Raw genomic sequence first — 72,089 nt, 5'->3', positions numbered from 1 at the left:
TCATATTTTTACAATTATTTGGTTTTAATAACTTGTTTATCTCTGGATAAACTATTGATCAGAGTTCTTAAATGCTATATAGTTGTATCATTTTGTTTCTTGATAGTATATTAATTAAGAAATATTCATATAAAAACATTCAGTTAGAGAAAAGAACATTTCAGGAATTTTATAATTTCATTTGTTTCATGACAGTATATTAATTCAGAAATGTTCGCATGAAAACATTCAGAGAAAATAATGTTTCAAGAAGATTTTTTATGTTTTTAAAGGCTTAATTCTGTAATGGCATGCTATTTGAATTTCCTGGGGTTTTTTACTGTTATATACTAATACATCATATCCTGCATATGTTTTTTGATAAGAACAATATTGTGATGGCAATGAAAACCAATGTTAGTTAACATTTTCAAAGAAAGGAGAAAAATAAAAAGCATAAAATATGTCTTGTGGGGGGCAATTTTTCATAGGAACAGACTATATTTCTGCTGTGAATTTCAGAGTTACACAGTGGAAAAAGATTAAAGCAAATTGTTTGTTAATAAATGGATATTGTTAGATCACCTTAAATGTGAGGGTAGCTGAAAAATTCTTAAAATGTGTTACTGAGGATCAATTTTTCTTTTTCAGGTGCTTGCATAGTGTTGCAGGAGAAAACCAGATAAAAATGAAAAAGATAACATCTGCAAATTCAGGTATTACTTTAAATCCGCAATTTACCTGTATAATAGCTTCTGCTTCATTTCTTTTTCCAAAAATGAAAATTCTGAATTTCATATTTTTGTTAAGCCTGTGTACCTGCTGAAGTATCTCCAGAGGTGAAAGTTGTTAACTTTTCAAAACATGGAATGTACCTTTTTTCTTGTTAAGGATGCAGCGGCATGCGCCAGGGCAGAAACCACTCCATGCACCAGCACAGGCTGGGGCTGACCTGCTGCAGAGCTGCTCTGTGGAAAGGGACCTGGGGATCCCAGCGGACAAGTTGTCCATGAGCCAGCAGTGTGCCTGTGTGGCCAGGAAGGCCAATGGTGTCCTGGGGTGCTTCAGGAAGAGCACTGCCAGCAGCTCGAGGGAGGTGATCCTGCCCCTCTGCTCAGCCCTGCTGAGGCTCCTCTGGAGTGCTGTGTCCAGTTCTGGCCTCCTCAGCACAACAGGGACATGGAGCTCCGGGAATGGGCCCAGGGGAGGGGTACAAAGATGGTTAAGGGACCAAAGCATCACTCGTATGAGGAAAGGCTGAGGGAGCTGGGCCTGTTCAGCCTCAAGAAGAGAGAACTGAGAGGGGTCCTCATCAGGGTGAGTATCTGCAGAGAGAATGCCAAGGGGCTGGAGCCAGGCTCTTCTTGGTGGAGCTCAGCAGTAGGACAAGGGGCAAGGGGTAGAAACTGATGCGCAGGAAATTCCACCTGAACATAAAGGAATAACCTGTGTAGGAGATCATGCACTGGAACAGATTGCCCAGGGAGGCTATGGAGTCTTCCTCAGTGGAGATATTTAGAAACCATCTGGACACAATCCTGTGCCATGTGCTCTGGGATGACCCAGCTTGAGCTGGAAGGTTGGATCAGATGGACCCACAGTGGTCCCTTCCAGCCTTACCCATTCTGTGAATCTGGGATTTAACCCTGAATTATTCTGAATATGACTTTAACCTACCCCATTTAAAAGAAAAATATCTTCAATGGAAGTTGTGGATTTGCAGGTTTATTTTATTGTGTGCTTCAGCTTTTGAAAGATATCATAAAGAAGGAGGCAATAAAGGAATGCTAACCCACAGAAACTGCCTGGCAGAATTTTCCATTAAAAGAGGAAGCTGCTACTGTTGGCAACTTCTCTTTGAAAGATTATGTGCAGATTCAATCTTTAGTAAGTTATGATTTTTTTTTGTGTGTGTGATTTAGGATGTAAAGAAATGATGAAATAAAAAGAACAAGACCATTTTAGCACTAATTGGTGGGAAGTGCAAAAGTCTTTTGTCATGGAAGTAAAATTAACATGTGAACATCTGGTATGAGCTTTATTTTAATATTTTCAGTATATTCCTTATTACTAGTTCATGCAAATACAATTACACAATGTCAAGGAGGCACTACAGTCACTTTTAATTTTACACAAAGAGAAAAATTTAATAAATTTAGCCATTATAATGGAATCATATATTTATAATTATTAGCTGCCAGTTTTTAATATAATATCAATGTCTATTTTAAAAAAAAGAACTCGTGTCTCTATGATCAAGTATGATTTCACATCAGAAAACCTATTAAAAATAACTTCTTAAGTAATTCATACTGTAGAAAATCAAACATAATTACATTCAGTTGGCATCTTTGTACCATAAAATACATTTAAAAATAAACTTGGGTGTTAAAATATATCCTATTGCAGTCTCTGTGTATTCTAGTACATTTCTTATTAAGGCCATTAAAACGACACTTGAAAGCAAAAAAACCTCATTAAAACTATTTTTAACAACTAATTCCATAACTTACTTCAACCATGATAATTTTTTGTCTTTAACTGATAGATGATGTTTAATGTCTTTAATTAATCATCAGATTTGTAAATATGATTATAGCTGGTGAGACATATAAAGTGCTTACATAGGAGTTCTTCTTTTATTCTGCATCATGATGAATTTAGCCATATTATTTTCATGCAAAACAAACAAGATTTGCATACCAGTAATTTTTAAATTTTATTGTTATTTCAACTTTTTTGAAACACCTACTGAACAGCTTCTAATTGTCAAGATGAATTGGTACAGAGCATGATATTTATTGAAAATTCTCATCAGGCTGAAAAACGACTGATATTGGGTAATTCTTGTGCTTTTATTATACACTATATTTTAATATATTTAAATCTGGCAACTAGCCCATAGTTCACACTCGAAAGCTGTTGTCTAAGTCCTTAAATCTTACAATACTTTTCCTCAAAAGTGGTGTCTAACAAATCCTTATTTTTTTATAGTACATTACTTTAAATAAGATTTCAACTCCACCAAACTGCTCAACTTTGCTGGTTAACCAGCTAAAACACAAAACCACTAACTCTCTACTCCCACAACAAGGTTCAGTACAGAGTATGGGGTAGAATACAACAACCATGCTTAGGGGAGATGGAATTAAAGGCAAAAGAGAGAGAGAGAGAGAGGTAAGCTCACAAGTGCTTAGATCCCATATTAGTCCTGCTGTAAGATGGTCCTGGGCTGAGGTAGTGAGGAAGAAAGCAAAAGAGGAATAGAGGAAAAAGAAAGGGGGCCTGATCTGCTTCCTTTACAGTTAACCTCCTGCAGCCTGCGATGTAAACTGTTCTTGTTCTGCCATTTCATCCTCAGAAACACAGCCAGCCTCATGAACACTCTTCCAGGGAGTGAGTCAGGAATCACAACGATCCTGATGACAAGGATGACAACAGAGCACAGGTCTCCAGGTGGAAAAGGAAGTTGGTTCAGCACAGCACTGCCCCACGTCCAAGACACGGTTTGGGACGTTCTCTTCCAAACACAGCTTTCGTGTAGCAACAGTCGAAATGTTTGAGAAAAAACATGCCTATGCCTGGTCCTCCACACTGATCATTGACATTGTAAGTGTAATTTTAATTAAAGGTGCAATATAGGATTCTATATCCAAGTCTGACTTTGGGAGATACTTTTCAGATATGTAGAAAACTCTATTCCATACCAAAACCATGCTTTCCATATAAAAAACTACCTACAGGTTAAATATCAAAGTTCAATATGTTAGGCATATCCATAAATGCAAATTTGGATAGCAAAGGTACAATGTAAAGTCACTAAAAAGGACAAATTTCTTCTCTTTCTTTTCCACTTCCACCGTATTTGCATTGCACAGGTAATATAATGTCTATGAAATTTGAATTATTTTTTCCTGTATATGTGTTGGGTTTTGTTTACATGCATGAAACTGATTTCTGTATTGCTAGCCAAATAAAATTTTTTTAACAAAATAACTGTACCAATATATCTAATGTAAAATATAATGCTTAATTTTATAGGTTTGGATTCTACTACAGCTAGATGTATTCTGGTGCTTAATTAATTTTTTTTTCAAACTCAGAGGACTCAAACGCAGGAAACTTGTAAATGGTCTGAAAACTTTTCTCTATAAAAATATTTCAGACATAGATGAGGTATGATCTCTTTAATTTGGGAACTTCACTTAGATCTATAATTTAAATATGCAGTAAATTCCTTCTGAAGCATGCCCCTCATTTCTCTTATTTCTCAGTGGAGAAAAGTTAACAATTTTAAAGGACTCCAGAGCCAGAACTCCAGACAGAAGACTCTAACACATTCTTTTTGAAACTTGTCTGTGACCTGTCCATGGCCTTTTGTAGAATAGCATTGTGTGAGCAGAAGAAAAATGGGGAATGAAATGCATATCCTGCATGTGATGCTGTGGTTGTGGTCAAATGGTAACAATACATAGTAAGTGGTATACATAATAATGTATTTTTATACTAGAGTATAAGTACCAAAGAATACAGGGGGAAAAAAAAAGAGAGATTCATTTGGTGAAGCTATGTATCTGGAAGAGGCAATCAAAGATACCTAAAAGGATTGGCGCTAAAAGTCAGCAAAAAATGCAGTTGTCACAGCAAAAGACCTATAATTTAGAACAGACACATGCCATCTCTGGGGGCACTCAAGAAAGCAGTTCCACCAAGAATCCTCTGAATGCTCTGTGGGGGATTTGCTGGACTTGCAGAGTGTACTACTAAGGTCCTCACACGTCAATAGGATGGGGTGGGTTTAACTGCCAAGTGCCTCTAGACAATTTCAAATCAGTTTAAGTTTTGTCTGTTTCAATGAATTAAAAATTACTCATACTGCCAAAGCTGCACGTATGTCCTTAGCAGAAGGGATGGTGAAATGCAGAAACAGGAAAATAAAATGCCCAGTGAAAATGAAATAGAGACAACAGTAGGAACTTGGAAAATAAGGAGAAGGCAAATAGCTCAGACGCTGAAATAATGAGATCAAGACAAAGGAGGTAATAGCAACAGAGGTTTCCAATGCACTCATATTGCATTCATTGCACAAGTGAGGGCTGGGAGGATTAACCTCTGGTATTGACCTTGAACATGCCAAAAAAATTACCACAAGCAGAAGCACAGAGTCTTTTCAGTAAGCAGTAGCCTCAGCTGTATTAAACCACAGAGAAGGCTCAGGCTGCCCTGCCAGCTAGGTGCTCAGGGAACGAGAGAATGCTCCAGTCTGAGCCCACGGCCACACTGCCTCACTCTGCCACCAGCAGTGAGGGAGCTGGCACAGGCAAGCCTGAATTTGGCCCAAATGTGGTAGGGATGCAACTGGCTGCTCTGTTTGTTGAGGTCAGCCCGACACTGGAAACACTGCAGGTACAGCCAGAGCTGGCATCATCAGGACTCATGAGCAAAAAGTGAGGCAAAAACTGCCACTCGCTTCAGGATTATATTTGTAATAAAGAAAATATTATGCTTGCAGCCTTTGGACAGGCTAATCTGCCTGATAATAATTTTCAATTATGCACCCGTGTCCACAGCTGTCATTTTGAGAGTAGATAAATAATAGTGCATGTATAAGGCACTATATGACACTGCTGATGTAGCCTGTAAAAAATCCTCATAACTATTACTTGAATTTGCTGGGATACAATAGATCCAACTGTGCTGAATGAAATCAGGAGGCTAGGCTTTCTCATTTATTAGCAATCTGGGGTTTCAATATTTATTTCATATCATAACCGAGTAATAATTTAATATTTGTTTTTCCCTAAAAAAGTATATGCTAATTTATCTAATTTATTCCGCTTAGAGCATCCCACATGAAGCAGAGGTCCTGGAAACACCTGGGAAAACACCTGAACACAGCCAAGACCAGTGCACTTGCAAGAATTTCCTTAACAGGAATGTCCAGAGTACTTGCAGCCTCAAGTCCCATATACCTCAGATTGAAATGAAGCCTACTAGTTATAATGCTTAGGATGTCATGAGAAAGATTTTTGGATGAAAATGTATCCCTTTTAAAATTTTTTTCAAAACAATTTCAGTGACATTTCTAATTTTCTAAATATTGGCAATATAAAACCCACAATTAAAACGAAAATTCCAGGTTTATCAAATAGTAATAGAAAGACATTTTTTGAGCTGTTAGGCATTACTAAAGTAATTCTAAGTTTTAAATTGGTGTTCATGAGAATGTCCTTATTTTAGAATAGGGAGTTTTAGCCTGCATTTTACTGAAATTTTTGTGGGTATTTTTGTGTGTGCTTTTGTATGTTTGGTTGGTTGATTTTGTTTTTTGTTTTTTGTTTTTGTGCTGGTTTGGTTTTGTTTATTTTTGGGATTTTTTTTTTTTTTTCCTGTTTATATAAAGAATCATTACAGCACATTCAAATAAAATTTCAATAATAAGTTCATGTGATTATTTTTTACTTAAGAAAATGTCATTATTTTATGGACAAGATAAAAAAATTCCATTTGATTTTTTTTTTGCAAGACAAAAGAATAGATGTGCTAATTAGAGCTATACAGAAGTTTTCTTGACGAGTACTTGACTTTTACAGCTAAGATTCTTCCCTGATGAGGGAAAATAATGTTTAAATTAAGTTTCTGAAAGTGATTTTTCTAAATATTTTTTTGTTGTACTCTTCTGCAATTTAATTAAATTACTTTTTAAGCTTTTGTTTGTTTGTTTCCATACACCAGAGGAATAGTGAAGTAAAATTATCAGGGAGAGTGCCAAGTGCTTTGCATAAATCCAGGTAGATGGTGTCAGTTGCCCTGCCCCTATCCAGTACTCTGTCCCCATCACAGAAGATCCCTAAATTTGTCAGTCATGATTTCCCCTTTGTAAAGCCATCTTGGCTGATATCAAGCACCTCTTCATTGTCTGTGTGCCTTAGCACAGCTCCCAGGAGAATCTGCTCCATGATCTTGCCTGGCACTAAGGTGGGACTGACCAGCCAGTGGTTCCATGGGTTTTCTGCTTTCCCCCTTTTATAAATGGGGGCTGTATTTTGCTTTTTCCAGTTACTGAGGACTTCACCTGCCTCTCACAATTTTTCAAAATTGATGGAAAATGACTTAGCAACTATGACAGTTCCCTTGGGACGCTTGGATGAATCCCATTAAATCCTCCCATGAAGTTGTACATATTCAGGTTCCTTAGGTGGTCTCAAACATGATCCCTTCCCATAGTGGTCTTGGGGCCATCATTGTCCCAGTTCCTGATTTTGAGTTTGTTCTCAACTCTAGCAGTGTGGCTGGAGCACTTCCTGCTGCAGACTGAGATAGAGCACTCGTTGGGAACCTGGCCCTTTTCCTTGTTCAGGGCAGTCAGGTCTCCTGTTTCCTTCTGCAGAGGGCCTGCGTTATCTCTAGACTTCCTTTTGTTTGCAACACACCTATAGAAGCCCTCTCTTTTACCCTCAGCATCCTTGGGGTTCTATTCTAACTGGGCCTTAGCTTCCTTAACCTTATCCCTAGCTTCTTTTGCAATTCCCCTGTATTCCTCCCAGGTCATTTGTCCTTCTTTCTACTTCCTGAAAGCCTCTTTTTTGCTCTGAATTTCCTCACCAACTCCTTTGCCTTCCATGAGGCTTCCTGTCATTTTTGCCCAATTTCCTCCGTGTTGGGGTCCATTGCTTCTGGACTATGATTCTAAAACAAAATGACACTGTTTTCTTATTTTTATCACTTACTCTTTATTGATTAAACTAATTATATCTGAAGTATGTAATGACTGGTATATAAAATTATATTTTTGGGATAATTTTAAATACAATCTAGTTCCCAGCCTTAATGTTGACATTATAAGTAAGTAAAGGCCAATAGCCTATAAGAGAAATCATTCCTTTTCTCTTTGTCACATAATTAAAACAGATATAAAAGCCAACAGCTTGCACTTGACACTATGAAATTGCTTCAGAAAACTTGCATAGACATGAGATTAGGTGAGGGAAGGAGCTGAATTATTAGCTTTGGAGTCAGGCATTCAGAAAGGTTAAGAAAGAATAATAATTGTGTCAAAATTTCTTCATAGCTTAAATATTTTCACATGAGGACTCTAAATAGCTAACAAAGCTAAACAATAAAGTTAATAAAAAAATTTAAAAATTTTTTTGAATATTTTATTTTACACTTCTATACATAAATGTTCAATTAATTTGCATTATACAGTTCGATAGCTGAACCACACCTCAAAAATCTCCTTTCACTTAAAACAGTGTCCTGGCTTACTACATGACTTCCATTCTTCAAAGCTGATTTAAAACTGCCCTTAACTGTCTCATTACCAAAAAACCAAAATTCTAACAACCATAAAAGTCAAACAGCGTCTATGTGTATATCCTGCATATAGATTGTATATAGCTTTTATAAGTATTTTGATTTTATCTCTGTCTCTGTGGTGGACTGGAACAGACTCAGTCCTGTCTAAACCTTGGGCCAATCAGTGTTGATGCATCTTGGAGTGGCATGTTCAAGCAAAGCACTCAAGATCACCCTCCCTCTCCACTCTAGCTGTTTTTCTCTACAGCATCTTCACCATAATACATCTTCATTCCAGTGACATCTAAGTCCTTGTTTCTTTTCTCTTGCATTCCCATCAGATAGTCTCACAGTGCACTCTAAGATTCAAATGCAAAATGCCCTGAGAACAGTAATGGCACTCAGAAACAAACATCGTGTTCCCAGTACTACAGTTCCCAGAAGGACAGTTCCCACAAGGACAGTGACAAGTACACCTCAATTTGTTTGCACAAAAGCACTGTCATAGGGATGTTTCATCCATACAGAGTGTTCTTTCTGGATAGGTAATTCAAACCTAGAAGATGCACCTTATGAACTGACAGGCAGTAAAAAAAATCAACAAACCCTTGTGGATGTTACTATTTGAATTATAGATCAGTGCTTGAATACAACATTTTTTCAACTTATGATATGGTACATGATGCAGCTAAGTAGTTCAAATAAACCACTCAGCTCCAGGTACACATGCTTAACAGACAACAATATAATCTCAACCCAACTCTAAAAGCACATATTTGGGATTTAAATTTCCATGTGCATTTACTTCCAGGAATTTAGCATTATCATCTTCAACAATTGCTTGTTAGAGACAATTTGTTGTCTTCCACAACCACCATCATCTTCACATTCATTTGCCCCTTATTAACATGACATTTTAGAAGTTTATATTTTCAAAGTTTTCTTCCTATCTATGACTTTTTAAATCTAATCTTTTATTTAAGCAAGCAAATAAACAAAATAAAATTAAACAAAAAAATGAGAAAGTGTGAACAGTTGGAACACATACCATGATATAAAAGGCAGCCCTTTAAAACAATGGCTAAATAATTTGAAGTAGGACAGAGCAAAGTTAATTTTGGAGGTTTGTGCTTCACAGGTACCCTTTGGGGCACCTCTCTTCATTATTGCTTGTGGGGGCATGTTAAATGCCCTACTTTAGACAGCAAAAACTTATATAGCCCATCCACTTGCAACAGAACTGTACCTGTTTGACTCAAATAATCTGTTGCTTAGTCACAGACTTTCAGGTCATTGCTATGCTGGTTTTTTTGTTAATTTCCTTTAGAAGATTTCTTGAAAATGTTTGTTAAAAAGCATAAAATTTTTAAAACTTAAATGCCTGCACAAGTTTTCTGATTTTTAGTGAACCACATGTATTGAATGCTTCCAATTTTTTGGAAGCATTCAAAAAATACTGCAGAAAGTGCTTTTGTGTGTCAAGCTTTCTCTCCAGTGCTTCTCTCTAAAACAGCGAGCTTGTTTCAGTGTTGGTATCTTCAGTGGTTCTTCATTACCTGGTAAACCTACAAACTCAAAACAAAACCAAGCATATAAATGCAACAGACAGCAAAATTAAAAATGAGTAAAAAATATAATTTACAATTTTTATTCTATATTTACCAATTAAGAACTTCTCTACATGAACTTGACATGACGGATGTTGTCTTAGTGTCTATGTAGTGTACGCAATTATTTAATGTAATTTTGAACCTATTCACTTTGGGATTCAACAACTGAAATATCGTAAATGCATTAGTGCACTCTGGCTTTTGATGCATTTTAACATATATATATTTGGGTCAATTTCAGCAGAGAATCACAGAATGAGCCAGATTGGAAGGGACCACAATGGGTCATCTGGTCTAGCCACCCTGCTCAAGCAGAGTTACCACACAGCACATGGCACAGGATTGTGTCCAGACGGTTCCTGAATATCTCCACTGAGGAAGACTCCACATCCTCTCTGGACGAAATCTTCCAGTCACCCGCACAGTAAAGAATTCATGTTCAGGTGGAACTTCCTGTGCATCAGTTTCTGTCCCTTGCCCTTTGTCCTACTGCTGAGCTCCACCAAGAAGAGCCTGGCTCCATCCCCTCGGCATCCTCTCTGCAGATACTCACACTGATGAGGACCCCTCTCAGTTCTCTCTTCTTGAGGCTGAGCAGGCCCAGCTCCCTCAGCCTTTCCTCATACGAGGAAATTGTAATAGATATCAAGGGCCTCTGAGATGAACAGACTTGTGCACAAACAACACAATAGATATACAGGTGCAAAATACAATATGGGAATCCTTTCTTACACAGAACACTGTAACCCTGTAATTCACTGGTTAGCAAAACTATGTCATTCTTGGATGCAAATGTGCTTAGACATCATGGAAAAAGAGCAAATCTCAAATCCCTTAAGAATAGCTAGGAAAATGATCACATTATTAATAACTTATTTAAAACCATGTGGAGGGATACATTGTAAGGTATTACCTTGATTTCCATTTTAAACTTCAGCATGAGTTTCTCGGAATGGTGACTCTATCTCCTCAGAGCATATTGCAGGGTCTTCTGGAGAGTTCCCATAATTATATAATTACACAGGATCAATACATAACCCAGTAAATCTTCTAAATTAGAAATAATATTTTTTTTCAAATACAAGAACACATCTGCCTTCCTTTCCCTAAGTCACTAGATCAGACTTTGTGTTGCAGAATCATAGAAAAAGCAAATCAAATATTTGAAAAAGATTTTCTGCTAGTCCCACTGGGACAGCACAGTGTGTTAAATGCATGCAACGGGTATTTTTAAGTTTTCGTGAAAGGGGGTTACTGCCTTGTGAATTCCACATTTTTTATGTCATTCAGCGCATGTTTGCCAAATCTGGGCAGATTCTGTGTGCATCTACCTAGAGCATGCACTGAGATATTTAGACACAATATAAAAAGACATCTAGTATCAAAATGATAAAGATACCAAAGAAAAGATGCATGGTGGAGTATAAATTCAGAAGCCCTGTGTTTACAAGCCATTACCCATTATTACAATTCATACAGTAGCTCACTAAAACACACAAAATGGAAGATGTGGCATAGAAACCCTTAAGGCATGGCAACAACATGCTTTTTACTGCTGCACTGTTGTTTTATGTATTCAAAAATTAGTTGGGTGAGGGTAGTTAAGCTTCTGTGATTTGACAAGAGGATTTCTCACCTGACCAGGCTACATAAAGACAATCACTCATAATCCAGTTGGGGATTTCTCCTGTCCGGATACAGTCAAACACAATTTTTTCTGTTTCAACATATTCTAAATCAGACTTTGCTCTCCCAATGTTTCTGAAAAGCTTTGTTGGGAGGTGTGTCCTATCATTAAAAAGAAAAAAGAACAAAAAAAGAACAAAAGAAAAAAAAAAGAAAAATAGTAATTAAAAAAAACCCTTAGAAGTTATCTGTAAGGAAGTTAATTTGTAAAAAGGCTAATTTTAAAGGAACTTTCTGTAGAAAAAGTAGGGAGAAAAGATGATGATGTTGTAGCACAGGGCTGTCAAATAAGCTTATTCCAGTATATTTTATAATACAATGGAAAAAACTTGCACAAGCCAGTTAAGTTGAGATGTTTTTCTGCTTTTTATACAAGGCATTTCTAAGTTATTTATTTCTTTCAAAATATAGATGTAGACCCTACTTCAATACTTTCCCCCTATAAATAGACATAAAAAACTGTAACAGCAGTCTTAAAAATATATTTTTCTCTCTGTGAAAATAGCTCATTACTTTTCTATGTTATTTCTACCTTTGTTTTATTAACTATTCAATATACCTTGTGTCATCCATATGTTCATTTCCACAAAATATTTCATAGGACAGAATGTCAGCCTGAGCATTATTAAAAACTTCTTCCAGATCAGGTCTTTCATCCTCATTCTTCCTGATAAGCTGATGGATGCATTGCTGTGCCCCAGGAACATCACAATATATGGTGTGAACCTAACATGGATAAAAAGTTGTAGTTCATGTAGTTCACATAATTGAAAGGCTAGGAAAACACGGTTTTTTCCATTATAGCATTCTCATGCTTCATTTACTTTAAAATTTTTCTTTAAATAATTTAATTTATAAAGACAAACCAAATTTATCTTTAAAAAAAAGCCAACTAAGGAGTATTCAAGTTGGTCTTTAATTATGTGAAATAATCTGAAAATCTTACCAGTAAATTAACGTATACAAAATAGCATTTTGCCATTTTTAAGACTATGACATTGCTAGACTAAACTGCATTCTTTTTCTTTAATGAAGTTTTTAGAAAGCCCATTAAATAAATAAAATTTTATCTTTGCCGAAACCATATTCCTACCATCTTAATAAGAGATTTCAAGAGTATTAGCGCAGTCACTTGAGGTTTCATTGCCTTGTTAAATCTCCTTTCACTTTGTAAGAGCTCAGTGACTTCCCTCTCTCGTTTCTGTAAAGATTCTTGTATCTCTTGCAGGATGGTGTGTGCTTGCCAAAGATATTGCTTTTCCACTGACCAGTCAGTCTTCCTTTCTTCATCAGCTGCCTGCAGGCACAAAAGATAACTCTTATACACTAAACCAAGACCTAAACTTCGATTGCTTTCATACAAAACTACTGAGAATTTAATGAGTAAGGTGGAGCAGAAATGAAGAAAAGCAAATGAAATACTGAAAAAGATTATTTCTTTGGTTCCAATGTTTAGAATATAGTCGTTTTACATCAAAGAGGTGGATACTTAAAAGTATTTTGTAAGTGTCTACTATCAAATATATAATGACAACCATAGCACACTATTGGTGATTCCAGATCCAATGAGTTTGCTTCATTATTGTGATGTTTTAATCATTCATCATAAATGTATAATTCTCAAGCCATGTATACATTTGCACACCTTAATTACTTTCAGTTAGACCCATGGTTGATTTCAGTTTTTGAAAAAATCAGCCTGATTGACTTTGAAATACCTGCTATAATCCCATAAACCGCCAGTTAAAATTACATTTTTGTGCTCACTTGGTCTGTTTTTAATACTGAAACCTCTGATATATCTGAATTTTCTCCTCCTGCCTTTTCAGACTTTTGCTGAAGATTTTTTATCTGGAAATTCATGAGGTCTTGCAATCTTTCCACGTGTAAATTGATGTTGTGTAGTTCCTGTAAAGCTGAATTGAAAACAATAGAAAACCAGGTAAGAATAACTTCAGCATTTCTAATCTGCAGTTACAACAATACTGTCTCTGTAAAATTATCTCTCTTTAGAAATCAAGAATTTGTCACAAGCCAATATTTTTTAATAATTAATATTTCATTTTCATCAATAACTCATTTTTATTTATTTAAACTCAAAGAATTTTTAAGCACTCATGCTTTGTTTTGCTTTACATTTCAAAAGAAAGGCTATAAGTGTTGAAATAAACCTACTGAGAAATTATGCTGACTGTGAAAAGCAAGGTGTGCTAAGCAGTTTGGAGTCACTACAGGCAGTATTTGTAGTTTCAGCATTCTTTTATTATTCCACCTGTACACACAGTATTGAAAAGGAAATACTTATATTGACTTCAGCAGGTATGCAGCTTAGTTAGTGCAAACAAAAGAGCAAACAGGGAAGAAACAGAAACAGATCAAGAAACTCTGCATCTGAAACACTTACTCAGTCTGTGCTGTGTATAAAGGTAATCTAGCTCTTTACACAAATTTTCTATAATCCAGACCTGCAAGACAAGAAAAGGAGAATAGCAGGAAATAACACTCTACCAATTTTCATTATATTTCCTTGGGGAGCATAATCAATGATAAGGAAATAATGTTGTTTCTGCTTATGTGTAGAACCAACAAAAATGGGCTACTGAGCAGTAAAATTGGATGTCGCTGGACAAGAAAATACGGAAATAAACCAGAGACAGCTCAGGCACCAGAGTTTTCACATGAGCCTCAGTCAAGGGGTCCTCTGCTTATACTTTCTTAGGCCTTTGTCCACACTACTTAAATGACAAGAGTGACAAAATGATTGATTCTCCTGAAACAGTTGAATCACAAAAGCTTTGGAAGGATTCCTACGACAACCCTGCAGAAAAGGTTGTGCGGGCTGACACAAAACATTCCTTCTTCCCACAAGCCTTAGTACATGGTATCCTCATCACTTTTAACGCTTCATTATAATACTTTTGCTACATTTCCTCGACACATAATAATTAGGTCAAAAGATCTGTAAGCCCCACAGGTTTTATGCAGTTTCTCCATAAGGCAACAGGACATTACAGCCGTGGGCACGGCTCAATGTGTTTGAAAAGTGAAAACCCTCACTATAAATACTGGTGCCATGCAGAATTTAAACGGAAGGTGGTGCTAGGACACTTGAGAAGAGAAACTAAAAATCTCGCCCGAGATCTTCGCTCAGAAATCACACAGAGCTCCGCATTCAGTTTCACAAATTAAAGAAGAATCTACCTGACAGACCGGGCCCCCAGAACCCTCCCAAGCCCAAGGCTGGGTAAGATCTTCCTGAATTCGTGTCTTGGAGAACTGCAACAAAAGCTGTCTGTAACAGGGCAGCGCTGCAAAACTAAAGGGAGAGTTGCACATATTGAACAGAGCAGAACCCTGGGCAAAATAACAAATATCAGGCCATGCTCACCAACGCTATCTACGACAAACCAAACAAATTTATTTTTGTTTTTTACACCTAGGCGATTAATGAATTGGAGTGCCATTACTACAGATAAATTTCGAAAGCTTCAGGAACTTTAAGGAGTTTTTAACAAGAAACACCAAATAAGGTAGTTTTGCTGCTATCAGCCAGCTGAAATGCAATATTGCAGTAATGTAGACAATGACATGCTTTTGTTGTTTTTAAATTTTAATTGCTAAACAAGGAAGAAGCAACGTGCTGTATTGTAATTTTAAAATTCTTCAAAAAAAGACATAGAATATGGAAAGCAGGAGAAATTACCATCTAATAATTTTAAGTGGAAAGAAAAATATAGTAAGACAAAACAACATATGCCATCTTTTTTGCTGTTTAGGACAAAAACATACAGTTTTATCCAAAAAGAAGAAAGCACGTGCATAGTAGTTTAATCTTCACCAGTTTAGATGTACATATCTAAAAGTACATAAGCAGGTAAACCGCACACCCTGGAAACAATAGCAAGAACACCATCTGACTCCAAAAAGAAAAAGAGAACACAAACCCTGTTTCTTTACCTTTTCTTTTCTCCAGTTCTCTGTTCTTTGTTTCATTTGGTAAAGAATATCTTCATTCTCTTGGATCAGTTGTCTGTTTTTTTCTCTTAGGTTCTGAAGGCAGTAAAAGAGGGCAAAAGGGATGAGAATTGCAACACTATTTTTCACAAAGGCATCCAGTTTCAGTTTTTTTGTTCTACGCCTTGAAAAGTCATAATATTTGGACCAGGCTGCTAAGGCCTGTGGATTTAAAAAATTAAAATTCCTCATTTAGCAATGACCATCTATGGCCAGAGGTAGTGTGTTTCTAAAGACTCTTTCTAAATGCTTGAGGACTCTGAACCTTTTCCTTAGTAGCAAAACAGAAATGAGGAATAGGATAAACCTTAATATCTATTCATCATCAAATAAGCAGCACACATCCTAAATTTTCTAGGAATATCCTTCAAACATTATTTACATGACAGCAAAGCTACTTCCAAGTGCATAGCACAGCTAGGCCAAGCTATGAAAACTGATTTGAAAGTATACTGTGCAAAGCTGTATTCATCTCCAGAATGAGAAAACCATAGCTTATTTTAAAATAAAATTTTACAATTTTACAAACTGCATGTCTTCATTTAACTGTCTGTCCATAACAGAGCATTAATTATAAGGCCTGTTCCTGCAACCTCTGTAAATACCTGCTGTGCTTATCCCCATGTGAAACAGAAATACTTGTTTACCTTAACTGTATTTTGCCAGTGTATGTTGGTCTCGTTCATCAGCTCTTGGTAAGCTTCTAAGTGGGATTTCAGACACCTCATTTTCTCACTGTAATGTTTCTTTATAGTAGTTATAGTCTCCTCCTTTATAACAAAATATTATTGAGAAAATTAGTAGTGAATGAGAACAGGAAGTCAGGCACAATAAAGGAAACAGTTTCCATTTTGGGTTCTCTTTTTTTCTTCATTCAATGTTTTTTATTGTCTGCAAACATTTACCAGTGATCACAGGAGGTTTGTACTGTCATTCATTGCAGACTTCAAGCAAACCTTACTGCTAAAATAACATATATTCTATGTATTTTTCTGCAGAAATAAAAAAAACAAAGCCTTTCTCAGAGCAGATCAGAATGAATTTGCCTAAGCAAAGTTAAGCAATTTTAAAGAAATTAAACTTAGCTCAGACAGGGAAATTGTTGAAGTAGCATTAAAAAAAATCCACACAGCAACCAAAATGACAGCAGTTCTGTGAAGTAAGATCATTGCATAGTGTTGCATCACTGCGTCTGTGTTCTTCCCTGTTCCCTTTCTCTTCCCTTAGTGATCTGTGGTCAGTTGAGAGTGGAAGATGTGACTGTGTGAGGGTTGCATCCCTGTCAAAGTTCAGAAATGGATTTACACTGGTATACAATGCTTGTACAGATGTGACAACCTGAGAACAATATGAAGGGTATACAGCCTTTGTACATGACAGACAAGAAATTCTCTAGATTTCACTTGACAGTCAGAAGAATTTGCTCACTCCCCCTTGGTGGCTTTAGAGGAATTTCTGAATCTCCTCTTTCTGAGTGCCCACAGTAAACTTTAATTGTGTGGAAAGCATTGTTCTCCATAGGAGCAGAATTCCTGTCTTACTGTGGATCAGAAAAGGAGAATATGTGACAAATAAACAGAATTGTGAAGCTGTAACTGTGAGAAAATATTCCGGGACAGAGTAGCGAAAGATGATGTAGGTAATTCCATCTTTTTGGGAGAATTATTGACTGATAGAAATAATTCCAGAAATTATTCCACTATATAAATAGAAAAAAAAAATCCTATTTTTAGAACATTTTTCTAAAATATTCTAAAAATATTTTAGAAATATTTTTAGAGAAATAAATACTTCCAGCAAGGACAGATAGGTATTGTGGAATTTAGGTCACAGGAATGGCACCTCTGGATCTTCATTGTCACCTTGAAGGAGTTTACAGGGGAAGAGATTCTGTTATGCTATAAACGACATTAAAAAAATATTGCTAGGCTAAAACCAAGCTAAGTAAAAAGGTGACAAAAAATACACACAGAAAAATAAAAAGCCATAAAGGCAATACAGCCTGGCACAGGCCTTAACAATGCAGTCATTCTTGAGAGGCACAGCCTACAGAAATGCAAACGTTGAAACCATGGTGCCAGTCATGACATGAAGGTGTTATTAAGAGAAAATTTTAGTAACAGATAAATTTTACAAAAATGTCTGCTATTGTGCCAAATAAAAAGTAAAACCAGACTTCACAAAGTTGTAAGATAAAATACACTTCAAGATACACTGGTATTATTTACAGACGTGAAGAATGGTACAGGAATGGATATTTAATTGTGAATGAAGGAGATTTTATCTCTCTGTATCACTGGTTAATGTTCAAGAGTTCTAATGCTCCAGTATAATTACCTGCTTTTCTTTCCTCATATCATCTAGTTTTCTGATTATCTTCATGTGTCTGTCCTTCATTTGCTGCATGTCTTTTACAATCTGTAGAGGAAGAAGGAAATTGTAAACTCAGAGCACTACCAACTCCAGCTGCAATGAACCAGAGATAAGTGCCCAGTGGAAGTACAGGCCAAAACTTTCAGCCTTCAATAATAGAAAATATGTTATGCTATTGAATGAAAGTCTGGGAATAACTTGAAATAGAATTTCTCTTTTGGTCCCAACATTGTACCTTCACTTCTTCCTTTTTAATGTTGTGATCTAAATAGAAAATGGAAGACATAGTCATTATAACAATTCTTACGTTTTTGAAAAAGAAGAATAGCGTTATGAGGCCTATAACGGGAAAAAAGGCAATCAGTGGGGAAGATTGCATTTTCTCATTTAAGAGATGGAAAAGCAAAGTGGTTAAAGAATACACTCTATGTTGTATTTCATTAAAATAATTTGAAATCCTACAAAATTGATATAACTTTAAGTACACTGGCAGTTTTAATGACTAATAAATACAGATGTGTACATCAAGGATGGACAAATTGAGCATTTTCATGTTTGAAAGGGAATAATTTAAGCTTTAAATTGCATCAGGTTCCTCTTTAATGAATTTTGGTTTTAAATCAATTCATAATAGTCACTAAAGGAAAATTCCACCAGCTCCTGTCCTAGCTTCTGCTGTCTACCTTTATTTGATATAGCTATCTGGTAGGTACAATGTCAAATTGCACTGACACATGAATGAGATTAACAGATACTGCTCAGTCAATTACAGCAGTAATGAACGTGACCATATGTAAATTATAAAAATCTAGAACTTTTCTAGAGATTTCCCTGGTTTCAGTTCTTCACTTAAGCTTCACATGATGCAGATTCTGCTGACAGTGAGTAGCTCAGCCCAATCAAAACAAAAATAATAAAATCTCAGATTATTTATTGCGGCCGATGCATTATTTGAAAATAGTTATGGTTGTTGGCATGGATCTAGGCTGACTGATTAAATATTTATTAATATTTACAAGCAGTTGGCTTGGGGGTGAGGAATCTCTACCACCTGACACTGTCACAATTCAAATGGCATAAAAGTAATCAAGCAGCGATGCAGTCTTGAAATATACTCCCCTATTTACACCTCATCCACAAAAACTACAGTGGAAGTAGAGAAATTTTAAAGAGACACAATCAAAGAAAAGCCTCTTTGAGAGGACTGAAAAGCTCCAGATGGGCTCCAGATCTCATCACCCACAGAGGTCTGAGTCATTTTAGTAATTTCCTTCAAGTATTTAACTTGTGTCTTACAGCTTGCTCAGCAGTCTTTATTGTAGTCTGTACAAAAGAAATCCCCACTGAACATTTTTGATTCATACTAAAAGACCAAGAATACAAGACCATATCTAGTGGAAAAAAACAAAGCAAGGAAACCATTAAACCAGGATATATGTACATTTGTTTTTATTTTATATACAGACGAATGCACACACATGATGTTCCATAAATTAAATAAATCTAAATACAAAATCAGAAGTTATTGCAGTTTCTGGCACCAAAAATATTATAATAGGAAAAGAACCCTCACACTTCCAGTCACATACCACTTCCAGCAATGAAGAAAAATGCTGAAAAATGTATATAAGAAGGCAAGGATTTCCTCCAAACACAGGTACAAGGGAATTTTCATCTTTAGACACCAACCTGGGAAAGGCATTTAAGCAATTTACAATCTGATCTAAGTTAAGATGGCACTTTGATATTAGTGTTTGCATTTTTATACCAATATTCAAAATTTAACTGCAGGCTTCCAAATGCAAATCAAAAAGCCATCCTGCGGAGCAAAAGGTGTGAAATGTGTGAATTGAGTTTATTCCATGACAGTGATTATGACAATTCATCCAGTTTATCCTAAGGAAAGAGATTCTTGCTTATGCTGTCAATTTTTAAAATATTGTAAACTATCCAATCACTGGGGACTTTCTTTGAGGGAAGGGGATGCTTGTTTTAATTTTTTCTTACCTTGATGATATGCAGTGTAGCTAAGCTGTATGGAATGTATGGCACTTTTTTGGTTGTACATTCCTCCAGCTTAGTTGCTTTGTTATCAGCAGCAGAAGAAACTCCAAATGTGGTAAATTGATCTGGTGTAAAACAAAATTTACCTTATCAACTAAAATGCACTGCAACTTCACATATGCATATTAAATTTAAAATTTTTTATTGAAGGCATTGACTACCTTTTTTTTTTTTTTCTAATAACAAAGTAGGCCCCTGGGAGGAGAAATACAGCAACTCAGACTTGTCAGCTTTTGTCTTGGGACACCATACAAACTTATGTTTCACAATTACTTGTTCCTGAATACACTGATATTCATTACTTACATATATGTATGTCATTAAAACTAAAAATTAAAAATCAGGTTTAAAAACCCATGCAGAAACATGTTGCCTCTTAAGAAAATTATCTTTTGCCACAACTAAGACGACACTTTATATCCCGAGAAACTACCTTTTACAAGTTATTTGATGGACAAATTTTTTTATCAGAGTATGATACAAATTTTGTTTTTCTAATCTTTCTTTTTGGTAAATGAGAACATAAAATTACTTTTTTTATTTTCCCCAATCAGATTTCTCTGGCTTAATACAGAGCTGACTTTCTATTGGAATATTAATTTAAGTATCACAACCCAGTATCATTATTAACTAACAGGAGTATAAGTTAAAAATTATTGATGTAATTACCTGGAATAGTAACTTGTGTATATCTAAGCTAAAGAACTTTATTTGAAAATCCAAATAACACAGGTAAATTCAATCAGAGCTCACATACAAGGGAAAAAATGAATAAAACTCTATTTTTTCTTTAAGTATTATCTGTTCCAGAAAGCAAGAATAATACTTGTTTTGTAAATATACCTTTGTCTTGAGTTCTGTCTTCACTCCATCCAATCAGGGAATTCAGAAATGACCACTTGTTTATATTAATTCCAAGCTTGTGCAACCATGAGTTTCCCTCTCCATCTGTTAACAAAATTCAAGTGCTAAAATATTGGGAAAATCATTGACATTCTTGCTTTGATTGTCTTTGTCTAAGAAGTGTTTTAAGTAATTAAAAGGGTTACACAGATGTCAGAGACTGGGAAGTAATTGAGAAAACCAGAAGCATAAGAAGGCTGTGTGAGGACTTGTGTGAGACTTGAATGGTTCCACGTGATCCTGAAAATAGAGATTTTGAATGCAAAGCCTATATTCTGGACTTCTTTCTCATCTTCTGTAGAAATGTTTTCAAAATGTTGTTTTGAAAAATTACAAAATAAACTGGATTTTGCCAATATCTTGGAAAATGTGATTGTATGTGTGTGTGTGTTAAGAGGTGGGGCGGTGTCGCATTGTTACATGAGGTGCGTCTGACAGGTATGAGAGCTCTGGATGCACTCAACACTCCTGCTGAGACAAAACCAAGCCACAACACCTTCAAGTGCTCTGATGTGAAAGAAAACAGTGTCTGAAAGAAGTTGTCTGACTCTGAATTGGTCAAAGAAATTATCAGAATTTGAGAAATTTTTTGCACTGGGGAAATATAAATATATACATTTCCTGAGTTCCTAACACAATTCTAGTTACATACTGCAATGATTTTATACTAACAAACACATGTCTCAGCATGTTTTTTTTTTTGACTAGCTGAACTGTAAGTGGATGCACCATTCTAAAATGCAGTCTGTCCAGCTACTAGGTGTATCATCAGTCTTGTTCAGGTACAGCCATAAAAGTCTTGTTTTTCAAGATCCAGTTTTGGTGATTTATGAAATGCATAAAATACATGTTGAAAAGAGCACCCTAGGCTTAAGCTATTATTTTTTCTGAATTCAGTCTTTTCATTGCTATAGATTACAGATAAAAAAATGTCAACTTTTGTTCTGAGAGTAATGTCTTTGAGGGACGCAATATCTGTATAGAACGGCTACTTTCAAACAGACTTGATGTCTTGCATCTACATCCTTTTGGTGCACATTTTGGTTTTTTTCTGCCATCTTGGAGACTCTTAGCAGCCCTTCACATAATCCTACTTTGGGCAAAATTAGCTACTTATGCATCAATGCTTTCAGACTAAGAGCATAGGGTCTATATTTTCCTTAGTATGAAGATTGATCAGACATCCTGATTTCATTTCTAAGTTAAAAAATACAGTACTATATCATGTACTGCTGCAACTGCAAAGTTTGTCTTCAATTTAGACAGACCATTGGGAAGAAAAATATTGGAAACTCCAACTGGTTAATTAATGAATGCTAAAATCAGTCTGTATGTCTTCTGTTTAACTTAGCATTTCACAGAGCATGTGACTCTCAAAGCTACTGACCATCCCTTTTCACACCACTTGTGTGTTAACTCACACAGAACTCTGTGGAGTGGCAGGGATGAGACTTCTGTAGCAGTTCCTTGCACTTCTTTCCATTGCCTGCAGTCAGACTGCTCCCAAAGGGCACTCTGGCTACGACAGCTCCTTGCAGTTTAGTTCCCTTGGAGTGTAAGGCTCCTCAAAACAGAGGCCTCTACTTTCTCACATTACAGCTACAATGAAAGCATCCAGCAGAGTCTAGGCAGACACATTACTATTTCTGAATAACTACACTGTAGTTTTTGACAGTTTTCAGAGAGATTGCACACTTTGTTTTAGAAGTTACAGGTGTAGACCATATAAAAAAATCTAGTCCTGTTCTGATGGCTTTCATTTTAACAGGCACAAAGCCCCTATGCATCTGTTGTACACGAGGAGCTTGAATATCATGTCCAAAAGCTGTAAACTGAATCATGACAGGAACCCTTCCACTTAGTCCATACTGACTTTTATCCATATTCAAGGTATATCAGCCCTGATGTGGGCTATAATGTTTCTGCAGTTCTGCTTTTGTGACCCTACAATACTGATACTACCACCAATTTTTGTGGAAAGCAGTGAAGTACCATCTCATTCCAAACATCTGAGGCACTACCATTACTACTTACCCTCCTCAGGTGTGTCTTCCACCACGCTTTCAATCACACATGAAGGATGTTCCTGTACCTCCTCTGAGTAATCAATTACACTGCCTGGCAGAGGAACAGTGGAGTGCCTGGTGGTCTGTGGTTTCGTTCTAGGATCAATTCGTAGTGAATCTTTAACTTGCCAGCCTGAAAGGTCGTCACTTTGCACCCATGCTTCTGAAAAACAAGCAACATAATTGTTTTTAATAAAATGCCAGGACAAGGCATTAAAGAGTCTTAAAAAGAGTCTTAAAATCAAAATTGTGAAACAAGACCAGATCTGTAATATCACACACCAAAATGGATTTAAGATCAAAATACTCCAAACTGTCAGCAGATTAATTAAACCTGAGTGACTTTTTTAGAAATTGATCAGAGCAGAGCTTTAGTTTTGGTCTTTCTTTCTGTGTTTTTTTTTTGAAATCTAACATGATGTGGTGATTTAATCTTGGTTTGACTGTCCGATTTAGCTGAATTAGTAAAACACATTGAGGCCCATGATATCAAGCAGTCAGAATTCACTATCTATCCTGAATAAAATCTGTCAAGTCTCATGCAGCTTCCATCCAAAAGTGCATCTCAAACACACTCCTCAATGCATAACTCTTGGCCAACTTTTGTCTCTGGATATCACTAAGATATTTGATTTCTTTTTGACCAATTTCTATTTCCCCAGAAAAAAATATGTTTTCTTCATTAGTTTTAAAGAAATCAAAGATATTTGTGACCAAAAATATTATTTTTTAATACCTTGCCAATCTCATAAATTTCATAGAGAAACATGTTGCTTTTCTAGCTCTTCAAGGTTTATACAACAGCCAGGAATAAAATGAATACTGGATTCTGAACATGAAATGTAAATGACAGGCTTTTTGGGAAGCAATTAGAGCACATGCACAGTAATGAAACTGTAGGTGACTGTAAGTTCAGCAACTGAAGACATGTCATTGCAGTAATTTCAACTATCTGCCTGGGGGACTTGTCAGTGCCTGTCAACATCACGCAAAAAGTGTTAAAGCCTTTAAAACTTGGCTTGTGCCCACAGAAAAGACCTGAAAATTACACCTAAAAGTGGTCAGAAAGAATTATAATGATAGCAAATTTATTACTGAAATGACCGTGGACCAGTTGAAGTTCTACACAGCTAATGAAGCTGACAGAATGTTTTCATATCAGGGGATTGAGAAATGCAGCTTAGAAATGCAGTATAACAAAGATGAGTCTGGTTTAAAAAATCCTTCCCTCCCACTGTCGCCACAGTCTGAATTTTTTTTTTCTTTTAATGCTTTCTTGATCAACTTAATAAGTAGTACTACCCAAAGAAGCAGCACAAGAATATGTTGCTAGATCGATAGCAGCTTCTGCTGTGGCTTAAGCCTGTCTAGCAGCTCAGGTCCACACAGCCTCTTCCTCACTCCCCCACAGTGATGGGTGAGTGAATAAGAAGGATAAAAGTGATAAAAATAATGGGTTGAGTTAAAGAGAGTTTAATAGGTAAAGCAAAGGTCTATATGCAAGCAAAACATAATAAGGAATTAATTCACTAGTTTCCATTGGGAAGTCAATGTTCAGTCATCTACAGGAAAGCAGGGCTCCATCACATAAAATTGTTACTTAAAAGACAAATTCTGTAACTGAAACAGTCCTTTCTCTTTTATCTTAAGGCTAAACTTTTATTGCAGCACACAGTATGGTATGGCATGGGATATCCCTTTGGACAGTGTTGTGATTTAGGAATTGTGTCCCCAGTGCCTGCACCAAGACTCTCCTAATCCACACACCGCTCTCTCATAATGTAAAACAAGGGCTCTTTTAATAACTTTGTGTGGAGAGGCTGTCTGAGAGCAAGTTTCTTTCTTGCTTCTTGTTGCAGCACTTCCTATTGATGCATAAACTCTCTGCTATTCAACATTACCCATAGTGAATGCATGCACTAGGCTTTCTTGTAATAACATCAGCAGACTGAACAGAGCCTGTCCCACCCTCTCTGCTCTGATGCAAAACAAAGAACAGCAGTGTGAGAGAGGAGTGGTAGGAGTGTCCTTACAGTGTGGAGTGAAAAAGACCATTGCTTCTGGAGTGAGCAGAGAGATATAAAGAACGTTTGCTACTTCATCATGTGGCAAATAGAGAGTAACTGTTCTCCCAATGTCCTGACAAGCAAGACCATATTGTTTCCCTTTGTGGCTTACAAAAAAGGGGAAATTGTCATTTTTATCCCTGCTGCGATCATGCAGAGAAGTGGAATGTAGCAACAGCAGTTGCCACTGAAGTCCACTCCTTCCTCATTAGTACTACATCACCCTGGTATCAACTGGTATGAAGATTTGTACCAGGATATCTTTTATAACTCCATCTCATCCCCTGAAAGTGATTTAGCAATGAACTTGGACAGCATATTACAAGTAAAGGCTTGTTTGCATTGTTACAAGCTACAACTCCGTTCTTGTCCAGATGGAAATGTATTATGCAAACATTTTCTTTTTACTCTGTCTGGTCAAACCACATTTTTATCTCTAACATTCTCAGGTTACGCTGCCTTAAGTAACAACCTTGCCCAGTTGTATTGCCCAACAGAGCTGACAATCAAACGTGTTTAACTTGTTATTCTTCACTTCTGGTGTGAAGGTTAAAGAGTCAGGACATATATATGTACATATAGTATATTAGCAAGAAGAAGAGAATATGTGGCAGCTATTGCCTGATATGTTGCCAATACAGAGCAAAACATCCATATCAAGAGTTAAAATTCCAGTTTGCTACCCAGACAGCAAAGCTTTTCTCGCTGTATTTTGCTGATCTTTCATCTTGGAAATAAAAATAAAGGCATGCGTTCTGTACTACAAGTCACAGAGATGCTGGATAAAATGCAAAAATGTAGATTTACCTTTCCTTGGGAAAAGATGTCTGTTTGTATATGTATTGAGAGACAAAGCCGCTCCTTCATGTTGGATAGACCTGAGGTTCCATGGTATTACCAGTCTGCTCATTCATTAGTCAGCTGCCTGAGACTACACACAGACCTCAGTGCCCCACTAATCTTGCTATTTATCTCTAAATCAGACATGGCATTTCAATGTTAATCTTTGCTATTGCATTTAAATTTTAAACACAATGCTTATGAACTATGTTTGACATCTGAGGAAAAACTACTTCTACAAATATGTGTGGGAAGGCCTAATATTAGGTAAGAGAAGACTGTTCCCTCATGATTTATGGTCAGAATCTGCAGGTTGCATAGAAGAAGCTGTAAATCTTCCTCATGTTTCCCTATACTGCCTTTCAACACCCTGCTTTCTAAGGTAGGGCAAGACAAACCACCTTCTGTTTTTCAATGCCTCAAATATGACCACATTGGGGTTTGTATCAGAAAAAAAAAAAAAAAGAAAAATCACAATAGTTTTTGTAGGAGGTAATCTGCATAACAAAAATTATTTTAAGAGTACAAGTGCAATTTGAAGACTACTTTAAGACGTCACAGTTAAGATACATGTTATCTCTGTGGAAATTATATGAGGAAACCTGCAACTTTTGGCACTATTATTTCTATTTGGTTGTGACCGCATCATCTCTTCTTTGAGGCAGAATCCTCTGGGAAAAATTATTTGCCTTGCAGGTTAATTTTTTTTCAACAAACAGGAGTTAACATTTCAGGGAAGAAATAAGCAGCAGGGATGTAAGTCTTTGAGAAAAGGTCTAAGTTTGCAAAAAAAAAAAAAAAGTCCTAAATAAAATAATGGTAAAAAATAAATTAGGACCTATTTAACCCATTTTTAATCACTTATGGTGAAAATAGTTTACATTTAAAATCCAAATGAAACTCTTTTTCCTTAAGTTCATAGCTTCCTGTCCTACAATCAAATAGATATATTTTTTTAAGATTTCTGAATTCAGTCTTCTGAGAAATAACTAAAGATTCTTCCATTATTACCATCATTCCACTTTTCAGACTTTCACCACAAGCCACATTTAACAGCCCTTTGATGATTCCCCTGTACAGTCTCTCTTGCTCATCTTCTAAGATTGCGTTTTCTGAAATGACATGAGTGTCATGTCTGAAATATTCAATAACTTGTTGAACTGTGAAAAGTCAGGCCTGTTTTTCTAAAAAATGACAAACTATTTGTAAAACCTGCAGTGACTTTACTTAGAATGGTGACTTTTCTTAATTTATGATACTTTCCTAAATGTTTATGAAGACACATACACAACTTTCCAAATTATCCCTATGATTCAAAACCATATTTCCTAGGTTAGCAAGACAGCTTTTGAAAAATAATTAGCTGTGTTTAAAACTATTGTCATTCATTTGTGCTTATCTTTCTGCAGTGTAAAGGACTTAGCTCTTTCAGTATGTATTTCATATGAGTGAGTTCTTTTCTTTCCCTGAAAAACAGATGGTTGTCCTCTTTACACTTTGCACTCAATTTATTTGATGAAATAGTAGCCTCACTCCACCCTTCCACTCTCAATAGCTGTGTGTCATAAGGTAACATACACAAACATTTCTCGTTTTTACTAAATACACACTAAGTCTCAAATAATTACCTTCCTCCATGGTTATCCGCCTGTTTCTCACTGTTTCCAGAGAGATGAGAGTTAACTTCTGGTATTTTCTGAAAACCTCCCACACCGTCTACATAAATATTTAACCTGCAAAAAATGCAAGAGCCTCGCTAGGTAACAAGATACCTACAGAAAGTAAAATAGACGCAGATCAGGTTTCTTCTCACTGACTCCTGTGTCAAGCAATGTCCGTTTCGCCAGCAAACTAAAACTTACTATAAGTGAAAAAATATAGATTGGTTCTATGTTTCTGAAAGCACAAACACCCACAAGATGAGAAGGGTTTCACTAGAATAATTTATAAACATCCACACTTTTATTGGCTGCAAGAATGTGAAACATGATTCTCTTGCTACACTTCCAGGAGTAGTTAAATTGATAGAGTTCCAAGGGGTATTTTATACAATTTCAGGTCTAATTTCATATGAACTGAGTGATTAAATTAGTCCAGATAAAGCTGTTTCTGCATTAGAACAAAGCTTTCCTGCTTTTTACAATTTTTTCAAGGAAGTGTATTTCCATTTCCCTTCTCTGCTAATTAAATGCACAGCAAGCCCACACTTTTATCACTTCCTATGCCATTATGCTGTGACTGGCCTCAGCTGAGACAGGCAGGTTATTCTGAACTCTAAGTCAAATATGCTGCTCTCTTGGAATAACTCCAGGCACAAAACTTCTGATATATTCCTAGATAAATATGAACAAAACAGCAGCTGAAACAGGGAGAAGCAAGTACTATTTAGCAGTTGCAAAAAAAAAAATAAAAAAATCGAGAATGAAATCTGCAGGCTGACGTGATCCAGCCTAGGCAGGTGAGATCAATGGCTCAGGATTTCTACCTCACTGCTATTGTTGTGTACCCCACCCTTATGACAAAAGGACTAAACCCAGGAACTTGCCTTTTGATTATAGTACAAAAGAAAGGCTTTTGGTATCACTAACTCAACAAGCAGTTTCGCTGTGAGTTTACAGGAAGCAGCTTTATTGTGAACCTTTGTACAACTAATCTACAGCTAATTTAATTTCTATAGCTATTTGCTCTACTGTACTAATTTGAACATTTTATAGCTTCACTGGGATGTGAAGAACACATATAACAATGTGACCTATACAAAAGGCTTTTTTTGAGAAAGTATTTTTATAAAATGAGAGAAAGAAACAATAGAAAAATCAATCATCTGAACAAATGAGGGTGTTTCATTTTTAATATTCACAATCTTACAAAAGATAAAAATATATTTGACAGATTACGTTTCCAAATTATTTTTTAGAGTAATAAATTATGTAAGACATATTTGCACTACAACTACTGCTAAATGAAGAAACTGGCAAAGCAAACACAAAATAACAGACTCCCACTTGTATTTAAGTAAGGTATGATAGGCCTCTACTTAGATTTTAAATTTTCACTGTGATATCTCTTGCTTTGTTCAATCTTTGAGGGCTGTGTAGTAGTCCCATTCTAGAACTAGAATGTGACAGTGCTAGCTATTAAATAAACACAATAAAACAGATTGGAAGTGACACAGATATCTTGAGATCACTCCTTTTGGTACATTTGTTTTGGCCGGTATTACTAATTTTACTTTAAGAAAAATCTTTACCTCAAAAACATTTACATTTTTACTTCAAACACCCTTCAAAAAGTCCTGTATTTTTACAGTTACAGTGTATGTCTTTTTCTTAAATTAGTGTCATTGGGACTCACTACTCCTCTCTTGTCTCATATTTCGTTATCCATGATAGCTCATGCATAATTATGTAAAGTTAAATTTCTATGGCTAGGAGTTTCATGTTCCTCTTTGTATATTTCCAATGACTTTGATTACCTTAAGAAACTTATAGTAGCTCCTGGGATAAATAATTTGCACTAGTATAGAACTGGGCTACGTTTGAAACATTGCACCTGCATCTTTCTCCTCTGAGGAAAATCAAATGCAAATCAAACTCTGAGTTATGTACCTTTAGGCAGTTCTATAATGGGACAAATTACAACAAATACAAACACGCCTTGAACCTTGTTCTCTCTGAAACAGAAGCAAGCTTAAACTCTTTAAGGTTTCCCTTCAATAACTGTGACTTGCACCATTGTGCCCTAGTGATATTTCTTCCCCAGCAGTTTGAGGCAATCCAGTCTAGAGTAAAACTGAAACAAAAGAACAGGAGTTTTTAAAACAGGATTTTTACCTGGCAACACAATAGGGAATTCTTGTTCAACATCACAATGCAGGAATTTGAAGGAAATCTCCTGGATACAAATCATATTTTGTGGAAAGTCAACAATAAACTTATATTTAAATTGAGAGGAAAAAAAACCGCATAAAATGAAGGAGGTAAGGAAAACTACTTTTTCAAATGGAATACTGCAGTTGAGATTTTTCACTATCAACATTTTAGTTTTGTGTAAATTTGAGGGAAAGGCACATGAAAAGTTTTATTTTGTCTGAGGTTAAACTGTTCTGATGTTCCACAGAAGTAAACCGGTTTTGCAATCACTGACTAATTGTGAATTAGTTCTGTCTCCTAATTTTGGCAGGTAAGCTGCTGAGTGAAATAGTGACAGCCAAGCAGCCTCCAAAAACTTCTAACCACAAACCACCCTCAATATTCTGGGAACAAGGTGTTACAAGAGTGAATGGAATGTATAGTCTCCTCAGGTTTTTTATGACTTTTCTTACCCCACCTTCAATGCACACAATGAGCAAAACATGATTTACTATTATGCACTTATTATGTAATTCTTGTTTCTTCATAGTAGTGAATTCTTGTTTCTTCATAGTAGCCCCAAGTCAGGGCTATGCCGCTCACAACAAATATGACCTTGACTGAAGTGATTCTGAAGATTCTGAAGATTCTGACACTTGCTCCTCACTGTAAATAGGGAATGAGATATGTTTTATTGTTTTATTGGTTTAGCCTGGACAATTTTTGTTAGTAGATCTACTCACTGGTATGTATTTCAGAAGCAATCAAAGGAGCACAGTTTGCTAAGGGCATATTTATAAATATTTATAATATTCATTTTCTTTGAAAGAAAAAGTGGCACAAGAAATGGCAGCAGATGTAAAGCTACTTCAAGGATAAATTTCAGAATGCCAAATAAACTGGGAAATCCCAGATGGCTAAATTTAACTTGCAAATTGCAGTACCACAGGTGGTTCATCTGCTGGTTAATTTTTTGTTAATTAGTGCTGTCTCTTTTTTCTTTGAAGTTACAACAACTTAATTGTGCAGCAGGGTTCAGTCTCTTGTAAATCAGAGGACTGCTCATCTTGCTGCATGGTTTCCCTAGAAGAGATGGCCCAGTTCCCTTCCTCCTCAGATCAGTTGTGACACACCACCAACTCTCTTGTTTTGGTTTGTTTTCTTTTGTTGGGGAGGACGTTTGGATGTTTTCTTCATTAAGGGCACTGACATTTCCACAGTTTCTATGTGCAGTACAATTGTTTAAATTCACTTGTGTTCCCTTGACCTGAATGACTCTTCTGTTATTATTTACAGCCTCTGATTAGCATTGCACACTGCATAGGACTGTTGAAAGATTATGCATTCCCACTTTTTCTTGTCCCCTTAGCACTTTTCCCTGAATGTGCACTGAGTTTTACCTTCCACTGTAAGTTACTATTTTTGTCACAACTTCATCATCAAACAGGTCTGTTTTGCTCTACTGTGATTTGGATGAAGATTTGTAACAAAGACTTCCAACATTTTTTTCCTAGAGGCTTCCTAGAAGGTCTACATTTTCCTAATCTAAATTACTTTGGCATTATAGGGGGTTTTGTTTGGAAGGCTGTCTGAGACATTGAAAAGCTTCTGGAAGCATTTCTCTGAACCTGAGTTCATTTAAACTGAATGGGATTTCTAATCTCCAAAATGATGTTACCTTGACATGATTTCTCATGCAGCTACTCGGCTTGCTTCTGTGAGAGGATGGGCTATTTTTATTTCTCTGTGCAGGGGGCCACTCATTAACATTTTGTGTCTTCTGGATAGCCAATCCATGTTTAACCATGAGACTCAGAATACCCTATTACACTTCAAAAAATTTATGGAACTGCAAAAAAAGTATTTTCTGCAACTAAGAGAGCAGTAGTATTAAAACTGATTATAGAAGCAGATGTATGTTTGATTAAATCATGGAATTCCTGCTGCCTGAGAATTATTGCTAATTCAGTATTTCATGAAGCAATAACAAAATGCAAATCCATGTTAAAAGACAGAAGTGTTAAATATTTAATGCAGTGTAAATAAAATGAATCCTTATTAGAAGATTCCTCAAAAATATTTATGATTTGTTTTGCATCAGCATCAACAAATGTTGCCCAATCTTTTCACTATTTACAAGCTTGCAAAGAGGTTCAGAACTGAAACATGATCTGAATGGGAAATACAATTAAAAAAAAACCTTAACAGAGAATCCATAAGAGGTATTACGCAGTTTTGAATGTCCTATTGTATCTAATGAAATTTTTTTTGGTTTAAGCATGAAGCTAAAAAAGAAATTGTATGTCTAGATTTTAATCCATCCAGCCCATAATGTAGTATCACAGGGATAAACATAATCACAGCCTAGATGGACCTCGCTAGAACCATGGAGATCAGGTGCAAATAAATAGATAGTGTAGCTGTTCTCAATGAATTTGATATTTTATCTCTTGTATATGTCAAAGGAAGAAATGAAGGTCAGAGGAGGTCCTTTACCTCAATATGCAGGAAGTTATTTTCTGAATAATGTAACTGAGACGTACTTCCTGAAATAGGATTTGTACAGAAATTGGTAAACATGTAGTAAAACCACTGCATTTTCTCTGGATGTTTTCTTGAGAGTATTACTGCCTTCAGTAGGCCTGCTGTTAAGTCATACATACTCTTAGATCTGTATCTTTGACATGAATGTCTCTGTTGCCTGTAACCTGAGTAAGGTGCTACACTGCAGGTCCTGGCTGCCTAAGGAATTGGACTAATGTGTTCCTCCTCAGTTTTTTAGGAAATGGATAAAAGCTACTGAAGATAAATGAAGTCACAAGGTACAAAAGATCAGAGAGGCTGATTCCAGTTGGCTCTGGATTGCTGTCAGATAGTTCAAAATGGATGGCTTTCATGGCATAAAACAGGTAGAGCTCTGTTCTATGTCAGTAGCTCCCTCAGAATAATGTTATTTCATAACTATGCAATTTGTGACCATCAATTTTCTCTTAAAGTTTATCTCATAGGCAGTCTGAAGGTCATTTCTAAAATGTAGTATTTGGGTTTGGGGAGGTAGAATCATCATTTCCTAAATTTCTCCAGCCTTAACTCTTCTTTAAGGCACCTTGGGTGGAAAAAAACAGAGTTACAGCAGGCTGCTAGCAGCCTCTGAAATAGATGTAAGGGCTGCTGCTCTTGCTGTCAAACTCCATGAAAATTTCTGACTCATTTTCCTGTCATTTTGTGTAGGATGGATTTCTTGGGGAAATCCCATCTTCCCAACTGAGCTGAGTAATCACTAGCCTTAGGAGAAATATTTGGCATGGCCAAATATGGCAAGTTATCAAGTGACCATTTTTCTTTTTTATTTCCACTGAACACTTCTGTTTCTCTCAATTGCATTCCATGCATTGAGTGTTCTAAACAAATAAACTTATTTTTGTCATTTTTGAGGCATTTGAATGTCTACAACAGTGGCTGCATGCCTTGCCACTTCTAAATAAACAACATGCAAACTGTGATAGCTTTATGAAACAAATGACAGAGTAACAATTAAAAACTTAACAATAAACAATTGTTAAGAGCTCCATCCAAATGCAAAACTGCATTTTTTTAGGTGGCAGCATTTTGTACAATAGAACACTCTAGTGCAGATGGTGACTCAGTTGAGCTCCAGGAAGACAGGGAGTCAACCAGCATCTGTCCACCCATTAAGAAGGAAAAGAAAATGCAAACAACTTCTTCTATGACTAGTAGCAGAAGTCATTGTACTTTCTTGTCATATCACTCTGAAGGTGGAAACATGGGCTGAAAGGCAAAAGAATTAATTTAGAAAAAAGCCTAAAAATCCCAAAAGAACAAAATCAGAAAATAGTATTAAAAAGTACTATTATAAAAATGGGGTAGTAATCTGATTATGGGAAAACCATATTAGAAAAAAGAGTCAACAGCATGGAGGAGTGTCTTACTATGCACTTCTAGCACACTGATTCCTACCCTTAGCTGTGCTCATTAATAGACAGGGGAAACATTCCCAGAGAAAGTGTAAAAACAGAGATTCTGGCCAATACCTGAGTCAAGTGAAATAAAACTGCCAGTGTCATTCTGATATGGAATTTGGGTGGGCTAGAGTAATCTGTACATCACACATCATAATTAAATAAACAAATCAACATACACCTGACAGCTTGCTCAGTTTCATTTTCAGCTGGTAGGCCCCTTCAATTCTTCAGTTTACCGAAAACATCTAAAACACTTTTGTCAAATGATATATTAAATGCACAGGGGGAAAGGAAATAACAAAGCATTGGAGAAAATTGCTCTCATAGAATCAGGGTGGCTGGGAACTCCCTGGGGACCAGAAGTGTTCCCATGGGGGTCAGCAGGAAGGGCCTAGCAGCCCCTCCTAACCCATCACCCCAGGAGGAGCAGAAGACCTGGGGTACTCATTCCAGGCATCTGGCACCTCTCTGGGGTGGGAAATGTGACAGGCCATCAGTCCATAGGCTGGGGGGGTCCCACTTTCACTCCCAGCCTTCTGTAAGGCAGCAGGGCAGTGACTCAAGTGGGGAATGAGGGCTGAGCCCCCAGCTGAGGGCAGGTCCTGGGGCTGGGCTGGACTGGCTGCTGTGTCCTTAGCGCTCCTGGAGACTCTCTCCTTAGGCTGCTGGGATGGGGACCTCCTTGAATGTGATGAGCTCGAGATTACTCTGAGCAGCACACATTTTGGCGTATAGAGAAAGATGTAAGTTACGCTGGAACATCCATGTGTGTTATTTTACCTTTGAGAAATTTGTGAGGATTTCCTCTAATAATTACCATCAGTCTGTTCCTCTTTCTCCTCATAGAATTAATTGTTAGACATGGGTTTCAAGGGCAGACTGCATTTCATGTATGCCCGTGTGGGGCAGATCAGCCATACTGGGGGTACTTGTGCATTGCAGCCTGTCAGCAGGAGGAGGATGAAAGTCTGCTGGGAGCCCTATCTGCCCACTGCAAACACTTCTGGCTCAGCAATAGGTATTTCTTCACTGGGCATCATGCTCCAGGCCAATCTGAGATGTTAGTGATGGTGCTGTGCTGTGCTGGCTTGGCAAAGAAGTGCTTGCAGTAAACCACTTCTAACAGATATACCCTCATCTTGGCAAATCACTTTTATTTTGAACTTCAGAGATTAATCTGATTGTTTCAATCTCTTTCTAATTATGTAGGTACCAATTATTTCCCTTATATTAGATATGCCTTTTTCCATGAGCTTCTTTTCAAGAAAAGAAAAAATTATTTAATTAAATACTAGACATGGCTTATTCCTGGGTTATTTCTGCATGGACCCATGGGCAAAAGCTGCACAGCTGATAGCCACCGGATCTCCGTTAAGTGAGGATGCTGCCTTGACTCTTCATTGTTTCTTCTCTCAAAGTTCCACTGAGCAAAGATATATGTTAATATGTTCACTTTTGAAATTATATCACACATTAAAATGTGAAGAGAATTACTCAAATTTTGTTTTCTTAATATTTAATCGTGTGATCCCAAAAGATTTACGGCAATTTATTAAAAGTGGGTATGTGGCTAGGGCAGGAGAGGAGAGCTACCCTGGCTTGCTCATTTGATCTCTTTTCCCTTCTGAAATTTGCTCATACTTTCGCCAGCGCATAGTTTCGCAATGACTTTTTTTTTTTCCTAATGTTTCTCGACTTTGGGTGGCACCCAGACCTAGCTGCTGCAGATGATTACTTGGGCTGTGGAAACACTGGTTGCTGGGTGGAGTTTCCTGCACAGGCTACAAAAGCTTTGAGAGCCCTGTGCTCCTTTGCTCCGGACTGTGCAGCCCTGCGAGGCAGTGCTCGGGAGGAGGAAGGTAGGATTTTGTAGTTCATCATTGCTCTCTGTAGACCCAGCACTTTAGGAGTTGTATGCTGAATTTGTCAAGTGACCTGGTGCAAACTTTCTGTGGGTTTGACTTGTTGTCAGGGAAAAAGACGGGTGCGGGCAGGAGAAATTCTTTCCATTCTGAAACATTTTACACAAGGGCTTGGGCAATGATTGCTTTTATTTAATGCAATTAAATAAAGGGAATAAAAAATGGGTAAATCTTCAAAAGCAAATTTATTTGGAGTAGACAATTTCGTATGCTTTCTCTTTGCCTTTTTAACAGGCTGCTATAGAAATCTGTGGTAAAAACAAGAGTTCCTAGAAAACTACTGTCCTGTGTATGTAAACATGAAAAATAGAAACAGCTGTTGATACTTTAACAAGAGTTTGCTGCATTGTGACTGTAGAGGAGTCATTGTTCATGAAAGTGATGAGAATCAAATCTCTTAGAAATCAAAATAGAAATAAAATTTTAGAAATCAAACCAATGTTTTAGAAACATAAGAGCAAAATCCTACTTTTCTGACTAAGAACTTGGCAAAGCCATGTAAAAGCTGTATCATCTGGAGTTCTTCGTGCTAAATCTTTCCATAGAATTTTACAAGGATGAGGCTGTTTTTCTCTCTGATGTTTCCATATTCAGCAGATTTTCCACTGCAAAGTAAATGACTATATTAGATTTCCTGCCTATTTTTCTTACTGGGTGACATGATTGTAATTTACATCAAGATCCTGTTATTGAGCCTTTGAAAGTAACCAGGCATCTAACATGCTTCATGATATGGTTAAATAAGCATAGAAAAATGCTGTCATTTGACACAGACTGTAGTGTAAAAATCTAGTTGTGTAAAAATCTAAATCTAAAATTTAAATATGTTTAATAAAGAATTTTCACAAAATATTAAAAATTTGATTGGTCCTGTTTAAGGGTGCATCTTCAGGGGATTAAGAGCCAGGCAGAAAGCAATATTGTGGTGATTTTTGTGAAGCAACAGTTAGGGCTTTCAGTCTGGATGTCTGTCTGCTTTTGCAATCCCATTGTGTTGTTGGTCGTTCCAACCGGGAATCAGTAGCTTTAGTCCTTTTAATACCACATTAAAGTGGTATTTGGATTGAATGTATCCCTTCTAAATGTACGTATTGTTTACATGATCTCTTTGCCTTTTAGAGTGGCAGAACAAAGTATTGGGCAAGACCTTGTCTCCATTAGGGGACTGGCTGTCTTCCTAGATTCCAGCCTTCTTTTTTCTTATCGGCTGTAGTTTCTTTCAAAGCAGAAGAAGAATTTTATATTAAGTTGGTTTCTTACCTGGCGAAGCTAATTTAAGCAAACTAAGGTCTTCAGCTTCCCCCAAGGGCTGTTGGCTACTTTGACTTATATTAAAATTGCATTATTTCTTTACTAGATGGAAATAGATGGATCTGCATGCCAATGTCTTCATTTCAAAAGAAAAAAAAAATTAAAAGTTTTTAAGGCACAGACTTCTTTTTCTTACTGTATCATTTAAGCCAGAAAAGACATGAAGTTTTAGAGGCTTAATAAACCCAATTTAGTGTAGTCTAGTAGCCTTCTGCTCCAGCAAGCCCCAAAGGCATGGAAACCTTTAGAGCTTGGTGTCACAGGTAGGTGTGGGAATATGTAGAAGAAAGGGATGTGCTTCCTGAAGCTAGCTCTCTCTGAATAGGGTTACTTTATCAGGAAAAACACACTTCTTCTCAGATGTGGTGCTGGGAGACTGAATCTTGTTGCATAGTTTGGAGTGGTTCTCTGCTCTGTGGATCAGTTAGTCAGCAGACATAGCAGGACATGCCAGCCTTGATGACTCAGTGTACCCAGAATGGAGACTGTGTAAAATGTGTTCCCATCCCCTGCATGTGGCCTCCATGTGTGCTGCTACAAAATGCAGCAGAATTCTGGGCACCATACTGCTTCATCTGCCCCTGCTAACTTCAGTCCACAAAAGGGTGCAGGAGTCACTCTGACAGCTTGAGAAAAGTGCAGGTTGCAATTGTGATGTGAGCATGCTTTTCTGATCCTGAATAAATAGTAGGTCGAAAAAGTTGATCCTTCAATCTGACTGAATATTCTGTCCATTATTTACCCAGTTAGACCTACTCTAAATAGCATACAAATACAGATTTTAAATCAGTTTCAGCTTTTCTGACAGCACAGGCAGAGCTAAATTTCTTCCTGAGGGGAGGAAACAAAAACAAGAGTTTTTTGGGGAAGAGAGAATATGGCTGGCTCTTACTTTGGAGAGAGCTGCAGGCAGGCTGTGTGAGGTATTTGTCACTTTTTTGGCTGCAGTACAGAAGCAAGCTTTACAGTTCTGCTGTGAAGGAAAGAAAGAGGTGGGCTGCAGCTACACTCCCTGGTCCTCAACTTGTATCAAGTCAAAAGGCTGGTCTCTGTCCTTCCTACAGGACAGCGGGGATGTGTTAGCAACATAACTAACGTAATTTTTTATAATTGTGTGTATGATCTGTACTCCAAGACTGCAAAAAGAATTTTGTCTTTTAACACCAGTTTCAAAATCAGTCTTGTTTACTCAGCAATACTAGTCATTGCTTACATGTATGCTTAAAAACCAAGTCTTCCCTAGAGCTTGCTGAGGAAGAGTGTTTTTAAAAAAAAATCCAGTTTGAATAACTTTATTTGATAAACCATTTCTTTCTTCTTTCTATTTCCTCACTATTTCAGTTAACAAACAGAATATTCCCCACACCAGCAACTGAAGTTGTTATGAAGCAAGCTATTCATTATTTTTGAGTACTTAATGTCACATCACTCTCATTGTTTCCTTTTCTGCATAGGGAAGACTTTTGGGAAAGTTGGGTGGACTTTCTTTCTGATTGGTAAAAAGCAAAACTTATTTTTATTTCCTCTTCTTAAATCAATAATGATTTATTATTATTATGTAGAAATTGTAGAAAATAGGTAAAAAAAGGCAATGTATATAAAACTATCCAGATTTACTCATCTTCCTTAGAAAATGTCTAGTCAAAGAAATTACATGAAAGTATATTAACAAGGAATTTCTTTTTCCCTAACGTAATACACAAGAACTCCAATGTCTGTAAACGATGAGACAAGAACCCTTGCTTACCAGTGAATTTCAAAATGATCAAACTAAATGGGCATAGATGATAGATTAACTAACTGGTTTGTAGTAACTTCCCTTTGCAATTAAGTGCTAATGCTCGTGTATTACCATAAGCACATATATAGTACTACTGCTGCTCTTATCTAAAACTTCTGAAAGTAGCTGGGAATGTAGGGGTGAGCCGGCAGATGTGGAGCATCACATCACTCATGAAACATCAAAGTTACCTGCCTCCAATAGCACAGGCCAGTCACCATGTGGGACATTAACCATGACAGGTCATTGTGCTAGAGAAGTGGTTTTGAGGGTAGGAAATCTTGAGTTGCACTGATGCTGAAAATGATGAAAAATTGTTTGATGCATCTCTTCCCAGAAACTCTGTCAACATGGCTATGGTATCAGAATTTCTGAAGCAGGCATGGTTCATTGACAACCAGGAGCAGGAATGTATTGTAAGTATTATCAGCTTTTGAGACCACCATGTTTATTTGCTTGTGGTCTTACAAGTGGTTTAAAGACAGCCAAACATCATCTTTCATACATGCAAATGGAGGGAAAACAATGGCAAAACTCCAGCAGATTAGAACCGCAACCTAATTTTATTGCAGTGTATAGCCTAATGTAACCATATAATATAGGAAGTTTGCTACAGGGTGAAAAATTGCTCTTATTTGCACCTCTCAGTCCATTTATCAATTCCTCAGCAGAGCTAGTTAGTGTGATTAAACTGTAATTCCCAGTCACTGACTGACTCAGATCAGCCTCTTTAATGTACTAATGTGATGCTGAGTTGTGTGAACATGTATGAACGTGTCCAGGTAATGTATGTGAAAAAACCAGGGACTCTTTGGCTGAGGTCTAGGAAGCCATGAGTTGGAACCCAGGAATGTAAAGGAGGAAGTAAAGTCACTAGTATTTATCCTAGCTTTCGTATCATATGTCATGCTCATGGTGGAACAAGCCACAACATGAAATAAAAAACCTCAATGAGTATGGTATTACATTAGAAGGGAGTGATAGGTTGTGAGGTTACTCTGCTAGGATGATATGGAGAATCTTTGTAATAATGAGGTGGAGATATGAAATGAAAGCAAAGGTAAAGCAGTACGTTGTGAAATCACACAAGTTCCCAAAAAAACTTACAATTTGAAAACAAAATTTTCTAGGGTAAATTTCAGTAAACAAAAGTTTTCTGCTCTAGGCCCTTGTAGATTTTGTAATTTTGACTCCATAACATTTTGTGCACAAACCTTTGGCTCCACCGTCCTATTCCAATTCCATTCCCAGGGTCCTGAGTCATTCTTGGCTACAGTGGTTACCAAGACTTTTGTATTGCTGGTAGATAAGTTTGGCATGGAAACCAGCATACAAAGGTTAGCCTGCAAGATTGAGAAACAGGCAGTGAGACAGTCCCACTCCTTTGTCGACTTAGCAGACAAGACGCAATGATCTCTTGAAAAGTATGCTGGAGACTAAAGATGCCCAGATTTAAATAAGAGATTTAAATATGATGTTTAAGTATCTCTATGCTAGAGATTTAAGTATGCAGTCTGTCTGCTCTCTTACAACTCCTAGTGAGACAATTGTGTAGGGAGATGAGCATTTAATCATCAGATGCTAGAAGTGTACAAAATTCAGTGCAAACTGTTTTATGTAAAATATGTACTCATAAAACCTTGCCCTTTCTTTTGGAGTATTTTATTTTAATCGCAAAGGATTAAAGAACTTGAAATAGTTTTTGAAACAAGAAAAAGACTATAGGAGATTCTGAATCATCTAGCTAAACTAGTGGTGTCTTCTAATAAGAAACCTCGTTGCATATCACAACAATGGGAATTTTCTATAAATCTTTCATCCAAGAATCTTTGAGCATTTTATGATTCTGTAATAGTAGTTAATCAGTTAATAGTAGTTAAATCAGTTATTTAGAGCTGTTGAGGTGAGTGCTGTATGAGTTATTTAGTGCTGTTAGTCCTACCTGTAACTTGATGTGTCACATTGCTGACATAGTACAAGCCAAATGATCTGATGTACAGTTCCCAGAGATCTTCAGACATTGACTAGGGAGTGCCCATGTAGGAGCAGATTCACCAAAATCAGCTAGTGGACAATGTTTTGCAAAGGCTGTGGCTTACGTCCAAAGTTTCAAAGAGGCTGGGCAAGAGGTCTCCACTTCCTTGCAGGGTTAGGCTTGGACACTTCCCCGAGATCTTGAATGCAAGAAATGTTTGAAAGCTTAGATATGAATCAGCTGAGGACACCTGCAATGTGATAACACAGTCAGTTTGCATAAGATAAGCAAAGAAAATAGCACTTTACTGGAAGTGCCTTTAGAATTTAATTTTGTGTTTAGAGTCTTTAAAATTTGAGCATAATTTCCTAATTATGATAGTTAATTATTTTCCTATGCAATCCAACTTACACTAAGATATAGATGTTCAGGTACCTTAACTAATTTATGAAGTACTTTTTTGTTTAATATGAGAGCTGTGAAAGGAATAGATCCAATGCATGTCCATTATTGAACCTGTTCAATTACCTGTAGCTACAAAACTGTATGTTCCCTGATAATAAAGGGCAATCCCAAATGCGTAGTTTATTTGGGCATTCAAAACTGCTTCTAGACAAAAATATTCTTTGGTAAGAGCAATATTTTTCTTGTTTCTGTTTTAAATGTTAGTTTTTATTTTCCATCTGCAGAAGAGCTCAAAAGGTATCCGTGGAGTACAGACATACCCAAATTTTGATCCATCAGCTGATGTTGTTGCTTTGGACAGAGCTATTACTGTAAAAGGTAAGAGGAGTAAATATTTAACTTACTACATTAGGACTGTTCCTTAGAAAATTTTGAGAATAGCACTGAATAAAATATGGGAGCAAGAGGCAGTGACAAGTGGGAGAGGTGCCTCTACTTTTAAAAGCTTGGCAATACATTAAATTATGCCACTTGGTGAAGAATCTCAACTCTTTGATAGCCTGATTTTGTATTATGCTTCCAGACCTTAATGCTATATTAAAGTTCTTGAATATGTTGAAGGAAGGATTGAAAAAATTTAAATTCTAGGGAAGGAAATAATATTGCAATATACCATACTAATACTTTTTGTCTTGATTTCCATAGAATTCCTGCAAGAGGCGGTGATTATGCTGATAATATATTGTGTGCTTCTGTTACATATCTGTCTTTTAATGAAAATCACATTTGGTGCTTTGTGCTTCCCAAGATTTTTCAGTTTGACTTACTGAGATTAAAGGAGAATGTCATCTAATGTGCTTTTCAATGTGGGTTGTGTTTGTTTGGGGTTTTTTAGGGTTTTTTAGTTTAGTTGAAGATCTACACTCAGAACACTCTAAGACTTCTTGTATGAAATTTCTGTGTCCTACATGGATCTATTTATTTGGTTTCTTAGCTACATAACTAATCTTGTTAGTTTGTAGACAATAACAACTTTTCCTTTGGTTGAATTTTGAGTTTGTCAAGAAATCAAAATATGAAATAAAGCAGATAAAATAATTTAACTGGCTTAATGATGCATATCTTTTCAATATATTGGAATTTTGTTTGTTTATTTAAAGGTGTGGATGAAGCCACCATTATTGACATCTTGACAAAGAGAACAAATGCTCAGCGACAGCAGATCAAAGCTGCCTATCAGCAGGCTAAAGGAAAGGTAAAGTATATCAAACCAAGCTTAATTTTCACTCAGATTATCAAAGTTCCTCCTGGCTCAAATGGTATAGATGAGCAAAGATAGAATACTGAGTAGGATAGGAGAATTGTAAGACCGTAACACTTTTCCACAAACCTACCAATGCTGCTATAGGGAGGGGCTTCTAGTGATTTTAGAACAGTTTTGGATAGACAGTAGAATAAACCAGATTTTAATTTTTTTTCACCGCACTTGAATTTAGGTCAAATTAGAATATAGTCTTTACCTTCAGAACTTGTGGTTTTGTTTAGGGCGAGATTACATATGTTCACTTCAAACTTTATGCAATAAACAATGAGTTCAAATGTTACACAAACAAACAACTCAGCCATAATTGTAAGAGTAATATGACATTATCTTCTCTGAAGAACGAGCAGCCTGTTTTGAGAGTCTTCTTCGGATGCTGTAAATATTTCAATGCAGTTGAACTGCAATGTGTGAAAGCACTCCAGAATACTTACTGAAAAACTCTGCCTGACACTTTAATTAATGTAAAGTGTCAAATGTGACAAATTTGAAACTTGAAGTAGGGCTTCATAATTCTTTCTGTTATATATAGGAATGATGTAGACTTAGATTGATCAGAGGCCAGACTTATGTTTGGACTGCGACTGAACAGCAGCTGCACTTCCACCATTCATTAACTTGGTGTCTTTCTTATTCTTCCTGAAACAGAGTCTAGAAGACGCTTTGAAAAAAGCTCTGAAAGGCCATCTAGAAGATGTTGCTGTGGCTTTGCTGAAAACTCCAGCTCAATTTGATGCTGAAGAATTAAGAGCCTCTATGAAGGTAAGGCAAAATCTTCAGAGAAGAACTTTCCTAGAGAACATTTGTGCTGATCAAGGCCTGTAAATAACACTGGACATAGATTTCAAGGTTTGTGCATTATCTTTATTTTAACTTAATTTTGTTAAATAAAATTTTTGTATTGGCAACTCAGTTTATGAAAACGACCCAGTAATCCCTGCTGAATTTCAGAGTTAGAGGAGATTCGTTTGAGAGAATGAACTCCTTCTTTCCTTCTGAAAACTGATTGTTAATGGGAGCCATAGCACTTTCATTAGTGTTTACATAGGAGAGAGAAAGAAAAAAGGGAAGGAGGTATTTTCTCTTCATAGATTTTACATTCTTATATTTCATGTGCACTGTTTGATCCTTTTAGCACTTCCTTTTGACACCAGTGTATTGAATGTGATAAAAAATTAATTCTAAAAGAGCTGAAATTACATAATATAGAAGCACAACATGTTTAATTTTTATTTCTCATTCCATGTGGTGTCTTCAAAGCCAAGACAATGATTTTCATCTTATTTCTGTTACAAATTTTAAGTTTGTTCTTTTGAATAACATCTCTAAAACTTCAATCACTTTTATCAGGGGCTTGGAACTGATGAAGATACCTTAATTGAGATTCTGGCCTCAAGAAACAACCAAGAGATCAGAGAAGCCAGCAGATACTACAAAGAAGGTAATTCAGAGCAAGAAAGAAGTATTAAGAAGCAAGAAAGAAGTTATACCATTGTATAACCCTATAGCAGACACATTGGATTCACAACCTCTCTTAGTATGAGGAGCTGAGAACAAAATGGGAGGCAAATGAAGCCTCACAAAAATTTGACAGGGCTGCTGTGAGGGAGATCAAGGTGACTTTTGCTGAACTATGTCAATCCCAATAGTGAAGGAAAGGATACATCACCACTGCTGGGATTGTGTTGGTCTCATGAATTGTGGAGTCATACATTCAGATGTTTTCTTGTATGCATGCGAAGACAAGCTGCTTTTCTTCACCCGTAACTAAACCTTGGCTGATATTTTAAGATAAAAGCATAGGCTTGAAAAAAAAAATCTTACTGAGTCAGCAACACAGACGTGTTAGCAGTAGGTGCAGCCAGTGAACTGCAGGGGAAGTCACTTGAAGAAATTACTACAATGTAATGTGGTGTCTCTATGTATTGTCTAATCGAATCCTGTTTTCTGAGATTATGAGGTAACTTTTACCAAGACATTTCTTCTTAGATGCCTATATTAAAAGCTTGATTTTTTGGGTGAGTTTTGTGCTTGAGTTCAATACTGATAAGAGCAGCCAGAAGTAAGGATGTAAAAGAAAAAGGCTCAAAACAAGGTTTGTGTATTTTACAAGCAGAAACCCGAGACAGTGCTACCCACAAGACCTTAGAGATGGACACTTGTCAGCACATTTTAGGTTTAACTTCCAGTTTCAAGCACATCTCAGGATTTAAAGGATATGTTATAAATAAATTCCTTTACTTGAAACCAAATTAAAAGAAAACCATATTCCTAGTGGGCATTTTAAAGTGGGAAAATTAAGAAAATACTGAAGAAGATCATAGAATGGTTTGATGGGACCTTTAAGGATTATGTAGTCAACTTAGTTGATAACTTCAAAACAGAACTATTTGATTGCAGTGCTGAAGAGAGATCTGACACAAGACATCATCTCTGACACATCTGGAGACTTTCAAAAGGCTTTGGTTGCTCTAGCCAAGGTATGCTATGCTTAAGCATTTTGAGTGACAATATCTATAATCAAAAATCAATGTTCTCAAGACTGCTTTAGAGAGATGTGTAATGAATAAAGATTTAGGCAAAATTTATTTATTTATGTTGCTTTTTTAAACTCTCAAATCCTAGACCGTTAGAAACTGTCCTTAAACAAAATATAATGAGATTTTATCTCAAATGCCTTTTAAAACTTTATTGTAAAACAATATTTCTTTTTAATCAGTTATGCTTTTAAGACTTTTTTTATGTTATATTTAAGCACTAGAAAAAATAACAGGCATACTGTCAGGTCAATTGACTAGAAAAAGAATATATTTTTAAAATTAGAGAAATAAAGTTCTTTTCTTTCTTGTTAATGAATGTTCTGGTAGTTAGATAATGGGACAAGGGCAGGGAGTTAACAAGTAGACGATTTATTTTGTATATTTGCATTCAAAATTAGATGAGTTCAAACAGTGGATCTTCCCAAGTAAAATACCCTTTTAAAATGAATAAATATTTGATTTTTGAGTGCACGTATATGAATCTTGTACTCGCATACAGGATGATTTTTTGATACATCCATGTGCATGGTTTAGAATTCCAGTTTTAAATTTCAAATCAACTTGAAAGGATCTATTGAATGATCATCAGGGACCAGGTCACAGGTTTGAAGCCTGTAGTTTTATGTCAAGAAACAAATACTTCCTGTGGATTTTTAGGCAGGAATTAAGGAATAAGTCACTGATGTATGTAGAAGAATGTTCTCTAATTACAAATAAAACAGTTTTATTCACAGGATGATTCACGTAACAGCACCTATTTCCAGTTATGTATTGGATTATGTATGAGAGTGGTGCTGCAGAAGTCTCAAATGCTGAGCTTTAGTGAACTGAATGATTGTGAAAACCAGTGAAATTTTATTTATTTCTTTATGCAGGGTGACCGATGTGAAAACCCTCACGTGAATGATGAGCTTGCTGACAATGATGCCAGGGTATGGTCATGGGCACTTTGCAGAACTTCTTCTGACTTATTGAGATTCCTCTGGCTGTCTGAACCCTCTGCATTGCAGTCCTGACAGATTTCAATGTCATACAGCAATCATTTCTGAGGAGATAGTATTTTACAAAATTCATGAAAGTTAATATATGACGGAAATTAGATATTCACCCTGATATCTAGCTTCAGAAACATTTCTGCAGGACCTCGTCTAGCTAATGAGAAGCATGAAGACCATTTGAAGTTCAAGTCAACAGGTGGAGGAATCAGACCCAGTCTTGCTTCTGTATAAAAGAGTTCTTGAATCAAGGAACAAGGGTGTGCTCATCTATATTCAGATCTGCTACCATACACTGGTCATTGTGAACTCCACAGTATGTTAGATAGTGGTATTGCTTTTTAGTGATGGATGTTTCAAGATTATTGGTAAACCTCACAGTCATTTCTCAATAATTCTAAAATAAGCATCTGATCTTTTTCTTACTTCTTCCAAATTAGCGGGACTATCTTTGCTAAAATCTTGATAAAACTCAGCAGTCCTTGCTGAGTTTTCACCAACAAAATGTTACATCACAGTTACAATTTAAGTTTAGATGACTTCAAATTGATTTTTTTAAAAAACCCAGCCAAGAAAAGGCCATTGAGAAATATTGCTTTAATTCCCGTTACATAAGGAGCTTAGTTCTGTAATGAGCCCTGGATGTGAAAGCAAATTAATACTTTTCCTAAGTTCAAAAGTTCATCATTGTTTATTTTGATGCAGAGTGTTAAATCTTCATGCTGTGTGGAGGTCTTTAATTTTTACCCTTAGAGAGGTTTGAGGAGGTGAGGAAAATGGAGGATACTGATTTGGCTTTTACTTTCCTGAAAGTAAAAGTGACTCCTGGAAAGATGAGGAAGTACTTAATAGATAGGTTTCTCCTACATATTGCACCAGATAGTTGCAGAGGTAATGTAGTCAGTGTTATGAAATCCTACCAGTCCTGAGGCTTTCGTGCAGACTGCTGTCATGACAAGTGAAAAATAACTTCGTTCAGGAATGTAGTACACCCAGGAAAGCTAGATGATGGTCGTAAAATGTCTGAAAATATGTTTTCATATTGTTGCATAGTGTTTTCTAGATACTATTAAGACATAAGTGAAGTATGAAGTGTTATTTGACAGAGCTGGAGTTAGTCTGAGGTAGAGTTTTGATCTGGATTGGATCAAGGGCCAGTGTTCATTACTAACAAGCAATGGCCCTCAAAATACAGTATTCCTGTTTGAGTTTTACTATTTTGATATTGACCTTGTGACCTTCTTTTCTTTATGACAGGCCTTGTATGAAGCAGGAGAGAAAAGGAAAGGAACAGATATTGGTGTGTTTGTAACTGTTCTTACTACGAGAAGCTACCCACATCTTCGAAGGGGTAAGTTGAACAAAGCTCCATGCTTCTCTGGGATGATTTTTGAACATTGTCTCGTCATGAATTCAGAGAAGATGTAGATTATCCAGACATTGAAGTATGCCTGCAGACTAAGGGTGTGGTTGGCAGCCTAGCTGTTCTTTCAGTAGCAGAGATGAGCAATATCATTTAGGCTATTAAAAAATCTGAAGTCTCAACTGGGTTGTGATCACAGTGCCAAGCAATGGCAGCTCCCCAAAGTGGTCTTGCTTCTTAGCCAGTTTCCCCTAGACAGGGGGCTATCACACCGTGTCTGGGCCAGTCAGTTGGCCACCCCTACTCCAGCCAATGGGAAGTGAACCCTTCCATCCTACCAAAGTCCCGTTCCGTATGCCGACTCCATCAGCAGTACCTGGCGTGCGGTTACACTGCTCTTTACACTGTGCTGTCTGAAGAAAGTGAGAAGGATGACCCACAAACAGTCCTCTGCTGCAGCAGTGAGGACAGAATAGGGCAGAGACAGAGCAGGGAGAACACTGTTCTTTCCATTATTTAGTCTTTCAGAAGTACACCAAATACAGCAAGCATGACATGAACAAGGTACTGGATTTGGAGCTGAAAGGTGATATTGAGAATTGCCTCACTGCCCTTGGTAAGTGGTTCTGCACATTGAAACCTGCTGTATGTTCCGACTAAACCTTTTATTTTTGCCATAATTGCTCTGATCAGAAACTGTTCTGTACTTACCCTGCTTCACTGAGCTGGCTAAATAATACCTTGTAAAGTCTAATCTAGTCTTGGTGATTTAATTGACGCACCTAAAATAAGTTGAAGTTGATGAATGAGTAGAAATACCTCTCCCAATATTTGGAAGGGTCTTTTAATGGGAAGAGATGAGCTATTCAACATAGGAATAGCTTTAAAAGAAACCCGTATGCCAAAAGTGCTGTCAAAACAGGTACAGTTTGTATCAAAAATCCAATAGTTTTAAACCCGTCTTCAACCAAAGCCACTCTTCTCTAAGTTCCATGTTGCAAGAATACTTATAATACTGGTTATTAAAAACATTAAAAAACATTCCTTCGGTGGTTTTGTTCAAGCAAATGTTCATACAAAATTAGTGACTGTTGTTCATGAACAGTAAGGTAAGGAAGGGACTCCCTCTTACCAGTGGATCAGGAATGTGATTGGGAACCAGGCCCTCACCTTGTTCTTAGCTTTTGTATCACAGTCAAATATACTTTGGATAAAAGAATAATTTTCATCAGATTGCTCTTAGTATCAAAATTGAACTACAACTTGGTTTACAGAATATCAGATTTCAACTTCCAGCTCTGCTATAGGAGGCATAAATGTTTTCACATTTTTCTTCTTGGGAATTGCAACACCTTTATTAATTTTAGGGCAGTAAACTAGGGAGAAATGTGTTGTTTTTATGGTAATTATTCTCCCCTGACTGAATTGCTTTCTGAGTAAACAGAGGAAAGGATCTTACTGTCCTCATACATTATGAAGAAAAGTAATAAAGAAGTACATAAATAGGGTATGTGGGTAGGAAAAATGAGAGGGTTTTGAAAGTGTTTTATTATAATTTTATTACATGTATAACAGAAGTGACTTTGTCTCATTGCTTCATTACAGTAAAGTGTGCCACAAGCAAGCCAGCTTTCTTTGCAGAAAAACTCCATTTGGCAATGAAGGTAATCTAAATAAAGATGATCTCTTTGTAAACATGAGGTGCTTTATAAGCTGAAAAATAAAAAGTTAGCTAGAGGTCTCTAGGCCCTTTGTTGTAGAAAAAGTTGTAGAAAAAGGCTTCAGAGGGAAATTCAGAGTATTTCTCTTGCTCCTTTTATTCCTTCCTTTGAAGCTGGAGACTTTCTTTTGGAGGAGTTGTCTGTTTGCTGTAATATGCTCAGGGGGGCATCTGTCCATCCACACATATCTTTTACTGTTACAGGGACAGGAAGCAGACTGGAACCCTTCTTACGAAACAACAATTATAGTAAAAAGGGAAAAGGAGAGCAGTTATAGATGTTAGCAGGAACCTTGTGGAGGGCTAATCTATAATGAGAAATTCATGATCCTTCTGGCAAGTTTGGAGCCCATAGTTAGTGAGGCAGCTGATGATCATGAAACAGTCCAGTATGTAGGTATTGTCATAACCCCTGTGACTTGGTTAGGAGCCATATGGGAAAAATTAAGTGAAACATTATGAAAATGCAGATCACTGCGCTATTAAAAGAGTAATTTAAAAAGGCAGTTAAGTCTAGGCTGTCCCTAATGTCGAGCAAGCACAGTGAAGGACATGTCTGTTTTTAGGAAACAGCTAAGGAAATGTCTAAAAATACTAAAAACCGTAAAAACAACAGGGTGGAGGTAGCCTATCAGGCATGATTTTGTGCTCATAGGGCAGATATGAGACCTCCCTGCTACAAGAGATACTAAAGGAAAAGGAAAGGGGTATGTTCATCTATAAAGAAGTCTGATGGATTAACCTAACTTGATCAAAAAGTATTTCAGTGGTAAAAGTAGCATAATTCTTTTCCCTCCTTTTTCTCCCCTGTTCTTCTTTGTTTGTTTTAACAGGGTTCTGGGACCCGGCACAAGGACCTCATCAGAATCATGGTTTCGCGCCATGAGGTGGATATGAATGAGATCAAAGGCTATTACAAGAGTCTGTATGGCATCTCCCTCCGCCAAGCCATCATGGTAGGTGTTCTCCCACGTGACACGTGAAACACAAAGCAGCCAGATGATTTTTGAAGTCCAGGAAAGATCTGTTAACTTTTCTGCTCCTCAGTCACCAGTTTGTCCTGCACAGCTCATTGTAGACCAATACCTTACGTTTCCAATGGCCCACAGGCTGGGAGACTAATTGCTTTTCCAGGTCAAAGTCGTTGTTGAAAGAGCTGTGGAATTAGTAGTGATGCATGTCTCAGGATATCACCTTACAGTAGAATCCAAGTCTCAAGACATCACCATACAGTAGAATCCAAGAGCTGAAAGGAGAGTACAATATCCCCAAATTCTTGTCCTTGGCAGGAGAGTGGAGATGAGTGCCATGACAGCTCTAAGGGAGGTATTTGGCACAACTGGATATTGTCTTTTAACATTTAGGGTACTCCAGCAAATGAATTTTTAATTTTATTAACATGTATTTGGCCTGTTTCCCCTATGACCTAAGTAAATGAGTTAAACTAACAGAAATACTTTGTTAAAAGGGACTGACCACCCAATGTATTTTCCAGAAAATTCAAGTGGTGAGGGACTCGAAGAAAGCTAAACTGGCCAAGCATCTTTGTGGAGAGTAGTAAACATTACTGAAAAAAAAAAAAAAAGATGCCTTGATTGGAGTAGAAACATACTCCCTACATGTATGAAAATGCCTTTTGGATTTTTATTGATGTCAGCTACTTTTTCAGTTTGGTGCCATAGGTCACTTCAAATCTTCCTTAAGCATGTGTGTTACCTGTAATTTGGTATGTAATTGCACCACCTCATCATGTTCCAAAGTGGTGATTGCATCCAAATGTCTTGAGGCATAGCTTGGCTACACTTTTCATATACCTCTGAAAACTACATTAAAATTAGAGAAAACAAGAAGTGGATTTAATAATTACACTGCATACTTAATGCATATTATCCATTTTTACCAAGTTGAACCAGCAATCCCATGATGAGCAGAGTATCACTGCCCTGTTGGCCTTTGTTTGAGATGCTCCTAGACACAATGTGTGTAAACAGTGTTTTAATATTAATGAGCATTAGACACCACTGATTAAGAAAGAAAGTTTCCCTTTATTTAGAGTAAATCTTAGATAAAAGTCTTCTATGCATCGCTTCCTCACTTATGCCACTAAACCTCTCAACATTTTTACTGGCCTCATCTACCTGTGCTCCACTCTGGAAATGCATGTATTTATTTCTAGATCATACAAATAACTTCAGTGATGGTGCTTGGTTCCAGCTCAGTCTGTGGCTAACTTGTGTTTTATCAAGGGATTAATTTATATAGATGGAGCACTGATATTTGATCAATGTATATTGAATGGTAATTGAAATTTATTTTACTTGAGACCATTATTCTAACAGTTGTCGGGTTTTCATACTTAAATTTACAGGATGAACTCAAAGGGGATTATGAAACCATCCTGGTGGCTTTATGTGGAAGTGATAACTAAGTTTCATGTTCCTGAAATGCACTCAAGCCCAGTTGCTGAAAATCTTTATATTTGCATGTCTATGTAAAACACAGGCTTTACACACAGAGGTTTCTGTGGAATGGCACTTAGTACATACATATTATGTTGAAAACCTGTAATCCAGAATGTTTTTTTTCAATATCCTTGCTCTGAACAGCATCATTATTTCTGGTTGCTGTTATTTATCCTAAGGGAAAGAATGTCCCTAAGTTTCTATACATGTGATTACTTATGAAAATGGTAAAGTTTTCATCTATGCTAAGCAAATAAACTTTTAAAAATAAAATTAATCCATGTGTAACTTTATATATCCTTTGCTGCTATTCTGCATTTAATCTCAAGTTGTGTGAGTGCAGTGTGTGTAAAGGGGAAAATCACTAAACAGCTTAATAAAAAAATAATGTAGTAATATCAAGTATAGCTCTGATCTGCATAACATTTCTTTTTGGCAGAGTGCAACAGGGTTTCAGCCAAAATGTGTCCTTGGTGAGAGCCCAGCCTAACTATTCAACTTCACAATGGGAATGGGGAGCGTGTAGAATTTTAATTTAGGGTAAAGGAGAAGACAAATTTAAATATGCTAATAGTATGAAAACAGTTGTTACCTGTTTACAGGGGCATTGCCAGACAACAGAGGAAATGTTAGTGCATTGCTGCATTTCTCCTACTTTTAAGGCATTTCACTATTTTTTAAAGTATGTATGCGTCTTAGTCAGGGGTAATTGCATTTTGTTTGTAGTCTGTTTTTGTCTACTTCTAAAATGCAAATGCTGATTGTTTTGGAGAGGACAGATTGGTTTGTGTAGTGGTGTATCAAGGAGAAATCACAGTTTTACTGCATGTGAGCTCAATCCCCCCAGATGTTCACTCTTGTCTGAGAGGCATAAGTTTCCCTACAGTTAGGGAACTACTTCCTTAAACATTTAAAAAAACAGAGGTTATTTAGAAAATTCCATTCATATGGCTCTTTCAAATGGCTGTTTCACAACTGCTTTAAATGTTGTGATCTATTTATTGCCATGGAAACTTGCAGCCCTTTATTATAGTCTGGAAACTTTCATACTGCAAAAAATAGGACTGAGGTTAAAGCTTGTGAAACAGAGCACCATCTATTTCACTGCCAGAAGGCCCCGTGATGCTCTGAGTAGAAATGAGAGGTGCTTCTAAACGAAAAACAAAACAAAAAAACCCCAAAGAATTTTAGGTATGCTGACATAAATGGAAGGGTAATTTCCTGGCATCATGAAGGACAGTCCTTGTCTTTAAGAGCTATACTGCAAAGTAAAGGGGAGAGACAGAATTAAATGGACCAACACAAATAATTTTAGTTTTCAATGAAAATTAATAACAGCATCAGCGTTGAAATATAAGTAAAAGTCTACATATGTGTCATGGTTTGATGCTGGTGCAATGCCAGTGCCCCCATGAGAATACTCTCTCCCTGGTGTCTGCTGTGAGATGTGAATAAGCAAAGCAGGCCCCCACTTAGAAATAAAGAAGAGAAAACTTTATTAACTAACCTACAGCTACGTGTAAAAAGAAACACACAGAAAGAATGAAAACCTTCCAAAAACATTTCGTCCTTCCCCCACCAAATTTCCAATACATCCATCCCTCAGATCACCAACTCTCGGTCCATCACCACCCTTTAGATAATCAATTCTCAGTTCATCAAGAGGAGAGGAGTCCTTGTGCCAGAGGCTTCCCCAGCAAACACAGTTGAAACCTCCTGTGTTTCCATGTCACTCGTGGCACCACCTGGAAAACATCTGCCGTCGTGACCTCTTCCTTCCATGCCAGTGCTCTCACCACTGCACATGGACCAGAGCTGCTTCTAGGGTTTTCCTTTCAAGGATGCTTTGTCCCATTCCAAAAAGAGCACAGTCTCTCACCTTTGGGACATCTGTCCCCCCCAGATTTCACCCCCTGGGGTCGAGGGGCCTCAAGAACAGAGATCTTCTTCTTCCACTGAAGATCGAGGGCACCACCACCCTCCTCACCCGTTGTCTCTGTTCATGCACTCTTTCACATAACATCACTGCACTCTCTTGGGTGCAAGCCATTGCCTCCCCCTAAATGCAGTCTCTGTCACAGGAAAAAATGGTTCTGTCCATGGTTATACAAGAAAAGTCCAGCTAAAGGCCACTCCATCACCTCCTCCCACCCAAGATGCTTCTCCACTTCTCTCATGGCCCATTTCCTTTTATCTCATCTCTGTCTCCTCATTTAGCTCCAGGAGGATTAGCATTTGTAAGGTTTCCATCATCCAAGAAAAGGGTTAAAAATCTCAGGCTCTGCCTGTCCAGAGCTCCCACGCTGCCCTGCTGGGCACCTTCTCACTGCACCTTCCACCGCCCCTTCTCCTTTTCGGCCGCCATGCTATCAAATGTCAAGGTGGCACTGGCACAGACACCAGCGCTCTCTCTCGCCCTCTCTCTCCTTGGGGGTGGTGGCTGCACAGCCGCTGGGCAGGGGTGAGCTCTTCCCCGCCGGAACCCAAGAGAAAGTTTTTCTGAGAGTTCTCTGCTTTTAACCCTTGTGTTCTCAGAGGCCACACCAGGTGCCTCTGAGAACACACCATGTCCTCAGTGGCCACACCAGGTGCCAATATTCAAATCTGAGCACCTATTGGTGACCACAGCATCCCAGAAAACTCACTTCCTCTCAAACCATGACAATATGCTAGCTCTTGTCAGATGGTCATTAAGTAATCAAAGGTTGTTTTGTTTTTTTTTTTGTCCCTATCTTTTTGCATCAAAGGAGAAAATGTCACATAAAATCACTGCAACTGAGTTTTAATAAGTCCCTAAGGACACCATTCAGAAGCATGCTTCTCTCTGTGCTGAGGCTCAAGCATGGGAAAAGTCCACAGATTTGTACCAAGGAAGTATACTTACAAATTTTCTCATTGCAGTTTTCCCAAACAATATTAGATACTAAGCACTAGCGTAAGGAAAAATAAAAAAGGCAAAATAAAAAAGACAGTTTTCTAAAGTTACCTCAAAATCAAAAAGTCAACTGTGACAGTGTTGTAAAGAACTTCTTAGTGTTTATTCAGGCTTTCCAGAGGAAGGTTTGCTGGGCCACTGTGCTGGATTTTCACCTCTATTTTAGTGAAACACGATTTATGAATAGTCCTTCTGAGAGGGGGCAGGTATTTCATAACAAGCTGCAAAAATAAAGAAGCCTTTGATCAGGTGTGGACATGGAATAGAAGGAATGTAGCCTATTATGTTTCAAAGACAGTAAGATATGATTTTTTTGGAAAGTCATGTATTAGAATTTGAATTGCATTCAGATGTGTGAGGAATGGTGATCCACTCGATGGGAATGGCCATCCAGCCATTTAAAGGTGGTGGAGGGGAGGTCAGTGGTGAAATCCAGAGGACGTGTCAGGGGGATGTCAGTAAATACCTTACAGTAAAGGCCAGAGTGAAATTCATGAGAAGGGTTTCCTTACAAATTGGTGGGAGTTGGGGACACAAAAGGGTCACAAGAAAGGCAACAAGAAGATTGAAATACGATTTTTTTAATCATTGTGCACTTGTTGTCTATCAACAGAAAACTACTGTGAGGCCACAGCTTTGACACAAACATGTAAATTAAAGTCACCCTGCATATTCACCAGGAAAATAAATATATTGGACAACCATTCCTTCAAATAGTACTAATTCTTTCACAACTGTTAAATAAAATATTCTGGAAATGCTACATTTGTCACATTTAATTTATTATTACTTTATGATTAGCCATCTGCTGCATGCATTGGACAGATTCTACAGGTTCTCTTTCACTGTGAATGCTTATCTGACCCTTTTGACTTTGCCCTCAAAAACCAAATAATAGATTTACTGGAGGCTAGAAAAAGTATTACGAGTTTCCAATGACGTTTCCAAAAAAATTTGACCTCTGGTGCCACCTTGTGACTGTCGAGAACAAGGACAAGGGACAGAATTTCAACAGAAATTCAGCCACAAACAGCGGAAGCTCATATACTGACGCTGTTTCTGAACTGCCATAATAAAGAGAGATAAAGTAGTTCAGCATAACATGAAAAACGGGTGTTTTCTACTTCCCCCCTGCTCCAGTGTCCATTTTTTCCCACTGGTTTCAAAAAGAACAAGTAGAAAAAAAGGACTATCTGATGTATTCTCAATGGGAGAGGCAAAGAGAAGTTTCTCAAATCGCTGACACAGTTGTAAAATATGAAAATAAACTCCAAACCCAACACATCACCAAGCCTCTTAAAAACGGTAGCAAATGTGCATGGGTGTTTACAACAAACCCTGTACTTGAAAGACTCATCCATCATGTGGTATGTCTCTCCTATTCAGCAGACTTGGGCAAAGAAAGGGGAACTTCTAATCTGCTAATAGACACCACTACAGAAGGTGCTATGGCAAGGTTATACAGCTAAGCAATCCTCTGTGTTTATCTAGTATAAAGATAAAATGGCATAAATTTTTGGGGGGGAAATTAGGCTGGTTTTCCATCTCCATTCCGAGGTGGCTTGTGCCCAGTTCTATCAATTGCTATGTGCTTTTATTGTATGCCCATTTTGCTTCAGATTATTGGAACAATGTAGACAAAAGGTTATTTTAAAATCTGGGCTTTAGTTTTAATGTCTTGTTTTCTATATTTATCAAGTGCCTCCTTCATTCAGTGGGGCCAAATACAGAAAAGCTAAGTGCGCTGGTTCTAAGGAGTTGAGATTTACAAAAGTGATGGCAAGGTGCCCATAACTATATTTATTATTGTTTCCTATGCTATTCTTCACAAACCAATGAATCATAATATTTCTAGCATTGTCTGAATAAAGAAAGGTGGAAATTAGATCTTTTACATTCCTTGATTATGCTGTGCTGAATTTTGCATTAAATTGATCACTGTGATACCAACAGAAGTTTTCTGAGCAGTTGCAGGTAGTAAGTATTACATAACATGCATTTGTGACTGGCAGTAATAACTTGGCAATTAAACTTATTCTGCCTCTTTCAAACTCCGTTTAGTCCTTTCCTCTTATCCACATAAAGTGGTTGTAGGTCATTATAAAAAATGGCAGATGACTTTTCAAGATCGTTGATGAATGTAATGTATGAAGAAAAAATTTTAATTTCTTATTGCGCAGTTTTATCCATTTTAAATTTCAACACTTTCTTCTTTTCCACAACCACCTCTTGCCATATTCTAAGCTATGCTAGAACTTGGCTGCTAAACAGCTAACAAAGATCTTAGAAGTTTCTTGGGAGGTTATGGCAGGCTTCAAGAAGTCCAGTTGAATTATAAAAGTTCTTCTGCCATTTTACAGTGAAGCTCTTCACTCTTTGTGGAGTCATGTAAGTTTAATTATGGGGATGATTAGGAGTTTTTAAACATATTTTTCTTTGCACTGAACATTTCAGTAAAATGAGTTTATTGACAAATTGAATGCTTTTAATTTCTGAATTGGTAATATTACTTCCAAATACTTGCTTATTTCAAATAGTTACTGGATATGAATAAATACCATATATTGCTAATTATTTCTGCTAACACTGGTTTTTCAAAAAATACTGGAGGATTGTGTGTGTACTTTTTTTTCATATTATAAAATTACCATTATGTGAAATTGTTTGATATATAGGATTTTTTTTATAGGCAAATAGGATATTTGCCTCTAATTGATTGATGCAAGTACTTCTGGAATATCTGAAAACCAGGATACTTGATATTATGGAAACTTGAAGGTTTTTTTAATCTATGGTTTATCTACCAGGTCTAGAAACAATGTGATAGTTAACTATTTTTATGCTGCTCTGATATGAACCTGTAGCAAGTTACCTGAACTCGTTTACTTCCAGTCCACAAAACTGAAATCTTAGGATCTGGAATTTATATTTTTATCTATATGCATATTTAGCCTACTATTAAGGAAAATACACAAATATAGCATATGAAACTTTTACAAATATACATCTGAAAACTTACAAAGAACTTCCAGTCTCCATAGATTTGTTAGCACAAAATTAACTGAGGGGGAAAAGTACTTTCAGTGAAGCAACAGTGCTGCTACAAAGCCCTACACTGGAGAAGAATTTAACTTTTCTCCTTAATGGAGAATACAAAATGCTTCCCTAAGACATGGTTTGGCTGTGGGTAAATTGTTCATGCTGCCCAAAACCACTAGATGTAGCTGTTGGTGCTTGCAGCAGGAGGAGCACACGCCCAAATACACACCCACACCGGCCTGCCCCCTCCTCTCCCCTTCCCCAGCTGGGCATTTGTTGGTGATGAAGATGATGTTTTGGATTTTTACTTTTCAAGAATAAAATCTTCGTATTATGGCTTTCCTTACAATATTATCTAGGTCTTTTTGCAGTCTCTGAATTTGTCAGTCCTTCTTCATTAGACATGATACAAGAAGGTAGTGTAAAATTTAAACATGATATGACTGTTCATGAATTAATTGTAAATAATGATTATTGAAAATAAGTTAATACATATTTTTCCAGCAATTGGCCTGACATTGTGACTGAAGTGGTACAGGGCCGGTTTCCTTGCAGCATTGATGCATTTTACATAGCTGGGACATAGCAGTAATCTGATGAGCTGCAACTGCCACAATACCAGATGGATCCCTGAAAATAGGAGTACTGCACTAATCTGTCTAGATTATGGAATTCAGTGCCACTTGACAATATATCAGGGAATGCTTGTAGAACTGAATCAAAATAGGTTATGAGGTTTTATTTTCAGTTACATCTATAAATGTTCTGTGTCCCGTTTTACCATTTTGTGGGAAATGCATCTGAAAAGTTACCCATTGCTTTTATTTATATTGCTTTTTAAAGTTGTTTTGTTTTTCAGCTACCTGTGCCATGGTAATATTTAGAATTGCTTTGACATTAGCCATCTGTACAATTTTGCTAGAATTGCCAGTTTAATCAGGAATATTATGAAACAAAGAAATACAAAATAAAATATGAAATTAAAAAACCCAATCCAGTTTCCTTATCAATAAAAACAAAGTATGCATGTAAGCATATACAAGACTTTTTTTGTGTCATTTTCTTCTGCAATGATTAAGACAAGTATGTTTGCAGGCACATGTATTTGCATTTAGATGCTTCTCTAGAATGTAATTGTAAAATGTACATTTGGGGAGAAAGACACAGAAAAGATGGATAATGGCAGTGGAGAGAATCATGAATTTTTCTTGTTGCCATGCTTCTTTCATGCCCTATGAATGAAGTACTGAAGCTAGGGATCTGATGTTACTATTAATTTGTAGCTGATAAATGTAAACAAATATTTAGTATAACAAGGTGTCAGTTTTAGAAGAATGTTAACAGCTGACTGTTGACAAGCACCCATAGCTGTACATTTATGAATGTTGAAGAACTGGGAAAGATGCATGAATTTTTGGGTTTAGTTTACTGTTAGTGAAAGTGTTTTATTGGCTATTAACAATTTCTATACAGGAATTGTTGTACATACAAATGAGTAGTAGAAGACTGGAATCTACACTCCTACCTGAATGAAGTGAATACCCTGCAGATACAAAAAACCTACAACATAAGGTGTCACACACTCCCATGGGCACCTGTCCTTTGAGCCCGTGTCCTGTTCTCACTGGTGCTTCTGTGACTTTGTACACATCCTAAGGTGACTGCTGTGGTATAAATACACTTATATTAACATTTGTATATTTGTATGTGCTCCATGGTTCACAGCTGATTTGTGCAGAAGCCCTGATAACTTGTCCAGACATTGTGATATCTTGTCCAGACATCACATGGCAAATGCCTGGTCCAGGCAGCAATGCAAGTGGATCATCAATGTAAGAACCACAGTGAGAGGATTATCGGTATTTAGAGGAAATCCAGAAGCAAAGCTACAGGAATTTTGCCATGAGATACTTTAGAACTCAAAGTAAAATTAATCCCTGAAGAATTAAGTTAATAACGAAGTGCACTGGTTTCTTAAGCACCATTCCCTGTTCAGCCAAGGAAAATTCACTGCAGTCTCTGAGCCAGGAGAAAAACATCAGCAGTTTTACCCTTTCTAGTAATCTAGTCCCTGCTGCTGCTGACCTCAACATGGTTTTGCCCTCTCTGTGCCAGTTGTTTCCCCTCTCTCCTCTTCTTCCCTCTTATTTCCTCCCCTCCCCTCATGTTTAGGATAGCTGCTGCCATTGGGGAGATCTAGGTCTTAAAGTTAAGAGCTGCATTACAAAATATGGACACAGGCCAAAGAAATTGTACAGGCACTACCACAGAAATGTCTACCAAGAAAAATATGTGAATCATGGTATGAAAAGTAATTTCTTTACTTCAGTTTCCACCATTGCACTCAATCTGTTTTTCATAACAGGGGTCTGCTTTCCTTGAGTTATGAACTCTGTGCTGCCCCTAACAATGGTACAAGAAAACAATTTTAATTTGTATGTTTATGGTACAAAAGGTCATGAAAACAAGCTCTCTGTGTTTGCACCATTTTTGTATAGTCTACAAAATTATTAAAGTCTGGAGTGCCCAGTTTTCATATTTTCTTTAGATATCTGGAAATGCAAACAAAACAAACCACTGCAGTTTAAAAGTTCCAGCAATGACTCAGTTACCTTTACAGTAACCTTTATTTTAACCAACCTCATCCAAATGTTGGGGCGAAGATGGGTGGTGTTTGGCTTTTTGGACTTTTGTGGGTTTTTTGTTTGTTAGTTTGGGCTTTTTTTGTATTTTTTTTTCCCCATTGAACTAAGAGCAATTCAGTAAGAAATTTAAAAATTGATTCTGAAATAGAGTTGTTTGCTGCCACACAAAGCCATTTACTTGGAAAAAAATTGCAAATGCAACAATGCATTACAAATATTCTTGGTTTGTTTAAGCTGTCTACTCTCACTTTGACTACTGACTAATTTTTTTGGCTGCTATGATTATAATTATTGGTTCATCCAGTTCAAAAGAGGTGTTGGATTGTGTTTCATGTACCAAGAAACAAAGAAAGTTTGAACATGGCTGAAGGTCTGCTCTGTCCCTTGTTAATTTTCTGGTCCTCGGAGTGGTGGAATAGGTGAGTCTTCTTCATGGCACCAACAACCTACAATAGGAATCCCAGTTGCATAAACATGGCACTCACAATCAATGCTTAGGTGGAAAAAAATAAGATGCAGGTAGTGTGATCTACTTACAGCTGCCACAGCTTAACAGAAGGGCAGCTGCATCCAGCATCAGTTTCAATAGCCTTTTGAGGATGTTGTAGCGAGTATGGAAGTGATCTGGCCTAAAAGTTACATGTGCCTGACCTACTGATGTGCCTGACCTTTGATAAAAAGCTTGTGAGATACAGGTCAGCAAAATGCTTTTAACCTAGAGAACCAAACAGAAACATGGGAATAGTCCAGGTTCAAAAGGCAGCCCTAAATTACAAACCTAGACTACCGTTACAGTCTCAAACAGCCTGTTGTCACACACTCCCCTTTTAGTTAGACCTAATTAATCTTCAAGTAGGTGAAAAGCCTTTTTGACCCTGGAAAATTTTAATGCCTGTCTTGGACTGAGACAATTTAAAGAGGTGGGCAGTCTGAAATTGGTAACTTCCTCCTTGATTCCAAGCAATCTCTTTTCATCCATGATGAATGAGGTATGACTAGATATAAGTTAAAAAATTAGCAGTTTAATAAACAGGCAGGGGGAAAAAGGAAAATAACAAATTCACGATCTGCCACACCACCAAAGAGACCCAAAATGCTGGAAATGCCCTTCCTGGTACCATGCCCAGCAGGGATGGCTCGGGCTTGTAGGACCGAAGGACGAGACAGCAACAGATCCGTGCCAGAAGGCAGAGCTCCCGGGGCAGGTGCAGCAGCACATGGAGATCTGATGGCTCCCCAGGGCCGGCACCCTCGCCCAGAGGCCCAGCAGGGCGGGGGGCACTCGGTGTTCCCTGTCCCTCTGTCCCGGGTCACTCGGTGTTCCCTGTCCCTCTGTCCCGGGACACTCGGTGTTCCCTGTCCCCTCTGGCCTGGGACACTCGGTGTTCCCTGTCCCCTCTGTCCCGAGTCACTCGGTGTTCCCTGTCCCCTCTGTCCCGGGTCACTCGGTGTTCCCTGTCCCTCTGTCCCGGGACACTTAATGTTCTCTGTCCCCTCTGTCCCGGGACACTCAGTGTTCCCTGTCCCCTCTGTCCCGGGTCACTCGGTGTTCCCTGTCCCTCTGTCCCGGGACACTTAATGTTCTCTGTCCCCTCTGTCCCGGGACACTCAGTGTTCCCTGTCCCCTCTGTCCCGGGTCACTCGGTGCTCCCTGTCCCTCTGTCCCGGGACACTTGGTGTTCCCTGTCCCTCTGTCCCGGGTCACTCGGCGTTCCCTGTCCCCTCTGTTCCGGGTCACTCGGTGTTCCCTGTCCCCGCTGTCCCGGGACACTCGGTGTTCCCTGTCCCCTCTGTTCCGGGTCACTCGGTGTTCCCTGTCCCCGCTGTCCCGGGGCACTCGGTGTTCCCTGTCCCTCTGTCCCGGGACACTCGGTGCTCCCTGTACCTCTGTCCCGGGTCACTCGGTGTTCCCTATCCCCGCTGTCCCGGGACACTCGGTGCTCCCTGTACCTCTGTCCCGGGTCACTTAATGTTCTCTGTCCCCTCTGTCCCGGGACACTCGGTGCTCCCTGTCCCTGGCCAGAGCGCTGCCACTGCTTCACTGTGGATCAGAGCCTCAGTTGTGGAAAGGCACCTGCGGAATCCTCCCCAGGGTAGCCCAAAACCTCTGCTGCAGCCCCTCTGAGATGAGGAAAATCCCCAAAAACTGAAAAGAGAAGAAAAAAAACCATCTGCCTGAGCTGAAATCAAACAGCGCACAACGCAAGTACCACGCGGCAAAGAAGCTCCCCATGAGAGACAATTTAAAAATCGTATCATGTCTCTCCCCAGGGTAGCACCCCCAGACACATGCACAAAGTGTCTGACTGTAGGGTCTTACAGACACAGCAAGAATTTTTGGACATACAGAGATATGGAACATAATCACATTATGGGCCACAAAAGAATGCCTCATAACGAAAAGGAAAAAAAAAAGAAATTAGCATGAGCAGACAGCTGTAAAGCTGTTGTTGATTAGCATGGACTCATCTGCTGGAATACATGGACATTATGATGTTTCAACCAAAATTTAAAGTATCTTTTTCTTTAATGTGTATTTTTTACAATTAGCATTGTTCACCAGAACTAAAATTACCATATTCTATTAGTGAGTATACTTTACAAGAATATATTTTTACAGTGTGGTTTGTTGTATTTGTACATTTAAATAGGCAGATCCAAGAAACAAGCAAAAGACCAGTTCAGCTACAGAGTATCAAGTTGTCTTAAAAAATAAATCTAAGCACATATTCACCCACAGTAGTTATCCACTGATGTTACATTACAGATTGCATCCCCAAAATCACTGTCAATCATTTAACACAAGAACGTCCTTAGAGTTCCCCAGCAGATGCCTTGCCAGCTCTTTGGCTCCCATTAGTCTCCAAAGTCTGTGCTTTAAAACATCTCACAGTTTTAACAATGAAGCTATTTAGCACATGGTTTGCTGTAGGATGTAGAAAGCATAGTTGCTTTCCTTTTGCTGGAAATATTCATAAAAGCATGAAAACACAACTCAAATGCAGAAAATATAGAAGAGCAACACGACACACTCTGTAACACTGCTAAGAACTGATGCTGAGGCCAATGACACAGGTGGTACAGGAGCTGAGAAGAGAACAGAATGGCTTTTCATATTTCTTTTACTTTCTGATTTCACTCACCTTTTCAAATTGGTTTCTAATTCCACTGAAAGTTTTGGAGCACATCCTTAAGTAATTTGAAGCCACTTCTTCTAGACTCACAGGAAATTTACCTTAAATCCTCTTTGCACTCATAGAGTTCCCCACCTTTATTCTGGAATTCCCACTGCTTCCAGGATGTCATCCTCTAGAAGCTGCAGAAGAGTTAAATGCCTAATTTGTTGCACACATACATTTCAGAGACAAAAGCTGTCTAATTTTTTAATGAAGCTGTGTGTTTTGGCACTGAAGAAATATGACTATTTCCATAACTTATTCAGCAGGTCCATTGAATAGGGACAATGGTTCAAATTAATTTTCATTTAATTTTGTCCCTCTAGCCAAAAATCTTAGTTCTGTGGTCTTTTAGAAAGAGAAACAGCAAATGAACAAAACTGTGATAGTGAATATCATTGCTTATGAAATGTATCTCATGAAATTTGATTTTTCTTTTCAGATGAACAATAATAAAAAAATGACCTAATGAAGATAAAAACTGCTAGAAGGGATCTTTGTAATTTTTCAATTTTTCTGCATTCTTGAAGGAAAGCTTAAGACAAACAGATGCCAATAAAACTCATAGAAAGTACATATCTAACATTCCTACTGGCTTTGTAAGAAATGTATGTCTGGCTGTGTTCTAGATATGAAATACTCCCCCATCTCCCTATCCCCTAAAGAGATGTTCAAGTCTTTTCTGGGTTAATCTGTCTCTTTTTTCCTAATTTTGTATATAAGTAAGAAAGTCAGCATACTTCTGATACATATTCAGACATTGTGTACAACATATTGGCAAACAAGCACATGCTCCTGAAAATTACAGAATATTTAATGGCTGACAATTGATTGGAAAGAAAATGGAAAAAAGTAAACACTGATCTCAGACTTTTCTCATCATCTTAAATTATTATTCTCTCTTTCAAGCCAACTGCTTTTACTAATCCAGCAAAGTCATAATGGCACTTAATTTGCAATGAATAAGCAAGATAAGTCTCCAAAGTAATATCTGTAGAGGTGAAGCAGCCAACTCTGTCTTTAAAGCTGAAATTCACAGTTCTGTTCCCACTTCTTCTGAGCTCGCTGACACCAACAGAATTGCATGTGTGTAACTCTGCTGCTACTGAAAAAGCACCAGACTCCACATTCTAGTCTGTTGTGGGTTTTAGCTCATCTGCTTATTACTCTACTGAAGGATGCTTAGGGGAACACTGTATTGTGCTGTCCTGAGTTGTGTCTGGACTGATGCTTTCACAGAGACAAAGATGACACCAGTACTTGTAAGCAAACAAAATACCAGAGCGGGCAGAAGCTGTTAGTACCAAAATGCAGCAGGCTATAACAGGTAAGTCTGTCACAACTGCATTGTGCAAAAATATTTGCCATCAAGGGGAGAATTAGGTTTCAATGTGACAATAAGGGGCAGTTGGGGCTGGGGGACAAGTGGCAGTTTCTTTCAGGTGCCTATGAAAGAAAGTCCCTGTTCCCATCTCTTTAAAGCCAAGGCTGTCCTTTCTTTTTCCAGCTTGCAATTACAGTGACATAAAATAAACAAAGACAGTGGTAGTCAGTCAGCACCCAAAAAGCTATTGTAACACCCTGAACATGTTTTATCTGTATTCTTGACATAGGTAAAATGTCAGAATTTGGCATAAAGTGACAACACAATGAAAAAATCCCCGTAAAAAAGAATTACTGTTTTATTCTTGTGTATTAAATTGGAATTCTGGCTGCAGTAAGAGATGGTCTAATCAGCAAGGGAATAAAATGGTCTGAGGTCAGCCTCAGTGAATGACAGCTTGGCAGAAAATATATTTCACCATCTTCGTACCATGTCCTGCAGTTGATTGTAATAGCTGTTGATTGTAATGGTAGTTTGAGCCATTTTATATTATGGGAATTGTCAAAATCTGTATGATACAGTCTGTATGACTCTTAGGTTTACAAAAATAATCATTAAGAGTTGCAGCTAATGCAATCCATAGCCTTCCTAAATACTAGATGGAAGGCCTCTCTTACCATACTTTTCCCCTGATTTCTGCATTTATCTGTCTTTTGCTGTGCTATTATAGTAATTATTTGATTTGTACTGTTTCATTCTGAGGACCATTTTGTGGGTTAGTGGTTTGTTCGTGGTAGGAGCCTGTCATAACCTAGGAGAAGGGTCTCCTGCTGTTATGTAAATAACTTTTAACAAAGCCTATGCTAGAATGACACTTTTGACCTCCAGACAACAAATCATTACAAAAGGTGCATTTAGAAATTGCTGCTGTTTGTATGGTTGCTTCCAGGATGCTGTTTTTTCGAGCTGAAATTTTGCATTATTTTATAGCTGAGACAATACTAAAGAGAAAACTAAAACAAAGATTGTTTTTCACTTTTCTCATATCCTGTTTCTATCACTGTTTTCTTCGTTTTCTTTCCCTGCTAGAACAACATGTAAAACAATCTTTTACCTTCAGTTGTCCCTAGCGTACATTTGATTTTAAGGGTACCAGCTTTTGTTAAGTCTGTTTTCCTGAGTATGATGGTCCAACCAGCCTTAATGTTTGCAATGTCCTTGAACCACTATTTACTGCAGAAGATTTTTCACTTCTTTTTTTTTCTAATATATAAAGTTTGAAAATCTAATTTTTGAAGAATATAAGTTGCCAGTCTGCCCTGAATGCACCTTTTTAGACTATTGAATATCTATAGTTGTGGCTTCCAAGTGTGCTTTCAATTTTTGACTATCACTTTACTCAAACCTTCTAGTCTTTTAAAAATTAAAATATTTACCGTGATGAAGAGGCATAAAGTGAAACTTAAGATGGTTCAGCCATAATAGGTTCACCTGTTGGATATATCAGGGAAAAAAAGCAAATAATGAACAAATTTTGGTATCAAATGTGTATAAAATTAGTCATATATACTATTGGGATATACTATACCATTGCTAGAACTACATCTTGCTAGAACTCATAAATATATTTTCTGACTATTTCTGTTCTAGTTGCTTCTGCTTTCATTTAAACAGTCTGCAATTGTGGAGGTTTGGGATGGCCACAACAATTCTAGAATCAACAAGAAATGTGCAGCTTTTTTTTTAAGGAAAAAAAATTTTCTGCAAAATTAGAAAACATATTTTCAGCATAACTCTTCAAGACTAGGTCTAGATTTATTAGCAGTCTGTTAAAATGGAACTGGTTTCCACATTTTAAAATTCTTTTAATAATTTTCCACAACTTCTTTTTACCTGTTCTCCTCCTGTGTCCATCACTCTGTTTTTCTTCACAAAAAAAGTACATCTGTGGGGGAAGCAGAAATATAACCAAAATCCAACACTGGCAGTTTTAGTTTGTATTATGTTTAACTTAGGATTTCTTTTCTGAAATTAGAGCTGGTTAAAGGAAAATAATAAAGCATTGTGCCTTTCTACTGCATTTTTATTGGGAAGAAAAGGAAAAGAGTAGGAATTACAAAAAACGCAAAACTCGTAATTAAAACAACTTACTTTTCCAAAGAAACATTATAGCATCCTATGTGAAAATTAAGGTTTTAAAAAAGTTTTTTTTGTGAACACTTAGTATGGATGTTAACAAAGATAATTCCAACTACCATTGTAACTAAAAAGGATACAGAAGCCTTATCAAGCAATAACAGAAAAGGTAATTTTTGCTTGATCCTAAATTGTGGCCATTAGTGTTTGACTGTTGGATTATTTTTCAACAAAAAGTGTATATGCAGAAGGCTTGCTAAAATTATAATAGTTATAGTGATAACAGTAATTAAAATAACAATTCCAGACTTGCATTAACAGTAAAGTGAATTAACTAAACTAGTGACATAACACAGAATGTTAAGAGGAAGAATATCTCAGCAGGAGGATATTTTTCTTGACATCGAAAGTTTGAGTCTATTGTATTAAAAAAATGGAGGACTGTGAAGGCAGAAAAGAGATATTTATGGTGGGGGGAGCTGACCATTGTGAGAGCTAGATATTTTAATTGTAAACTGTGGCTTGGTCTTTTTGATTCTATAGTTTGAAGCAATGAATTGCATCAGCCTTATTTATTCTCTTTCTCCCACCATAAGATTTTCACAAGCCAGACTCCTCTGTGGAGATCCTGTGAGGTCTCTCAGTTTTTCTACATTTCGTCTTTAAATATTCACATTGTGCTTAAGAGCCAGAGATCTTTCTAGCAGTGTTCTTTCTTTTATATTTATCTTTCTGCAGTAATGTAAATTTACATTACAATGCAATTTTAATAATCCAGCTACTTTCTGTTTAAATAGTAAGAAGCAACCAACACCTTCCCTCCCAAAAAAAACACCCACCTGCAAAAAACATCCTAAAACCCAAATAAACTCTTTTTCTCATCCTCTTCTTCCTCTCCCCCCTCTCAGTGAAGACTGATAACTACCTGTACTCTGCATGCTGTGGTTTATATTGTACAACTGCTGCATGTAATCAAAGCTGACAGGTGAACCCCCAAGCAAAATTATTTTCTGTTCATGAATAGAAAAATCAGAAAAACATAGCCAAAACCATGCAGCTAACACAGACCACAGATCGCAGAGAAACACTGTGTTATGCTTTCTTAGTATTAAAAAGCACTTACTGTAAGAGACTCTCATAAAGGGAAGAACCCCAAATAATATTTTCTGGAGCTTTTTTCTTTCTGAAACTATTTAAAGGTAAGAAGAAGTTCTTTCATTTTTTTCTCCCTCTCTCTCCCTGTGCCCTTTTGTACCTTTTCCTATTTTTTTTTACTGTGACAGTATATATTTTGATCTGATTTGAAAGTAGTCAAGGGCAAGAACAGAAGGAAAAAGAACTTTTGATTTTAGATCTACACCAAAGCTCAGTGACTAGGCAGGAAGACAACTAAGGAGCCTAAGAGAAAATCAGAGAAAGAGAAAATTGGCCACAACCAACATGTAAAACCCCACACAGATTTCTAAAACATGAAGAAAAACTGAAATAGAATTTGATTCCACTGTGCTTCCTCCTGCTGCTCTCACTGTTGAGCTCAGTGGTACTGAGAAAACCTGAATTGCTATGCTGTCCTTACCCCACAATGAAAAAAGAAAAAGAAAAAGAAAAAGAAAAAGAAAAAGAAAAAGAAAAAGAAAAAGAAAAAGAAAAAGAAAAAGAAAAAGAAAAAGAAAAAAGAAAAAGAAAAAGAAAAGGAAAAGAAAAAGAAAAAGAAAAAGAAGAAAAAGAAAAAGAAAAAGAAAAAGAAAAAGAAAAAGAAAAAGAAAAAGAAAAAGAAAAAGAAGAAAAAGAAAAAGAAAAAGAAAAAGAAAAAGAAAAAGAAAAAGAAAAAGAAAAAGAAAAAGAAAAAGAAAAAGAAAAAGAAAAAAAGAAAAAGAAAAAGAAAAAGAAAAAGAAAAAGAAAAGGAAAAGAAAAAGAAAAAGAAAAAGAAAAAGAAGAAAAAGAAAAAGAAAAAGAAAAAGAAAAAGAAAAAGAAAAAGAAAAAGAAAAAGAAAAAGAAAAAGAAAAAGAAAAAGAAAAAGAAAAAGAAAAAGAAAAAGAAAAAGAAAAAGAAAAAAAGAAAAAGAAAAAGAAAAAGGGAGTAAAAAGATATGTGACTGTAGGTCTTTGACTGTATAAGAGTTTCCCATTGGGAAACATTAGCAAATCATTTTTGCTTTCTGTATAGGAGACAGCGGACAAACATGGAAGAATCTCTTAAAGGCTTTTCTTCAGGTCTTCTTATTCAAGTAAATGAACTTTTAAGAAATGTCTGTTAAATCTCCTAGCAGCTTACAATGGTTTAGACTTGGCTACAGGAGGACCTTCTCTTAAAAAAGATGCTGTTTTCCTCTGGTCCATGAAGTGTACATTGATGACTTGCTTATGTTTCAACACAAATTGGATTAAAAATTGTACTTTGCAATTTTGGAAAAAACTTTGCAATTTGATTTTCTAAGGAGAGGAAAACACATGTTTCAGCAATAAAACCCACAAAACCAAAGATTGTTGGACTAGGTTTGTCAACACACAAAACTTAGGACAAGTTTTATGTACCACAATGCTACATACATTCATGCCTATACGCGAGAGTGGATTTAGGTGGGCTTTGGTTTTCTCTGCTGAAGGAATCAGAGGATAACAATGAAGAACATGAGAACTCAGTAAATAATTCCAGCCAAAACCATAGAGCATAATGCCCGTCCACTCCTCTATTTTGTGACAGAATTTGATAGAACATTTATTGCTGATTCCTGCATTTAGGGTTGATGTTGTGACCTGGTAACACTGTTCATTCTGCAAAATGAAAACAGAACACAGTAAATCTTATGGTTGATTTCCACACCCCCTCTCCCCCACCCCCCACCAAGATTCACTTAAGAGGCTTGAAAAGAGCCACTTCAAACAGCTATGAAGAGCCTGAGCAAAGAATCTATCTGTTAGTCTGACTTAGGTGCATTGCCCTTGAGGAAATATCCTTTCCACACTCCCACATTATGAAGACAAGGGAGGTTTTTTTCCTCGGATTCTTCCATTTCACTGAATATCACACAATCACAGCATGAGTGCTTAATATTTCTCTGTTTTACAGTTTGGAAATTCCACTAAGAATAAGCACTGATTTTTCCTCTTTTAATAATTTTTTTTTTTTTGCTAATTTATTTATAAACTATTGTTGGCTTACCATAATTTGGGGAAGTCATAGTTATCAACTTGGGAGATGTCATTCTTAGAGAAAAAAGACTTGAGAAGCTGTAACCAGATCCTATGTATGTAAGACTAGGTTAATTCCTGTTTTATGCTGGTAGACAGTTATGGGATTCCCTAGGGAGGACCAGGAATGGAGCTTTTATTCAGGCCTGAGAACAGTGAATGTAAGTATTTGGAACCAAAGAATATTTTAGTTTCCAAGGGAGATCAAGGGGAGTATTCAATCCAAACCCCACTCAATATACCTTGAGTTAATATTCCTTGCTCATGTCTAGACCCAGCTAAATTTTTACAGTCTGTGAGGAAGGTGATCTCGCACCCTCTCTGAACAATCTGTTTCACTGCTTGAACGCACTCATGATGAAAAAGGCTTTTTAAGAATTTATCCAGCATTTCCTAACAAATCTCTCAGCTTTGTTCTCATTCTCTCCTCTTCATTAGGCATCTGTGGACAGCCATCAATTCTCTTCCCTGCCTTTTCTTTATTTTTGGAGACCAAACAAATCTAGCTCTTGACACTCTTTACATGTCCTCCATCATCCTGAACAGTGTGGTAGGAAGGACCATGTGTGTGGCTTGTTTGCTTCATTTTTTGCGAGTTGGATTTCCCTGGTTTGGAAGTGCAGCCTTGGAAACACAGTCAATCGAAACAAAGCACACTTCTTGTGCGCATATAGGTAATTTATATAGAGCACTTCATTTACATTTAAAACAAAAGATGAAAGGGACATTTGTGAAAATGTGAAGGCACACATTTTTCAGTTTGTCCTTTTAATTTAATTTACAGGAAATTTTATTTTTCCAGACTGCTACCAAAGATTTACTCTGCTGGTGTAACCATAGTGAGCCTGAAATGTTAGTTCTGTTACTGAACAGAAATGTTTTTATATCTTTCTTCTTTTTTCAATCATAGGATAAGATCTTGGAACATAACATTTTCAGCAATATATACATATATGCATTTATTTTATTAGGTGAATCTTTAGACAAAAGTTTTTTGATTTAAAATTATTTTTACAGAGTGTTCTGTTTAATGAGGTGCCAGAAAACATTTGCCATGAAAATACACTTGTTAGGAATCCTAAAACTGATTAAATGAGGATACTTCTGGTGGAGGTTAGCCATTGTAAAGATCATTTAAACCATTGGTGTAGCATCAGTCACAGCATGAATACTTGATATAGACAATTTATTTCCAAGAAAACAAGTTAAGTTCTTGAAAAAAAACATTTAGTTCTTGAGTTGTCTGCAAACAAATTATTTTTTTCACCTTGGTGAGAATTTGGCAGAAGAGTCAGTCCTTAAATATCTACAATTTTACTTGTGCCAAGAGATTCATGGAGAAATCAGGGTTGAAATGAACACTTTCTCTACAATTGCAGTATTTTAGAGAGAATCCCCTTTCTGCAATTTTCATTCCCATTTTTTAGTAGTGCTACTTCTTTACTTGTTATTTTGGTTTTTGTTTTGCTTACTGTTTGTTCCTAGGGTGTTTTACATTCCCTGTTTCCCCTGCAACTGCTTTTACTGCCATCCAGTGACCATTTGTCACATTAAAGGTGTGATTATGATTTTCTTAGCAACCCTTACTATGTGGTTATAGAAGGCACACACAGCTGTAGTTGCTGCAGGCAGGTTTTCAAACACAGCCCTGCTGTTCTTAGAAGGCATGTCCTAGCATCAAACTCCAGATTTTTTTTCATAAGGCCATCCAGCCGGGTAAAATATACGTCTTTGAAATCTGAGGAATATTTCATATAGAGTTGCTGGTGGTACCACTCCCCATAGATAATAAGCATTTTACAAATAACATTTTTGAAAGACTATGGCCTAATTCTTCCTAATGGAGAGCTTTTCTGTTTCAGTAAGGTGTTACAGTTACAAACACAACTTTTACAGAGTGATTATGGGAAAGATGGGGAAGCTGTTCTTCCGTTAAGAGAACAAGCGGCTGAGTCAGGTTGAAAAGTGATAAATTCAACAGGTCAAACTGAGCTTTGGCCTTGTTTCAAGACTGTTTATATCTATGTTTTTCTGAACCTCTTTGTTCTTCTGCCTATACCCAAGACAAATTTTCTTTTTCCTATTTCCTAAAGGACTACATGTCTGATGTGACT

The 72,089-nt window shown here is 37.1% G+C and overlaps 1 protein-coding gene across 1 annotated transcript; it reads left to right on the top strand.

Annotated features, from left to right (window-relative positions):
- The first annotated feature begins 35,534 nt into the window (after window positions 1-35,534).
- Window positions 35,535-51,820, top strand: ANXA1 (annexin A1). Its single transcript, XM_058823493.1, has 13 exons — window positions 35,535-35,592; window positions 39,084-39,162; window positions 41,411-41,504; window positions 42,287-42,381; window positions 43,096-43,209; window positions 43,798-43,888; window positions 44,848-44,927; window positions 45,863-45,919; window positions 47,240-47,333; window positions 47,866-47,961; window positions 48,951-49,009; window positions 49,899-50,021; window positions 51,434-51,820. The coding sequence occupies exons 2-13, from the start codon at window positions 39,097-39,099 to the stop codon at window positions 51,491-51,493; spliced, it is 1,029 nt and encodes a 342-aa protein (XP_058679476.1). The 5' UTR covers window positions 35,535-35,592; window positions 39,084-39,096; the 3' UTR covers window positions 51,494-51,820.
- Window positions 51,821-72,089: the final 20,269 nt, after the last annotated feature.

This window comes from Ammospiza caudacuta, chromosome Z (assembly GCF_027887145.1).
Source record: "Ammospiza caudacuta isolate bAmmCau1 chromosome Z, bAmmCau1.pri, whole genome shotgun sequence".
In the NCBI taxonomy this organism is placed as follows: Eukaryota; Metazoa; Chordata; class Aves; order Passeriformes; family Passerellidae; genus Ammospiza; species Ammospiza caudacuta.
Note: the sequence above shows the minus strand (reverse complement) of the source record. Positions and strands in the feature narration are given on the sequence as shown.

Coding starts and splice junctions, on each gene's coding strand:
- ANXA1 (XM_058823493.1), top strand. CDS start 39,097: ATGGCTATGGTATCAGAATTTCTGAAGCAGGCATGGTTCATTGACAAC. Junction 42,382..43,095: donor ATCAGCAGGCTAAAGGAAAG/GTAAAGTATATC, acceptor TTCCTGAAACAG/AGTCTAGAAGACGCTTTGAA. Junction 50,022..51,433: donor CCCTCCGCCAAGCCATCATG/GTAGGTGTTCTC, acceptor TTAAATTTACAG/GATGAACTCAAAGGGGATTA.